At 43.6% G+C, this 72,089-nt stretch overlaps 1 long non-coding RNA gene across 1 annotated transcript; it reads left to right on the forward strand.

Moving 5' to 3' along the window:
- Positions 1-32,468: 32,468 nt before the first annotated feature.
- LOC126249571 (uncharacterized) lies at positions 32,469-56,251 on the forward strand. Its single transcript, XR_007545614.1, has 3 exons — positions 32,469-32,575; positions 47,941-48,112; positions 55,987-56,251. It is a non-coding gene; the product is annotated as an uncharacterized LOC126249571 (long non-coding RNA).
- The last annotated feature ends 15,838 nt before the right edge of the window (positions 56,252-72,089 follow it).

The raw sequence follows: 72,089 nt of genomic DNA on the forward strand, positions 1-72,089 counted from the left end.
AGTGCCATTTTAAGTGTAACAATAATCCTCACTATAAACATAAATCCACAGTGCTGACTGGCTAATATACACTGACAGAAAAAATCGCAACACCAAGTAGGGTTTGTGCGACATAAAGGAAAGTTGGTAGGCGTGTTTCTACATCTGAAAGATATCTATCAAAATATCGTGCCAATAGCATAAGAGTGGCGCTGCTAGCGGCTCTATGAGGATGCAAATTGGGTTTCCTTTATATACACGCAGTAACGGTCATGAGTGTAATTCATCTTAGAGATTGTACACAGTGAGTTGATGTTGGTCAAGAATGCCTTTAAGGCAACAAAGACGCTGATATCAACGCCTTACTGAGTTTGAACGAGGTCGTGTGATAGGGATACGAGACGCTGGATGTTCCGTCTGCGACACTGAGGAAAGACTTGGCCGGAATGTAGCCACTGTACATGTTTGCTGGCAGCGGTTGTCACGATAATGTTCCGTCGTGAGAATACCGGGCTCCAGACGGCCCCATGGCAGTACCGAGAGGCAAGATCATCGCTTTTGGTGTATGACTGGCGCATCGTACTGCACCTGCAGCAGCAGTTGGATCAGTAGCTGGCACCACAGTGACACAACGAACTGTTACAAATCGATTACTTCAAGGACAGCTCCTATACAGATGCCCCGTAGCTTGCATACCACTGAACCCAAACCACCGCCGTTTGCGACTTGCAGTGGTGTCAAGCGAGAGCTCATTGGAGGGCAGAGTGATCGATTGTTGTGTTTTGTGATGAAAGTTAGTTCTGATACTGTGCTATTAATGGCTGTGTGTTAGTTACAAGAAAGCCAGTTGAGGACCTGCAACCGACCTGTCTGCATCATTAACACACTGGATCTACACCTGGAGTTACGGTCTGGGATGCGCTTTCATATAACAGCGGGATCACTCTCGTGGTTACCCCACGCATTTTGACTGAAAATTTGTACTTCACTCTAGTGATCTGTTGTGCTGCCACTCATGAACAGCATTTCAGGGGATGTTTTCCAATAGCAAAACGCTCGCGCACATACCGCTGCTGTAATCAAGATGCTCAACATAGGGTAGGCATGTTGCCTTGGCCTCCATGATCGCCAGATCTGTCACTAATTGAGCACATGTCCGAATCATCGGTCGATAGTACCAGTGTCATCCACAACCAGCTTGCACTCAATATTCGGGCAGTTACACCAGTTTTTAATGAACCAGTATTTCACATTTACAACAGTTTACCTCATACTTCCATTAACTTGTGGTCTTTCAATGTTAATCGCTAACATACGTTGCCTAGATAAATGTATTGCCAACAGTCCAGTACTCTATATTAATTATTTTATTCTGTGTTTATCATTTTTTGCTGTTGCGATTTTTTCCATCAGTATAGCTTTTTTATTACATTTCATCTCGGTTTTACGTGTGTTGGCATGTTTATCCACCGGCGTTGCTTTTTCTGACAATTTAGCGCAAATGCCGCAAAAAAAATTAATACTTATCGACAGGATGTTTAATGTCTTTATCGCCGCGCGGGATTGGTCGAGCGGTCTAGGGCGCTGCTGTCGTGGACTGTGCGGCTGGTCCCGGCGGAGGTTCGAGTCCTCCCTCGGGCATGAATGTGTGTGTGTTTGTCCTTAGGATAATTTAGGTTAAGTAGTGTGTAAGCTTAGGGACTGATGACCTTGGCAGTTAAGTCCCATAAGATTTCACACACATAACATAACATAATGTCTTTATCGTTCAAAATGCATTTTTGTAATACACAAAGTTAACTCCGTAATGCTTCGAAAATTACATTTATACACAGACCACGGTGAAAGGCAACAGTGGAGAAGATTACACTTGGAGAGGGAAGTACCCTATCTAGGAAATACAATCTTTACCCCAAACTAAAGTCATTTATTAAGTACAAAAGTTTCTTAGTACAGAACTCACATGGCGCTATTGCAATAACATATATCATTAAAAAATACACTGAAGTGCCAAAGAAACTGTTGTAGGCATGCATATTCAAATACAGAGATATGTAAACGGAGAGAAAACGAGGCTGCGGCCGGCAACGCCTATATGAGACAACTAGTGTTTGGCACAGTTGTTATATCCGTTACTGCTGCTACAATGGCAGATTACCAAGATTTAAGTGAGTTTGAACGTGGTGTTATAGTCGGCGCAACAGCGATGGAACACAGTATCTCCGAGGTAGCGATGAAGTGGGGTTTATCCCGTACGGCCATTTCACGAGTGTTCGTTGAATTTCGTGAATCCGCTAAAACATCAAATCTGCGACATCGCTGCGGCCGGAAAAAGTTCGTGCAAGAAAGGGACCAACGACGACTGAAGACAAGCTTTCAACGTGACAGAAGTGCAACCATTCCGCAAATTACTGCAGATTTGAATGCTGGGCCGTAAACATGTGTCAGCGGGCAAACCATTCAACGGAAATTCATCGATGTGGGCTTTCGGAGCCAACGGTCCACTCATGTACCGTTGATGACTATACGACACGAAGCTTTACGCCTCGCCTAAGCCCTTCAACACCGACATCGGACTGTTGATGGCTGGAAACATGTTTCCGACGAGTCTCGTTTCCAATTGTATCGAGCGGATGGACGTGTAAGGGTACGGAGACAACCTCATGAATCCATGGACCCTGCATGTCATCAGGAGACTGTTCAAGCTGGTGGAGGCGCTGTAATGGTGTGGAGCATGTGCAGTTGGATTGGTATGGGACCGCTGATACGTCTAGATATGACTCTGACAGGTGATACGTACGTACGAGGGGTTGGAGATTTCTTCTGAAGAGCACGTTCCAAGGCATCCCAGATATGCTCAGAAGTGCCATGTCTGGGGAGTTTGCTGGCCAGCGGAAGTATTTAAACTGAGAAGAGAGATCCTGGAGCCACTCTGTAGCAATTCTGGACGTGAGGGGTGTCGTACTGTACTGCTGGAATTGCCCAAGTCTGTCAGAATGCACAATGGATACGAATGGATGCAGGTGATCAGACAGGATGCTTACGTACGTGGCACCTGTCAGAGTTGTATCTAGACGTATCAGGGGTCCCATACCACACCAACTGCACACGCCCTTCACCATTACATAGCCTCCACCAGCTTGAACAGTCCCTTGCTGACATGCAGGGTCCGTGGATTCATGAGGTTGTCTCTATACCCCTACACGCCCACCCGCTCGATACGTTTTGAAACGAGAGTCGTCCGACCACGCAGCAATTCATCAACAGTCCAATGTCGATGTTGACAGGCCCAGGCGAAGCGTAAAGCTTTGTGTCGTGAAGTCATCAAGGTTACACGAGTTGGCTTTCGGCCCCGAAAGTCTATGATGTTTCGTTGAACGTTTCGCACCTGTTGATGGCCCAGCACTGAAATATGCAGCAGTTTTCTGAAGGATTGCAATTCTGTCATCTTGAACGATTCTCTTCAGTCGTCGCTGGTCCCGTTCTTGCAGGACTTTTTTCCGGCCGTAGCGATGTCGCAGATTTGATTTTTTACCGGATTCCTGATATTCACGGTACACTCATGAAATGTTCACTTCATCGCTGCCTCGGAGATGCTGTGTCCTATCGCTCGAGCACCGACTATAACACCACGTTCAAACTCACTTAGATCTTGATAACTTGCCATTGTAGCAATAATAACCGATCTAACAACTGCGCCAGACACTTGTCTTATAAAGGCGTTGCCAACCGCAGCGCTGTATTCTGCTTGCTTCAGTGTATATCATCTAATATTTTGCTCCAGATACTAGGAGTAACAAAATCTTGTTTCTGAGCGCAGGTTAACATAGATTTTTCGTTTCTAATCTCGGTTACAATATATCTGTCGCCGCATTTGAATAAACTTCTGTTAGAAATAATGATTAACGTAGTCTGCTTACACAGAACACATTGCTTAATATTGAGACATGTAGGTATCTGTAGTGTATGTACGTGTTTATTCATGAAATAACATTCATATGTTGTTATCTTGTCTAGTTTTATCATGTGCGAATCGACTTGTACTAACTATATATTCTTTAAATGAGAGACAGTGGAAGGCGTATTAATATGTATGAAGAATGACATTACTCTGATGTGTTGGTTGTCTTTCTGGCTGTTGTCCAACATCAGATATAAATAAATAAAATAATAAAAACCAAGAGCACTCTTTCTTATGACATTCAAGCGCAAACAAACATATTTTCTGCGTGTTATTGTAGACATTATTATTGACTGAGTTCGTAGATAGGTACGGAAGTGAGTCAGCCGACTCCTGAAACACGAGATGTCGATCATACAAGTGTAATGAAATGAAATTAAAGTCTCGGCCTATGTTGCCGCCTTAGGATCCTTCGTTGTTAATGCTACAGTCGCTTGGAATGCATGAGTGGCTTCTCGTCTGAGAAGAGACGTCTGGCAGATCCATTTATGGTTACGCCCCATTGTGTCTTTGATCTGTGTTTGGCATGCCTCTTGTACAGTTAGTGACGTCATAGTATTTCCTGTTTATTCATCAGTACTAATGCAGATATATTTCAACTTAGGTTAAGGAACTACGTGTGCTTTCGTTCTACCGGTATTGGAATCACGAGTCGGCGTCAGTTGGTTTATTAGTGTAAATGCTGAAATGAAAGTTTCCTTCCAGTCGTAAAGTGATTGTGTCTCTTAAAGCAATAAATTTCGCTAGGTAGTGTAGTGGCTGAGTGGAAGAATACTACGCCTTACTTAGATGGTTTGGATTACGAAACCTGTCCTGCCATAATGCTGCTTCGGCCAGGCGTCTGAGTGCTGGGTTCGCGTTGTGATCCGGAGATGAAGCCTAGAGCTTAGAGTGAGGGTGAGTGGTCCAGTGCACGGTGAGGGGTGTCAGCGAGTCAGTGAAATCTGTAATAAGATTGACTGGTCGAGCAGAGTTTACAAAAGTATAACTGTTTCCGGAGCTGCAGTTGGCGAACGGACGCGAGCGCAAGTGCCGTGAAGGAAAGCTGACGCCTTGTCAGTGAACCGTGACATCTCCACTGTAAGTCAGTGCCATGACCGTATGCTGTGGTGGCGTCGGTGGCTAGACGAGGAAGTTGCTAACACCCCCTCCCATTCCCTCCGCCCCCTTCCCCCCACCCTCCCTCCCAAGACATTTTGCCATAACCTAGTACGGCTACCACCTCAACGCTCTCGAATACATCCCGCCTCGCACTCAAGCGAGACTGCGGACTATGATTCCACGATGGTGGTGATTGTCGTGAAGACTAGGCCCAGATCACCCGCCGTAGGTCGACCAAAACTGTAATAAATATAGCTGCTCACAAGTCGGCCAGGAGGTTGCTTAGCCTGGTCGGTGCGAAGATGGCACCTTGCATATAATCCGCAATGACCCAGGAGGGGAGGAGAGCTGACTTCTCACCAGTCGTCTCATCCGCGATTGCCCCGTAGGTAGCAGTGGCAGACCACGGCTGTGGTGTATACGTCAGGTGGCTGCCTCTCGGTATTGCAGTTAGCAAGCAAGTAGTAACCTGGTCATCAGCAATCAGCGTGCTGTGGTTTTACTAAAAGTCATTAGACTGTCATTCTCCCTGGTTTCTCTCTGGTTCTTGCGACTTGGGAAGAATGACAGCATGACAGAGCTCCGGAATCCTCTCTGTTCAACGGGTTGAGCCCACGCCTGTGACATAGAGGCTCTGGATGCGTGAGGACGTTTGTCCTCATTTATTGGCCCCGTCAACGCTTCTTACAGCGCTGTGGTAATTTCAGTAATTATTTTGGGTCGCTGAGCTCGGTCCTTCCTTCTACGTCTGATTTTGCAGAGGTGTTCCGGTGGTGGAGTTACATGGTGTCACCTCGCAGTGCCTTGTTAAGTAGCACAGCGATGCTTGTGTTTCTGTCTGCCCTGTTCCGCGATCTGTTGCAATGGCGGTATCGTTTGCTGGCGCAAAAATTGGCGTACCAGCCTAGCACTAACCTACTCTTTTCTGAGCTTACCTGGCAGAATTTCAACAAAAATTTAAGCCTGCACAATAAAATTATTTTGCAGCACAACAATGCTATAATTTAAAAAGCTAATGTTAAATATATACTTTAGACCATCAGAGCTCACCATGGTGGGCACTCTTTGTCATACAGCTTAATTTAGACGTTATAGTACTCGGTCCCCAAAAATAATTTGTTCTAGCCGTCACATGTGAATCGCACATACATTTCCATACGGAATATCTGCATGACTAGAACACCCTTTGTAAGCATTTCCTTTTAGCTGGATGAAGTACCACAGTTTTTGCTGTCAGAGAGACGAGCATGTATCATGACTGACAAGAACCAAGCTCTGCGATAACTACAGAGTGTTCACTGTTCCTTAACGTCTTTGCACCTCACCATCTCTCAATGGATAACAGTTAAATAAATTTATTTGAAGTGAGTGACCGGTCTACTTGCTCTATCAGTCACTGCGTTTAAAGCATTAACAGAGTTGACTGTGCATCCTATTTTCTCTTTCTACTTTTCCCTTGGTGATTGTGTCAATATGTATATGGCGGGGTCAGTTATGTTTATTTACTGTCTATATTTTGCTAGGTCTTGTGCCATGTCAAGGTCAAGTTTTATATCCCTTGGGTTTCTATGTACTATGTCTTCCCAGAACAGTCCTTACCGACTCTTGAGCCTCTTTTGGCCAATCTTCATTTTGTATCCTTTCTTTTCCATTGTACCTGGCTCCATACGTGGAACATACCAATAGCATCGTAAATGGCTTCCTTGCACTGTTCTGTTAATCGGCTCGTCTCTAATGATATTGTCGTCGGTGGAAAGTTAAATTCTGATCTTCTTACATTTCCTGGTTCTGCACAATACTAAATAGTTTCCTAATGTCGTGTTTTAAAATACTATTTAGTGTAATGAATCGTGTTGTCTATCTAACCCCCTTTTATTCTTGATATTTACTCACAGACTTCAAAGTACGGCAATCCATGATTTAAAGTGCAATATATGAGTGAAATTCAGGCTATCTGTCGACTTGAGATGATATGTTTTTCGACGGAATAAAACCGATATCGCTTGCAACTTCATCCAAACTGCACCAATCCTTGCATTGATATCATCATTTAGCCTTTGTCATCGTGGATCTAAAACTAAATGTTGAAGAGTAGTTTTGCAACACCATTATGGCTGAGGTAGATTGAGTTACTTTGATCAAAAACCACTTTCTAAGTAATTTTTGGAAAGTTTAAATCGCTAAGTACAGTTGCCAATGTAAGAAAGGTGAAAATAAATCTGCATTCTCAGCACAGTTCAGAAATGCTTGTTGTGCCTTGAATCACGAATGCGTCAATGAGGCTTCTGTATATCGTTCAGTCTGCCAACCGGCCTCGAAGAATCCTTTCAAGTTTACACCTTGATTGCATTGTCTCTTCATAGCAAGAATAGCAGTAAGCTCGAGAATCTGCCCACCACACTGGCGTACAACACAGTGACGTAATTCGAGCATCCAACCGCTGTCATGAGACACAGAGAATTGATTGTATGCCATGGAGTGTTCACTAGCTAATCGTCGCTACGTAAAAATTATGGCTCGTGAGTGCCCCGAGTTATAGGCAGCAGAACTTAGCGCTGCCTTTGACGAGTGCAATTTTTGCCTGACGCCTAACGATCGTCGTCGTAAAAGACTTTGGAGACGGCCAGGCATCAGTGTGCTTGTTAAGCATCCAGTCTCACGGGTTTAGCAGCACGTGAGTCACCATGTATAGGCCCAGTGTCATGTACAGATGCCAAAGGCCTCTTATTGTTCTCGAAGAGAATTTGAGGGCTGTGGAGTATGGAGTATGGTATTGCAAACTATTCTCCGGTCCTACCGTCATAATTTCAAAAGCGATTTCATTTTGTTAATATGATAATTTATGATCAATGTGCACCTATGTTGTAAATATCTTCCTCCAAAACCCAGGAATCAATCGAAGTGAATGGCCTGAGCTATCTACTAACACGAGGCTGACTGAGCATGCTTGCAACCAGTTGAAACTTGCGATGTATGTTTGCGCGAACGCTCCTCACACACTGATTTGACCTCCAAGAGCGATCGTCGACGAGTAGAACAGACTTGAGCAGCAGCTTCATGGCCACTGGCTGAACAGCATTCCAAGCAGGATCCCAGCGTGTTACGATGCACGGGGTGGAGCAACACGGTATTAAATGTAACACAGCTCCAGATTTTTGTTTCACAGGGGTGCAAAGTCGTGTAATTTACAGCAGACTGCTTTAGTTTTGTTATTTTCTTTTTATTTTACAGCGAAGTTCCTTTTTTAGCTTTCATTATCTTTGGTTTCACTACGACTCCATCAGGTGTGATGAACAGCTCTTGCGATGCTCAGCGAAACGACGGCAAAAAGAGGGAAGCGAGCATTATCCTGAGGCTCTGACACCGTTTCGCAAGAATGTTTATTCAGAACTGGAGGGACCAGAACGCCTGGCAGATGTCCCTACTGTTTTAGGATGGTTGTGATAGGTTCATGGACGCGTCAGTAGACGCAGTAACAGAAGATTCAATTGTAGGACATTTTTATTCAGTAATGTTAAAATCCAGACGGGATATTCCGTTCCCTCCTAGATCCTAGGGCAGACCCTCACGTTTTTCTGCTGTTGTGATCCTCTGACTGGACCTCTGAGAGGATTTGGAAGTGGTCAGTCCCTCCTGCAGCTCCTGTCACCTTCCCCCGTCGCGTTGTGAAGTTACCGGATGCCGTGGTGCCCGACGCTACTGCGCTACGAGGCACTGCATATCGCCGTGTTGTCACTGCTCGTGATGACCGATGCTACTGCCCATCAGGTGACTGCGTTGTCGCGGTTTTGCTGTACACTGGTCCTGACCCACCTTTCAGCAAGCCGGTGGTGGATCGGAGGCTACAACGTTAGAGCAGCTCGTGCCGCAGCTCGATGTCGTGGTGGCAGTCACGTAAGATAGCTCCTGGCAGTTCACGGAGATGCAACCATTCTCGCCCAACAGCGTAGCAGAAATATACCGGAGAATAGGAAAAATGTTACACAAAGTGTTACCCAGTAGTAGTAAGATAATCGAGAATAAGGTGAAAACCATCTGTCCTGATCGAATGCCTGTTGGTCTGTCGGCTGGCGTATTTATTATGGTTGGGGAAGGAGTTTTACTATTACGTGTCATTCATAGTGACTGAATCATCCTCCTCAGTTCCTAGTCGTCAGCAGTCTGTGCCACTGCTGCACTTGCTTAACTATTCGTTTTGGCAAACCATTCGTCTTAGCAACCCACAGTGAGTGAAGCTGCAAAGCTAATCATTCTTCTTGTATAACGTTATGGAAGTGCATTGAGGCTCGTGCAGCTCTGTCTCTGTCGCACACTTCCTGCTCAGTCTCTAGCAGTCACACACTGCCTTGCCGAGCTTGCCATTTCTGCCAGCCCGTTCTCCAGGCATACTAGCTCACGACATACACTGTGGCTGTTGACACATTGGCCATGTTGCAATGCGATGCTTGGTCGGTGAACTTAGAAATATTTTTCCTTCCCAAATTGAACTATTCTGCTGTGCAATAGAAAGAAAGAGCGCTTATTCCGCAAGCTGACAAATTGGAGAATATTTGGCAGTGCTTCTGAGGGGTGGCTATTACAACTCTGGCTAGGCTCGTGCACAAGCTCACTAAACAAGAAAAGCAGAACGAATGAAGCCATTCCTACCTAATGGTGACAGCAAGCCGTGTTAGCATTTTGATGCTGTTTGGAAGGGAGTACTCATCAGCAGAGTCTCATAAATACTCCTTCCCCGTAAATCAGACACTGATTCTCAGATGTTATCAGATGCTCACCGAGATTCTCTGTACATTAGCGCATCAAGGTATGTAGGTGATGGCAACCACTGCCGTCTCCATGAACTGCTGACTCTGACGTGGAAGACACTTCCGCGCCAGACGAAGTATCCAGTCAGGTACCAAGGACTTCCTCTCCAGTAGCAGCAGGCACCTGCATGAGCTGGACACCATATGCAGAAGACTTGTTGCTTTTGCACAACTAGGTCTTGTGATGGACGACTACCTCCTGCTGGTAGACACTTCCTTAAATGGTCGCATTTTTGAGCCTGGTCTGGGGGCCCACTGGTCTCTCTCTGTTGCTGTACACCACTTCCTGAGGGCCTCCATCGTCGCTGATCGCTGCCCATTGCAGACACATGTCTTCGACTTCGGCTGAGTTGGATGTTACGCTTTAAACACTGTTTATCCCAGTGTTGTATGCGGTTACCGAGAGTTGGTGTCCAGCTGCCTGAGGGAGCATCAGAGATACTCCGCCGACGCCACTGGCCTTCGCTGCTAACGCGTGCTGTGCTGGCTCCCGTGCTGGCAGTTGTTGGTCGGAGCTCTCGGCGCACCAACAGCCACAGATGTCGTCGAGGGGTAGACGCGTGCTTGATTCCCGTCCTGCACCAAAATAAATAAAGGACTATTGTAAACAGGGATGTTTCGTTAACGGATCGAGGTCCCAGCCACCACCACCTCTACAACCCACATTCAGGCGAGAACGGCACCTTCTCCTTGTTTGCGAACGGCCGATTCCTCCGCCATTTTGGAGTCACGTCCTGACCCCAACAGATTGTTCTTTCATTCCTTGTCCACATTAAATGCAAGCCCATACACGTTCGCAAGTATGCAGATGCCATCAGACTTACCTTGAAAGCCGGCCAGGGTGGCCGAGCGGTTCTAGGCGCTACAGTCTGGAACCGCGTGACCGCTACGGTCGCAGGTTCGAATCCTGCCTCGGGTATGGGTGTGTGTGATGTCCTTAGGTTAGTTAGGTTTAAGTAGTTCTACGTTCTAGGGGAATGATGACCTCAGAAGTTAAGTCCCATAGTGCTCAGAGCCATTTGAATCATTTGAACTTACCTTGAGTAGTCAGCCGAAAGAAATACATTCCATCAATTTGGATGGTCCCAGGTTCTCTTGAGTTAGTTGTTATTCCGTTCTTCTTAAATTTAATTGAAGTTCACTTCGTATTGCATTACCTTTCGTTAAACAATAAAGTGACTAGTTTCTGTGCTTACTGATCAATCATTTGATTTATATTTACTGTCGTTTTCCTAATTTGCGCTAATAATGTAAACGTCTTTAAATGTGTCTCTTATTGTACAGGGCAGCATGTATTTTAGCGCAGTTCTGTTCCTTGTAGGGACGTCTAATCGATTTACGGACAGAAGATCTCTGAAACAATTACGTTTTTTAAGGAAACTCTAGCACGGTCAGTAGCGTACGTCATGTCTTAAATAGCTCCATTCCATTCGTATCATATGAACTGCTAGCCAAACCGCTCTTTATATTGAATCACTGAAGAAGAGGCCCTCTTCATTTCCTGACAATGGTGTGTGAAGTGTAATTGTGTGTAGTGTTAACAACTGTGAAATCTTATAATGCATGTCTGAGTGTGTTATTTGGATGGTTATGAAAACCAATGGAATGGACACGTGAACATCGTGCTGGAAAATAACCTAGCACCAGAGTTGCCGCCGAACTCGAACTTAACTTCCATCTCCGAGATGGGGAACGCTATGGACAGTCTTACAAGCGCTCATTAGCAGAAATAGCGCAGTGAGTATGGACATTTAATCTTGGTTTCTAGTGTACAGTCTGATAATCAAGACTCTTTAGTATCGTTTCCATCCGCGTTAATAGGGCAACTAGCGAGCACTCGTATGAACGATTTCCAGCCACCTGTGGTCAGTTGTAGGAACCAGAACTCAGCCACAGCACCAGCGTCTCACCACGATGAAACAACAGAAGCCGAGATTCAGGATTTCGCTAGTTTAGCTACATCTGTTAAAATAAATGCGTGACTAATTCCTTTGAAAAGGATATGCTGAATTTCTTTCCTTATCGTTGTCGTTGACGGAACTTTAAACCAAATTTTCCTTCTGCTCAGATGTGGCTTAGAGTGGCTTACAGGGTTGACTAAAGGAGGGGAAATTACTTGAGCTCCAACACCACCCTGATTTAGCAGGTGCTGTTCTGATAAATCTCAACACTAGAGGCTCACCGAGCGAGGTGGGGCAGTGGTTAGCACACTGGACTCGCATTCGGGAGGACAACGATTCAATCCCGCGTCCGGCAATCCTAATTTAGATTTTCCGTGATTTCCCTAAATCTTTTCAGACAAATGCCAGGATGGTTACTTTGAGAGGGCACGGCCGACTTCCTTACCCATCCTTTCCTAATCCAATGAGACCGATGACGTCGCAGTTTGGTCTCCTCCCCCGAAACAACCCAGCCCCACGAGAAGCTCGAGATGATATGTTGTGCCCTCAGCCGTTCCACACTGCCACACTTGCCTTCGATGGATTCGTATGCGGACTGCTTTAAATGATCCACATATGTTGGAGAACCGCCGGCCGCTGTGGCCCAGCGCTTCTAGGAACTTCAGTCCGGAACCGCACGACTGCTACGGTCGCAGGTTCGAATCCTGCCTCGGGCATGGATGTGTGTGAAGTCCTTAGGTTAGTTAGGTTTAAGTAGTTCTTAGTCTAGGGAACTGATGACCTCAGATGTTAAGTCCCGTAGTGCTTAGAGTCATTTTTTGTTGGAGAACCCTAGCGACGAGCCAATTCTGTGGACACAGGTGGACGAGTCGTTCAGGTATAGTGACCACGATGGTGGTCAACCTGTGCTGTGGTCACACAGCGCATTTAATACTATCTCGTCGTTACGTAACATTATGCTCTATCCAGTGGTCCCACTCGTCGCTGTCATAGCAGCATCCCATAAACTAGCGAAAATGTCACAATTTAATAAATCCATTTCCTGGTTATCAGTCATTCTGTCTCAGTCGGCTACACCCTCACGCTAATATTCCACTCTTTGATGTTGGTAAATCTTAGTGGCTCTAGACATCACGTTTCCTATGGCCCTTAGGTGAAATCATTGCGTAACACTGGCCTTCTGGGTCACACAGAGTGAGTCAGCACGCCCTTCGTTAACGCAATGTCTCACATGCGTTAAACATTAATTTATGTTCCATATATCTTCCGATTCTTTATTCATTCGGGCAGTTCTTTCTGCGTGCTGCAACTTCCACAAACGTTAACGCTTATATATCCGCAATATCCAATCATCCGTGGACAGCTTCTGAATGTTCATCAATAGAGCTCAAATTCCCCGTGCTTATTCTTCTCGATACTTCATCGTGGATGTTCCAGTACTTATGTAACAGGTGTTTGTCAGGAAGAACGTAGGCATTACGAAAATTTTCCTTCATTATGAAAGTAGTGCCAAATTCAATTGCCGTCACAATTTTGGTTTTGTTGTGGTGTAAAGGCTTCTAGTTGCACTTTGTATATTGACTTCTGCGTTGAGCACAGACTGCTAGTAGATAATAATGAGCACCGAAGAGCACAATCCGTACAATTTCACGTCGCCTGGGATGTATTATATAGGGAATACATCTTACCGTACCATCTCCTGCTACTGGGGGAACTGGGGGTAGAGCTTACCTCAGCTACGCGCTTAAATCTTTCTCTTCACCTAATACAACTTCCCTTTGCTATAAAAAACTTTCCTTACATTGCAGTAAATATAGAACATATGGAATCATAACTCATCTTTCTACTAACTTACGAGTACCGCAGGAAATAACTAATTGTTTGTTAATGTTCAGTACGATTTTTAAAACGAAATACAGAGAAGAAAAACTCATTAAGAAACAAATATTCCATAACCAATCTCTTTATTCAATACAGTTTATGACGACACGTTCGGAAGTTTGTCTACATAAATCAGTCACAGCTTTCGTTCGTAATGGAGCAGTATTGTTTTTATGAAAACAACGGTGTGAGAAGCTCTAAAAATAGTTGAAATAACTGTTATGGAAACAGCATATGATCGGCGAATAAAAAACATACTTTTCCTAATTGATGTGGCATACCAACAGTTTCATTCCAGTTATATACCTGGAGAGCTCAGCATTTAGACTTTACAGTCCACGTGGAACATCTTACCCCACCTAGCCGGCAGAATACTGGCGGCGAAAATTTCTTCCACCGTAAGGTTTCGAACCACTTTGCTCTGAATCGAGACATTAACGATTTCGGCTACGGAGGCTACTAGGCCTTACAACCTGCAGAAAAAGCAAGCAACGGAAGGGAAATTCAGTACAAGTATAATGCACCACTAAGTGATCTCTTTCTTGCATATAAGTAAATACACATTTTTACCTGACGAAGCTTAAATAAGAATGTTGTTGTTCGCACAGAATATCATGAAACAGAAAAGATCACTTTGTTCGCTAGAATATCACCAAAGCAGTTGCCACCAAGTAGTTCAGTTCATACACATGCATGTGTATAATGAACGATAATGATAGAACAAGATTTAAGTGACAAAGTTTCACTTGTAACTTAAGTCCTGCCGGCTGGATGTTGGCAGAGCGCTGCGTACCAGGAGGCGCTACTAAAAATAAGGGTGTCTATACGTATGATCCGAAGGCCACGCCCCCATAAGCGATGCCAGCCGGCGCACGAGCTGTTACTCAGCTTTCTCGCTGATCGCTCGATCCACGCCCAAAGGAATTAGGTTTATATTTTGCTTCCCACTTTCCTGGTTGCCACTTCGTTCTGCTCCGACCAACAAGCATATACATAATCTCAACAAGTCGACTCTAGGCTGTAATCGCTGATTCGATTGGTTTGCGACGCCCACCCCCTTTTTTGTTTTCTCTTTTTAATGCGGGAACAGTCTAAGCGTATTTTGATCAATGAAGGTATTATCAGAATGTAGAGAGCGATATACTTAAACCGTACATTATTTCACTACTTACGCTGTTACCACTCGGATTAACGTTGCGAATCAAATAATCGACAAGCAGCAAACACAGACAGACCGGTCATTAGATTCTGACTTTATTGGCTCAAATGGCTTTGAGCACTATGGGACTTAACATCTGAGGTCATCAGTCCCTTAGAACTTACAACTACTTAAACCTAACTAACCTAAAGGACATCATACACATCCATGCCCGAGGCAGGATTCGGACCTGCGACCGTAGCAGTCGCGCGATTCCGGACTGAAGCGCCTAGAGCTGCGTGGCCACCGCGGCCGGCTTTAGTTATTATTATTATTACTATCGTTAATTCCCCATTTAGGAAAGCGTTAAAACACAATCAATTTTCATGGCACTTTTTTTGCCTCTTTCCTTTCTCTTCACAAATCCTCTCATATATTCACTGCGTTTCTTCATCCTCTCTTCAGTCCACTTCTTTCCTGGTTTATTCTCTTTCGGTGTTTCCTGTTTTTTTTTTTCTCTGTATTTTTCTCTGTTCGTTATTTCTTCTGTGGAGATATTTAGTTTCTTGAGGTCTTCTATAGTTTCCTTTGCCCAGTTAGTTTTCATCGTATTATTCATCACTATGTGTAAAATCTTCTTGATCAGCCTATTTTCGTTCATCCTATAAATGTGCCCATAGAATTTAGCCCTTCTTTTTCTGATGTTGTTTGTAATTGTCTCTCTCTGTTTGTGCAGTTGCTTTATCGGTCTTTTCTATCGGTCTTTTTATCCAGTTCCCCTGTCTCTGAACTGGCCCATAGATCTTTCTCCGAATTTTCCTCTCTTGCTTTTCCATTTCCTTGATTTTCTGTCTTCCCCTGATTACTGTCGTTTCTGAGGCATACAAGACTTCGATTAAGAGTACTGTTTTGTAATGTCTTAATTTGGCATTAACGGAAATACTTCTTTCGTTGTAATGATTCCATGTAAGTCTGTAAGCTTTTTTATAGCTTCGCAACTCTTTCTTCATTGGCTATCGAATTTAGTCCTGTTTTCTGTATAATCTCTCCAAGGTATCTGAGACTTTCTGCTTGTGGTATCTTTCCATACTTTGTTACCAACGGGTTTCTGTTTGTGGATTTTGTGTCCTTGTACTAGGTTTTTTCTTACGAAATTTGTGGTCCTGTTTTGGCTGCGATTTCATGTAGTCTCTAGGGCTTCTTTTCTGTTATTTGTTATGATGGCTATATAATCGTCAATTAGCAGACATTTTATGTTGATGGTTCTATTTTTGTGTCTACCCATCTTTACCCCATTGACTCCTTTGTCCCATTTCCAGATTATTTTCTCTAAAACTGCGTTAAATAAAACGGGTGACAGGCCATCTCCCTGTCTCACTCCTGTCTTGATTTCGAACGGATCCGAGATCTCTCCCATGAACTTCACTTTGGATTTTGTATTTGTTAATGTTTTCTGGTCTTTTGTCTACCTTCATTTCTTCCAGTGTACAGAAAAGTGTTCCTCTGTCTATGAAATCGTAGGCCTTCTTGAAATCAAGAAATGTTATTGTGGTGTTTCTGGGCTTTCTCGTTGCTAATATTGTTCTCAGGCACCAGATCTGTTCACTGCACGATCTCCCCTTCCTGAATCCTGCTTGTTACTCCCGATATGTAGATCTATCTGAGGTTCTAGGCGATTTAACAGAGCTTTAGATAGAATTTTGTATGTCACAGGCAGTAACGAAATTCCTCTATAGTTACTAGGGTCTATTTCGTCTCCTATCTTGTGGAGGCAGTGTATGAGGGCTGACGTCCATTCTTTTGACACCTTTTCTGTTTCCCAGATGTTTTTGATTATTGCTTGTGCTTTGGGTGTAATGGTTTAATTTCCATATTTCTGCAATCAGTTCATCTTCTCCTGGTGCTGTCATTTTTCAATGATTTTATTATTTTCACTATTTCTTCGTGTGTTGGGGGTTCCGAGTCCTGGTTAGGTTCTGGGTTTTTAAGCTGTAATCTCTGTTTAAGTTCATCGCAGTTGAGTAATGTGTCAAGGTCTCGAATTAATATTTCATAGTTTTTCTTCTGGTATGTCTCCAGTGTTCCATCTTGTGTTTCGAAGCATAAGCTTGGAGTTTGATATCCTGTCATTTTCTCGAAATATTCTGTAAAAATTCCATGTGTTGTTTCTGATGAAGCCTTCTTCTATCTCCTTCAGTCTGCTGTTTTCGTAACCTCTTTTTTTCTCTGCAGATTATTTTTGAAGTTTTTATCTGTATCCTGTTGAATTCATCCCATTTTTCTTGTGTTCTGTGGCTGTTAAATTTTTTCCAGGCTTGTATTCTCTCTTCTACGGCTTTGTCGCATGTCGTGTTCCACCATCGATGTTTCCTTTTTCTCTGTGGTTGCCTAGTTTTATCAGTTCTCTCATATTTTCCGACACTTCTGTCCAGTTGTTGCTGTTGATTTTCGTAATTTCTTCTATTATTTCTTTCTTGTTTAGTTTAAGGTACTCTGGATTTGTATTCAAAGGTCTGTTGATTCTGTTGATTTGACTGTTGGGTATAAATTTTGCTTCGATTTGGAGAAGATGATGATCAGACTCAAAAGCTCCTTTCCCAGTTCTTACGTTCATTATTTCTCTAGCGTTTTTCATGGATATTGCTACGTGGTCTATCTAAAATTCTCCTAGTTACTAGTTTTCTGTGTAGTTTCTGGAATTGCATTGACATGATTTTCAGCTCAAAATTCCTGCAGGAATTTATCAAGTTCTCTCCATTTTTATTTGTCCTCTTGTGGGCCGCGTGTTTCCGTGTCGTGTCTCGGAATTTTCTTTCCTTGCCTGACAAGGCATTGAAATCCCCTAATAACACTTTTACGTGATTCTTGGGGATTTTGCTGGTACTTTCTTCCAGATCTTCCCAGAATTCCACTATCATCTCTGGGTTCTTCTTGTTATAGTTATTTGTGGGGACATGAGCACTAATTAGTGTATAGGCTTCGTTTCCAGATCGTATCCTTGAGTGTTGAAATTTTTTCTGATTTCGAGGTGAAATCTATTACAGAGTTCAGTATCGATTTATGTACTACAAATCCTTTTCCGAAGAGTTTGAGATTACTTCCTGGAATTGTTTTGGCTGGTTTCCCCTTATATATTCTGTAATATTCCGAATCAAAGTGGTTCCCATCTGCGAATCGCGTTTCCTGTATTGCCATAATTTTGATGTTGAATTTATCCATGGTGTTTGTTAGTTGTTTCAATTTACCTGGCATCAGTAGTGTGTTTGTGTTGAGTGTTCCCATGTGAAACATTCTCTTTGTCTTGAGGGTTTTTGAGAAGCTCCGATTCTTCTCTTCATGACATGCCTGAGTCCCTGGAATCCGATGATCAGGTGTATTACGCAGTCTTACTGACTCTTGTAGTAGATTCTTTCCCATTGTTATGTCATGATTATTGGTTTGTGTTGAGGGTTTGGTGGTGAAATCGCGAAGGATCTCGAATAATTTCTACTGGAGTTTTGAGTTCCAGAATGTTCAAACACAGCCGAACTCACATAGCCAAAGGACGCTGACCAGAGTACCGGTGGCTACCACACAGACGTGTCTGGATTTTGAAGCTTCACCTGCAACCCTAGGCAGCGGCACTCACAGGGTGCTACCATCCGGAGCCATATGGATCCAGTTGCCTTTTTTTTTTTTACGAGGTCTTACTCCTCCCCGTCTTCCTTCATCACTTGCAAGATGAGGCCCCGGGCTTGGGACCGGTAGTGGCGGAGTTAGATTCTGTTTTTATTATCTTGTTTCTTTTCTTGGTCCCTTATATTTTACTCTAGACTTCCTCGAGGGCCGGCCGGTGTGGCCAAGCGGTTCTAGGCGCTACAGTCTGGAACCGCCCGACCGCTAAGGTCGCAGGTTCGAATCCTGCTTCGGGCATGGATGTGTGTGATGTTCTTAGGTTAGTTATGGTTAAGTAGTTCTAAGTTCTAGGGGACTGATGACCTCAGCCGTTAAGTCCCATACTACTCAGAGCCATTTGAACTTCCTCGAGGTTCTTCCGCTGCATTGCTGTGTTGTATTTTAGACAATTTAACATAAATGTTTGTCTTTGCAAGATTTCCTTTAAGAGTTCTTTCGTCCCTACCATGGTTCAGATGGTGCATATAGTTCACTGCACCGGGCTTCCAGTGGCTCATAGTTGTAATTAATTGAGGGATGCCATAATCTGAAGGATGATATCACAAAGGGTTGCTCTTGTCGCATTAACAGTAGTACTTTGCTTATGAAAACTTACACGAAACTCTTCATGCTGTCCCTGTTCTGTGAAACTGTTTTTGCATAAATATTAGACATTTTAGCACTTTCCGTGCCGAGCGAGGTAACAGAATGGTTAGCACACTGGACTCGCATTCGGGACGACGACGACGACGGTTCAAACCCGTCTCCAGCCATCCTGATTTAGGTTTTCCGTGATTTCCCTAAATCTTTTCAGACAAATGCTGGGATCCTTCCTATGAAAGGGCACGGCCGATTTCCTTTCCAATCCTTCCCTAATTCGAGCTTGTGCTCCGTGGCTAATGACCTCGTTGTCGACGGTACGCTAAACATTAATCTCCTCCTCTTCCTCCACTTTTTTAAAAAAGAAACGTAAAACACTTTGCATATCAGATAGCAGCTTGTAAGTAATGTGAGTTGGCACACCTCAGTTTCTTGAGGTTTGTACTTCAAGAGTTTCTTCTTCTGAAACAAATTATAAAAGCTAAAAATCACATCAGTATACAAGTATCTGTGTATCCTAGACTAAAGAGCCCTACTTGTGTTCTACTTATTGTTTATTGTAAACTAGCCGACTCCACGGCATTACCTGAGTACTGTTTATTCCAATCTTATATTATACCATCTCCTCCTTCCCCCTCTCCCTGTCTCTCTCTTCCTCCCCCTCACCCCCTTTTCATTGGCCACCTATCACAAACTCCTCTCTGTCCATCTCCTCCTCCCGAATCTCGCTGTCCATCTCCACCTCTTTCCTTTCCCTGTCCATCTGCTCTTCCCCCTCTCTTTGTCCATATCCCCCTCTTCCCCTCCTCTGTTCATTTCGTCCTGCCCCCCTCTCTGTTCATCTCTTTCACGCGTCCCTCTGTTCACCACCACCTCTTTTCTTCTGTCCAACTCCCCCTCTTCCCCCCCCCCCCTCTCCATATCCTCCTCTTCCCTTTCTCTGTCCATTTCTCCTACCATTCTCTCTCTCTCTCTCCCTCTCCCTCCTCCCTCCTTCTCCCTATCTACCTCTAACTCCCACGTATCTGTATCCGTCTCCTCTTTCCCCCCACGCTGTCGGTCCATCTCGAGCCGGCCGGGGTGGCCGAGCGGTTCTTGCCGCTACAGTCTAGAACCGCGCGACCGCTACGGTCGCAGGTTCGAATCCTGCCTCGGGCATGGATGTGTGTGATGTCCTTAGGTTAGTTAGGTTTAATTAGTTCTAAGTTCTAGGCGATTGATGACCTCAGAAGTTAAGTCGCATAGTGCTCAGAGCCATTTGAACCATTTTTTCGCAGGTATATTCAGTAATATATGTGAATACTGTCTCTAAAATGTGTTGCGAACAGAGAAAATAGTGAAGAAGTAATAAATTAAACGTCATGCTCGATGCAGCATTTTTACTGCATGAGGAGCGAAAATGTAGTAAGAGAGAAACTTATTTCCTTTCATCATTTTTTGGGGGGTGTCAACGAGGAAACGTCTTGTTAGAGTTTGAAATTATGTGTAAAGTGTGTTTCAAGTCACTAATAGCTGTCATTCTGCCGGCCGCGGTGGTCTAGCGGTTCTGGCGCTGCAGTCCGGAACCGCGGGACTGCTACGGTCGCAGGTTCGAATCCTGCCTCGGGCATGGGTGTGTGTGATGTCCTTAGGTTAGTTAGGTTTAAGTAGTTCTAAGTTCTAGGGGACTTATGACCTAAAATGTTGAGTCCCATAGTGCTCAGAGCCATTAGCTGTCATTCTCAAATACTGGATGAATATAGTGTGGTTATTCGCGTTGTGAGCAACGACACTTTTCCACCCGCACCCCAACGTGTAAGAGAGGCAGATGGTTCGTACCTCCCACAGTGGTTCTTTGCAGACAGTAAGTAATGTGTGAATCAAGCTTGGTTGAATTCGACCCAGTTGTTTAGGGAGAGATGTGAGACATACATACAAACAGGGATGTTATAATTAAACTTCCTCTACCTGAGCCAGTACAGACGGAAAACTATCTACCGTGTGGGTACACAACTTTATAAGAATGATGGTCAGATTGTGCGCTACATTATTTGTGTTGTTAGTCGTGCTAGTATCATGACTTGCCGTTAGGCGCGGCCACTGGGACAGCGACGTAGGGTTGAAGCATCAATGTGCATTTCAGTTGCGACAGTTAGCATCGGTCTGGACAAGGTGAGCTTGGCTTTATCCATAAACCTGATTTATCAAAACTACGTCAATAGTGCTGCTGCCCTTCGCGAGTAAAGACGCATTAAAGGAATGTAGAGATGTTCTGTTTCCGCACTGGGGCTGTGGAACATGATTGGGAAGTTCTAACTACTGATACTGTGTGCGCTCAGCCTCGTGATGCCAATTTAGGAGCTACTTCACCGAGTAGTGGCGACTCCATGATCTGGAAAGTCTGCGAAATAGCCGGTAGAGCGGTATGCTGACCAGATTCCCGTCCATATCGCACTCGTATGACGCCGCAAGGCGGAGGATGACGCGGTGGCCGGTAGACACCGTTTAGACCCTTACGGCCTGGCGAGGAGGTGGTTTTTGATGTAACTTTTAATCTCTGAATTTTTCTGAAGTTTTCATATGTGGTTTCACTTTTGGCACTTACATTACGTGTATCATGTTCGAAGAAATATCGCTGCGTTTCAGTTCAGCTGTAAGTTTCTTACTGTTGAAAACGTAGGAAGACATTTCTTATCAATCTGAACCAGTTAAGAATGGCTTTCTCTTCGGGATAAACTGACTGAAAGAAGAGCTTTGACGGTATGATACATTTGTTCACCCAGATGAACGAAACACACAGAACACGGGTTTAAAAAGAATGTTACAGAAAAAACTATTCCATAGTTCAACTTGACACATAATTTAGGTAATTCCGCAGACTATACCACAACGAAAACCATATTTCAGCGATATTAAGACTATATCTGTGGAAAGCCGAGAACGTTTCATCTTCTCCTCGTATTATTTTATGCGAACGTTCAATACAGCCACCATACCTTTCAAACAAACAACTGACTACACCATCTGTGTTCAGAATTAAAATAAATTCTGGTTTAGTTTAATATTGTGCTAACACTTGGTGCCGAACGTAATAACCTGCATTTGGCCTAATTTTTATGACATGACAAATAAATATATAGATTATAGACTCAACACGTTTGCAGCATGACCAGTGAGATGCCGTCAAATTTCGTGTTCCTTTTTGACCTATAAAGTTGCCTGAAAATTTTAGAAGAATAAAGACCGCTGATGTATTTTGCATTGAAAGAAGCTGCGTCGAATGGCCACAGTTTTACGGCTGTATGGTTTTTTTATTGTCGTATTAAAATTTTTTAATGACCACAGACGATTCTGTGGCTATGAGCTTAATGGCTCCGTGATAATAAGATTTCGTTCGATACGATAGTTACGTGCTGCCATCTGAAGGCGGAAGCCTGAAATCCGCTTTCGGTTTCCGACTCGCTTAAACAGTAATCCGGCACTAGAAGCGTAACTACTCGTAAAACGACCACAAAGTGCCTTCACAGACGGAGAGCACGCCGCTTGCGGGCGCCGTTAAACAAACGGAAATAGCTAAAGCTCACTTCCATGTGACATTGTATTCGGTTATCGGCGAAGGCGATCACGGCTCTTCGCACACGTCGATAAAAATACGTGCAGCTGTGACTTCAAAAGAGCCTCACAAATCCAGTGTAACTATTACATTAAGAACATAATAAGCATAGTCTTACACGTAACGAAACGAAGTACTATGCATAGACGGTTATCCTCTGACCGCTATGTAAGTTGTTTAGCAGTTCAGTACAACGCTGTACTCAATGTGTGGATCGATATTTTAGGTAAACGTTATTATTGTCATCATAATAGTAATAATACTTATTACTATCTTCATTGTAATTATTATTTGTAAAGTATAATTTTATTATTTTATGCTTCACTGTTGTCAACCTCAGGTTCATAAAATTAAGATTCAATAAACGTTTTCAACGTTACAAAGCCATAGCACAAAATTCAAATTTTTGCGAATTGCTTCTCAGATATTTATAGAATATTTTCATGTATGAAAATATTGCAACTTTCTGCTGTAATGCTTCCTTATCTATTTCCTTAAGACTGTTTAGCATACGGTTCAAATGGCTCTGAGCACTATGCGACTTAACTTCTGAGGTCATCAGTCGCCTAGAACTTAGAACTAATTAAACCTAACTAACCTAAGGACATCACACACATCCATGCCCGAGGCAGGATTCGAACCTGCGACCGCAGCGGTCGCTCTGCTCCAGACTGTAGCGCCGAGAACCGCTCGGCCACTTCGGCCGGCTTTAGCATACGGGATACGATAATAATAGCCGCGCGGGATTAGCGGTGCGGTCTAAGGCGCTGCAGTCATGGACTGTGCGCCTGGTCCCGGCGGAGGTTCGCGTCCTCCCTCGGGCATGGGCATGGGTGTGTGTGTGTTTGTCCTTAGGATAATTTAGGTTAAGTTGCGTGTAAGCTTAGGGACTGATGACCTTAGCAGTTACGTCCCATAAGATTTCACACTCGTTTTTCGATACGATAATTATAAACATTATTATAAGCATAAGGCATAACATACAGCTCGTTCAGCGCTTTGTTGTCTCGAATTATTCAATCAGCTTACTGTATTCACTGTTCAATTAATGTAGTGAGCTGATGCCTGTTAAAACAGTGTGCCAACCTTAGTTAGAACGTACATGCTCTCGTTAGCAGCAGCAATACTAGTTTAGATCTGTTGCCTGAACACAGACTGTGGCGTGTACCAAAGGCCTGGTCTACTAGTAACTATCCCATGGTTTTCTAAGCTTTATAGTGCCTTCTCCGCGAACGTCAGATCGGAGTTTAAGAACCGGTCTGCTACACAGTTCTAACACCCAGGCAACTTAATTTCTGCGTACTCGGCTGCAGAAGGAAGGTAAATCTGGAACATTAGGTGTGTTTCCGAAGTATAGATAAATATATAAATTTCAAGAGAACAAGGTGATCATGCATAGTTCACACTTTCTAACAAAACGTTTGTTCAAATTATTTAGCTGTCGATAAATGAATCACTGAACACAAATGGTTCAAATGGCTCTGAGCACTATGGGACTTGACATCTGAGGTCATCAGTCCCCTAGAACTTAGAACTACTTAAACCTAACTAACCTAAGGACATCACACACAGCCATGCCCGAGGCAGGATTCGTACCTGCGCCCGTAGCGGTCGCGCGGTTCCAGACTGAAGCGCCTAGAACCGCTCGGCCACACTGGCCGGCCACTGAAAACAGTTCCAACGATTGATATGAATTCATTAAACCACTATAACGAATTTCGTATCAACCCCTGTCAGCTTGGTAAAATTTCTTACATTACTAAATGAATTTAATACCTTGAAGTGAACGGAATGGGTCGATGAGGATAATAAACTCTGAAGATACAGTGACACGAACTGATATCAGTGCAAATCGTTAAGACATACTGAATATGTTACGTAATGTCACGACAGTCGAAATTTTATGCCACGTCGGGACTCGAACGCGTATTTCCTGCTTTTGGCGAATGGTCACCTTTACCATTGTTTTAGTTATTTTGCTTTCAGTACAAGGTAACGTCTTTTTTGCAAGGGCATTCTGGTAACTAATTAAATAATGCTAGAATATGATATTTCAATGACGCTGTTACAGTGAGTAGGCATATTTACCTTTGGCTACCTGATCACACCTCCAGGCCTGATTCAAATTTTCTCTGCCACCGTCATTTGCACGTACGATACGTGGACACTACAACGAGATATTTTCTCACGGGGTCAGCGCAGGGCCGTGACTTATCCTGTGGGCAACGCAGAATGCTGGACCTCGTCATAACAAACTTCACGTGAGGTTGAGGTCATCAAGCTGCCTTAATATTGTCAATTTAGCTGCGAAGGTCAGTCAATGAAATGTTCCATAGAATCGCACGGCACGCTATCCAAACGCGGGGTAAGGTAAAGGCAGGACAGACGCTGCACATTTTATCAAATAAATTTTTCTCATTATATTAACACGTAAATCGTAGTAAATTAAGGCAGGATTTCTCATTTGAACAATGTGTATTGTTACAGAAATTATCACATTACAAAAAACTTTATAACAAAGGAACATTCTTATGATATACAATGTCATGTGAAGTTCAAGAAAATTACAAATGGCGGCCAAGGTGCAGCAGAAGGGAGGGGCATATGGCCAATTGCAACAGACACTGAAAATTACATTGACTTTGATTTTTTTTCAGGTTTATTTGTAAATCGTCCACACAAACAACACATGTTTTCATAGAGCGTGCATGATTAACAAAGACATCTAGAAAATCCTACACATTGAATCGAATCGGAGGTAGACGACGTTCCTTGATAAAGATCAAGGCACTCTACACATTCGTTTTCTTCAAAATTTAATTCATCGTAGAAACAGTTATGTGGGAAAATATCATCTTTATCTTCTTCTTCTGAAATTGTGTCTTCAAACGGACGAGTCTTTGACGGTTCTTTTCCTCTGGTTTTGAGACTTAATTTCTTCTAGCTGCTACATTTTTTTGCACAGGCTTTTCCTTTCTTCTTTCCTTCAGTGATTTTCTTTTCATTGCTGTAACCTCGGCGCATGTTAGATTCATTGCTGACTGTTTTTTTTTCTTTTTTTTTAAGATTTACTTCTCTGAGGTAGTGCAGGAACAGGTGAAACCTGTTCCACCAAATTTGATGAAGTTTCTCCATGAAGAGTCACTGAGTTGTCATGTACACTGCAATTGCCGTGTGCAGTTGGTCGAGCAGTAGCAACATTTGTACAATCTTTGTTGGTAGAAGGGTGTCCTGTTAATAAATTTGTTTCAGACGTTAATGTTGATACCTGATCTAGAGTCAAATTGTTAGACACATTTTCAATAGTTGGGAGTTCAGTCTCAGTATTATTAATGCCTGATACAAAGCTATGTTTAGGACATACTGCTCTATCAAGCGGGATAATTCTAGTAACCTTAAATCCGGATACTCAAATCTGGACAGTTGCAACACAAGTCCATACTTCGAAGCGCAGCTCTGCAACCTGCAGCCTCTGAGAGCAACTCTCCAGACTGCTGCCTTATGACTCTTCTGTCTTTGCTTGCGTTAGCTACAATCCTTGGATTACAAGTTTCTTTAAAGCAAGAATTTAGCGGCTTCAAAAATAATAGGTCTGGTGACTGCAAATTAGAATCGTGTGACTATGCAAGCAAACTATCGACACTTCGTTTGCAACAGCTAGATCCAAAAGGGTGACGGAATTCATACGAGAGGTATGAGAATCCAGCAGAAGCAGAGCAAGGCCAGGTGCTTTTCTAGGAAGGAAATGGTTTCTGAACCAATCCGTGAAAGTGCACTATTTGATCAAAAGTATCCGGACACCCCCAAAAACATACGTTTTTCATATTAGGTGCATTGTGCTGCCACCTACTGCCACGTACTCTATATCAGCGATCTCAGTAGTCATTAGATATCGTAAGACAGCCGAATGGGGCGCTCCACAGAACACAAGGACTTCGACAGTGGTCAGGTGATTCGGTGTCACTTGTGTCGTATGTCTGTACGCGAGATTTACACACTCCTAAACATCCCTAGGTCCACTGTTTCCGATGTGATAGTGAAGTGGAAACGTGAAGGAACACGTACAGCACAAAAGTGTACAGGCCGACCTCATCTGTTGACTGACAGAGACCGCCGACAGTTGAAAAGGGTAGTAACGTGTATTAGGCAGACATCTATCCAGACCATCACACAAGAATTCCAAACTGCATCAGGATCCACTGCAAGTGCTATGACAGTTAGGCGGGAAGTTAGAAAACTCTGGTTTCATGGCTGCTCATAAGCCCCACATCACGCCGTTAAGTGCCAAACGACGCCTCGCTTGATGTATAGAGGGTAAGCACTGGACGATTGAATTGTGGAAAAATGTTGTGTGGAGTGACGAATCACGTTACACAATGTGGCGATCCGATGGTGTGCGTATGGCGAATGCTCGGCGAACGTCGCCTGCTACTGTGTGTAGTGCCAAGAGTAAAATTCGGAGGCGGTGGTGTTATGGTGTGGTCGTGCTTTTCATGGAGGGTGCTTGCACCCTTTGTTGTTTTGCGTGGTACTGTCACAGCACAGGCCTACACTGATGTTTTAAGCATGTTCTTGCTTCCCACTGTTGAACATCAGTTCGGGGATGGCGATTGCATCTTTCAACGCGATCGAGCAGCTGTTAATAATGCACGGCCTGTGGATTGGTTACACGGCAATGGACTGGCCTGCACAGAGTCCTGACCAGAATCCTATAGAACTCCTTTGGGATGTTTTGAAAGGCCGACTTCGTGCCAGGCCTCACCGACCGACATCGATACCTCCCCTCAGTGCAGCACTCCGTGAAGAATGGGCTGCCATCCCCCAAGAAAGCTTGCAGCACCACGTTGAACGTATGCCTGCGAGAGTGGAAGCTGTCATCAAGGCTAAGGGTGGGCTGCTCCATATTGAATTCCAGCATCACCTATGGAGGGCGCCACGAACTTGTCAGTAATTTTCATCCAGGTTTCCGGATGCTCTGATCACGTGTTGTATCAGTGTTGACATAAGCGGATTCTCTTCTCCTAACAGCTGATACTGGAGGCATGCTGTCTTCAGCGTCTTGTTTTTCATTTGCCACTTTGTAAATGCAGTAAGGTGGTGAGAAATTTTCCTCGCCATTACACAGGCAATAACTGTTCTTGTTTCTCGTTTCCCCGCGGAAGTAATAACATGGATATCTCTGCTTCCTTTTGCCACCACAACCTTCCCATGCTCATTGTTGAACTGTGGACCAGTCTCGTCTACGTTGTAGATACTATCTGTTTTATCCAAAAGCCCGTTTTATATCAACGTTTTTTTTTCAATAGTTCAAAGTAAGAAATGACTTCCTCCGTTCATTCCAATGGCTCTGGCAATAGAAATCCTTTGCTCTTTGCTGATGCTTAAGTCTGCATTGGGCTCTAAAAATGAGATAATCCAATCTTCCCCTGCACGTTTCTTTCCTTGATTAAATTTATTTTTCAATCCCACCTGATCAGCCACGTTGAAAGCTATTTGACTGAGGTCTGACGGTTTGGGAGCAAAACCAAATGTTTGGAGTTTCTTTACGTTTCTGCATCTTCACCCAAGTATGATGATGGCCCACACCCTGTTTTCTTGAAATTGGGCGTAGCGCCGGCCGGTGTGGCCGTACGGTTCTAGGCGCTTCAGTCTGGAACCGCGTGACCGATACGGTCGCAGGTTCGAATCCTGCCTCGGGCATGGATGTGTGTGATGTCCTTAGGTTAGTTAGGTTTAAGTAGTTCTAAGTTCTAGGGGACTGATGACCACAGATGTTAAGTCCCATAGTGCTCAGAGCCATTGGGCGTAGCAAGTTTTCTCCTTGATGTTCGTTCTGGTATATTTTTCATTCGAGCTGCTTTCCGTTTAACATTATCTTCCTGTTCGAATAGTCTCACGGCCTCTATTAGGTCTTCTGAAGTCCATTTTTTCCTGTCTTGTCCTAATGCGTTTTCTCAGCATTTTTCTTTAGAACAAAATCGCAAGAACTCCTATTAGCTTTGCAAGCATCGCGGCATCTGGTCCACAGTATGGGTGCATCATTATCCGTTTTCAGAGGGACAGCAGATGCCGCTTCCCCATTTTAACCAAAGATGTTAGTGAAAGAAACCATTAACCATTACTCGAACCAAATAATGTACAAAGTCTCTACTGAACAATCTAAATGCGAGTTATAAGCTACCAGGCCCATATGGACCAGTACCTGCAATTAAAAAGGAATCGCGAAAAACTTTTTATACTTACCTTAGTCTCAAAATTGCAATTTCTTAAATTTCTCTTCTATTTTACACTCCTGAACCACAAAAACTTGCGAGTAAACTGCTCTCACCTGTGGTTACAACAACAATTAGAGTCGCGCGCAAAACAACGTCTGCTAAGGAATTTCTTGAAAGTGAGACGTCAGTCCCCCTGCGTCAGATGTCCCGCTTTTACCTTAAATCTTTGTAGAAACAGGAGTCTCGTTTGCGAGAGGAATGCCAACGATGAATTGTCACTGGAAAGAAATACAGATACCATCGGCGTCAAACGGAGTTGCTCGATCTATCCAATGACAACAATCGAAAAAATTACAAATTATTTTTACGTTTAACAAGGAATTAAGGAAAAAAGGTTAACTTTCTGTTATCTGTGGAATGTATTGTTGAGTTATGTGCTGTACAGTGAATTAACGAAGAAAAATATGCAGCTCAGGAATAGTATGAATTTGAAAATGAGAAAGAAAAATTCAACAGTCAGAAGCAGCTAATAAATACTACACATACAGCAAACGCATCGGATCTTGGCGATGCCATTGCTGCTCATCCCGAACCTCTGGAGCATAGCAAATAACGATATGTGACGAATTCGCTCTGCAGAATCGCCCCGTGATTAAAACCATATGAAAACTGCGTAATACAAGTAAACAAAACGACTCAGTCGCGTGACCAGATTGCATGATCGCATCTGTAAAACTAGTCTTACGCATTGCGAGGCCGAATCTCTACGATAATTTGCGTTATTTAACATCACTTTAAATGACTTTCACCATGGGAATCATTCGGGCTGTGTTGGACTCACACTTGTTAGTAAAATCTGAAGAATGGAAAAACGGGCAGACGTTACACACTAGGTGGTTTTCAATCGACAGTCAACCGGAGGATATCATTTACTGTTCAGGATCATTGAAAGTAGAAAGAAAACTTTTTTTTATCTTTCGAATGCAATGCCTGTATTCTCTTTTTACGGACTGATTGTTGTCGGGTATCTCTTAAGAAGGTAGGTAGATGTGATAAATAGAAGAGTGTAACGAACTCAGAAGCCTGCTCTTAACAATTACGTTACGTAAAGCTTGTTTCATTTCGTTTGTTGCTCCTCGGCATTAGAATCTCATAACAGTTCTCTTGTGTTTTTCAACCGTCTTCGTTTCAGTATTTGGCCTTCAGCTGCCTATTGATATACTCACTGCCGGCCGCGGTGGTCTCGCGTTTCTAGGCGCTCAGTCCGGAACCGCGTGACTGCTACGGTCGCAGGTTCGAATCCTGCCTCGGGCATGGATGTGTGTGATGTCCTTAGGTTAGTTAGGTTTAAGTAGTTCTAAGTTCTAGGGGACTGATGACCTGAGATGTTAAGTCCCATAGTGCTCAGAGCCATTTGAACCATTTGATATATTCACTCAAACCGATGTTGGAACAGTGGTCGTTTGTCTGGAACATGTACGAGAAACAAGCAAAGAACAGGGAAAAGAAGAGACCCCAAGAAGAGCAGGTTCGTGTAGTCAGCGCGGAGGCTCAGCCAACTCCAGTAGCAGACATTAGAAAAGAGACGTTGTACAACACTGTGTGGTTTATTTTGGAAATTTCGTGAGCGTACTTGAAGAATCAGCCAATATATTGCTTATTCATACTTGTCTCTCATGAAAAGGTCCAGAGGGTAAAATCGGAGAGATTCGAACCCACACACAGGCTTACCAACAATCGTTCTTCACACTAACCATTCGGGACTGGAGCAGAAAAGAGGTGAAGTAGCATTGGTAAATACTGGAAATTACTCTCCACCACACAACAGTGCGTGGGTAGTGGGGAATAGATGTAGAGGTAGGTGTGATAAATGCCAAATTACATAAATCATGTTCTCCGTGTCAAACATATTAATGAAACCTTGAAGAGAAATACCGCAGTGCGCAAGGCACCGTTTGATTTGTTTTCTTTCTTTTTTTATCTAAATATGGTTCGGCACTTTCTGTGCTACCTTCAGTGCTTATTTTTTTCTTTCTTCCTCACATACGACGGTATCAGTTATGTACAGTGCGCCCCTGGTAGCTGAGTGGTGCCGGCACGGTAGCTCAGCGTGTTCGGTCAGAGGGCTGCGTACTCTCTGTAATAAAAAAAAAAAACTGAGTCAAGGAATCAACGATCAACTTGAACGGATGTCTCGTGACGTCCGCCTAGACCAAACACAACAAACTATATCGAACAAAAAAAAAAAGTGGTCAGCTCGACGGAGTGTCATACGTAACGGCCCGGGTTCGATTCCCGGCTGGGTCGGATATTTTCTCCACTCAGGAACTGGGTGTTGTGTTGTCCTTATCATTTCATCCCCATCGACACGCAAGTAGCCGAAGTGGCGTCAACTTGAAAGACTTGCACCAGGCGAACGGTCTACCCGACGGGAGGCCCTAGCCACTCGGCATCACATCATATAATCAGTTATGTACAGTATATCTATAGTTCTTAAGTCCACCATAACTACTACAGCTTCTCCTTTCCTTTTTTACTGTGGTCGTGATTCCCTTGTTTATGACATGCTAGCTCTTGTATATTTTATCTTTGTCATTTTCAGTTAGCAATACGCGTTTCATGTGTTTTATAAGCATAACGCGCGGTTTCTAACGCTATTTTCTGATGGATACGAAACTCCCAGTATACATAACTGATAGCTTCATGTGAGAACGATAACAAAGAAGAATTGACTGGAATAATTATATCAACAAAAATTGTAATTAATTGGTACTGGGATGTGGAACATAAAATAGTTCAAATGGTTCCAATGGCTCTGAGCTCTGTGGGACTTAACTTCTGAGGTCATCAGCCCCCTAGAACTTAGAACTACTTAAACCTAATTAACCTAAGGACATTACACACACCCATGCCCGAGGCAGGATTCGAGCCTGCGACCGTAGCGGTCGCGCGGTTCCAGACTGTAGCGCCTAGAACCGCTCGGCCACTCCGGCCGGCTATGAAATACATCAAAACATAGAAAAATAACAGAAACAGTACGGGAAAGAAGATATATTTACTGGGCATGTATAAGGGACGAATGATAACAGGCTGATGAAAAATAGTGGGTAATATAATAACTAGTGGAAAAATTACACATTGTCGAGGCTCGTGACACGAAAGATCGTCGCGCAACTTGGACTAACGAAATTAACTCTTCCAGCAAATCGACACGTCCGAAACGTGGGGTATTACAGCTCGTGGAACATGGGCTTAAACTGATATCTTAAACAAATGTATCGGGAGTCACAGCGCTGAGAGGAGAGCGACAGGTCGACAGGAGTGACGCCCGGCAGATGTACACAAGAGTGTGTAGGAGGAGGGGGAGGGGGCGGGACAGGTGCGCGCGTGTGTGCACAATGGCAACAGCTCGCGCTGCGACGGTAAACAAGGCGGCGAGCCGGTGCTCGCGACATGCGTCGCGCGCTGTCCTTTTATTTGCAGACTGCGTGCCACACGGGACAGTATTTTTAGTTGTGGACGGGAGTGTTTTGGGTGGCGGCTGGACATTATTTGCCTCTCCTCCCGCCTCCCACTAGCGGCTGCCAGCTGCAGCGGCCCGACGGCTCCCGCCTAGCGCCTAGCCCAGTGCACGGCGCCGCGCCGCATCCGACGCACAGCGCGACCGCACCCGGAATGCCCTGGTTCTCTCGGCCGCGTGCTTGTGCTCGCCGCTCCTGAAAGCCGTCGAGCGCGCCACAGCAGTCACGTAATTTCCGTGTGCTTACAGATATCTTTGTTTTCCAGTGTTCTTTAGACCGCATTCTGAATCGTGTCGGCGTCACGAAACCTCTTTGCGTTTGTTCCAGTAACAGTGACAAATTCCTCAAAATGGCTTTCCACCCTGTTCGCGAATTTAGTTGTATGTGTTGTAAAACCAGTTCCGATATTCGCGAGCCCTTCGTAAATTATATAAATGCCGTTGTGCGACATTCGTGATTTGATTTTGGCCTCTTAAAATTTTTTGCCAGTCGGTGTTTAAAGGTCATTAACAGTGATTAAATATCTTACATTCGTTTCGATCGAACTATATACAAACCGTTTCACTGGTTCGTTGTTGGTTGAAGATTCTACCAATGCGAGTAGCAGATTTTATCGTGTAATTTGCATGTACTGCAACTGTAGCTGCCTTATGAATGTTACATGTATAAGTAAGCTGGGAAAATGTTTCTCTGGACCCAGAGTACTTGATAGAGAGGGAGAACGAGTCGAGACTAACCAAGATCTATTTAAATACGACTGCAGCTTGCCGGCGCGCAATGAGGAAACTGTGCTTCACAACAGGCAACTGTTAACTTACTGTACACTGCATTCCCTTTATTTACAAGACTGTAATTGCGCTCGATATTTTTAATGGTAATTAAGGACTTATTCGTTGCTGTAAACAGAACACGATATTGTCACTGCCATATTAAAATACTGAAGATAGTGCAAATAACGAACGTTATATAGTTTTTGGAGCGTTAAGGCCCTTCATGTAATTCCGTTTGACGAAAGTCTTACATTTTCTCTACGGAAAAATTCAAGGAAATAAGTAATATAACCCAGGTTCCTTTAACAAAATAATTTCTCAATTTGTGGGATGTTAACGTAAATGTAAACGGCATTACATATGTATACACGATGGTTTCATCTCGGAGCGAAAATATTCAGGTACCTGAAAGTAGAAGAAATTCGTTATAGCACACCTAATATTTTCATTCGGTATGGAATTACAGCTGTTTGAAGCTTTCACGACAGTTTACAAGTCGAATATCGCCTTGAAATTGAACTGAGAAAGCCTTTAGCGTCGTTCCTCGTAAATTCTCTGTGGTGTGGGGATCAGCCTGTTGTTTTAAGGATAATAGATTTACTAGACTTACTCCAAAATGAGCTTCGTGTTAGTGAACTACTTTCCTCATTCACGTGACGTCTCGCTCAGCTGTGATTGTTTCGATCATGACCACTCAGGTTCTCGGAATTTTACAAACTTTTGTGTGTCGTGCCACATGAAAATGTTTGCTTGGCTCATAAATATTGCTATTTCAGTCAGAAAAAATCTGTCTCTCGAAGATACACGCATTGTTGCCATGAACAACTAAAAGAGCACCGAAATCCGTAGTTATTTTTTGAAAGTTTCATTTACACTCCAGAAAATGTTTTAATTCTGATCACTAATTTAATTCTGTGCTTACGACTATTTCATTGTGTTTCATTTATATATGACATTCACATAGCTATAATTTTGTTACTTCTGAAAAATAGACACATTTTTATAAACAGAAGTAATTTCGTGTCCGAAAAGAATGCAACTCCCAACCAAAAGTTCTTTATTACATCGTTTTAAGTACAGAGGTGAAATAATAAAAACATGTTTTCAACCTGCAGAATTACAACGTAAAAGTTTACTGATTTTTCCAGTTGTATAATCAATTTTATATTAAAAAATATAGAACGTATTCCATCGTGGTCAGTAAAAGCCGTTCTTTACGAAAATGAATAATGATTGGTAGCTTCATTTTTCTTTTTACAGTGTTTGCGCCACTACCACTACCCCACCACGTCATTATTTAATGCCCTGTGCGTATACGTGCTTATACACTGTAAACAGTTGGTACTAACATTTCGTTAGTTATTTGCTATTCTGAAACGCAGGATATCTCAGGAGTAGAAAACAAATGACAGTATGACTCATTGTAAAGGTAAACTGGGACAAGATGTAGATGCAGAGGGCCATAGCACCAGAAACCTCAGACGATATGTCATAAAAACAGTTTACCTATTTTCTCTCTGTATTCTGATATACAACTATTTGGAAGAGTCAAAAACGGAATTAGTGCTACGGACAGTAATTTAGTAGATCGTCACTGGTGTACTATTGTCAGTTTCCTTTCCCAGCTGTGCTACAAAACATCACCGTCGGCTTCGGTGCATTTTACAACTCTCCTAAAGAGTTGCTGTATTGTTAATCATGCGACAGTAGTTTAAAATACGAGCAAATGATTAAGCGCAGTAGAAACGTCGAGTGAAGACGGTGCTCATGCAGGACCAGACCCGCCGCATGTGTACCGCCCACGACAGGTTTTGTTGCACGACTGGTCGTAAGGATGAAGTGGAGAACTCATCCCGGTACTTATTGTCAAAAGAACTTTTAACTGGTACTCTGACAATAAAACGCCAGATAGGGTGCTTTGTTATGACCGTTGTCAACAATAACAGGAACGACGCTGAAAATGCCCAGAGTAATGTTAGGATTTTCATCTGCCCCTGTGTGATTCCTCAATATGAAAAACATGCGGGCTTTACTTTTCATTAATAATGATCTATTCTTAGAATCCCTACCGTCTAGCATTATCTACTGCCTCAAGGTGCTGCACACTCGTATTCTTTTCGCAGATACCGTTGTATGGAGTATATTTTGGTCCAGAATTAATCGAAGCACTTGCATCCCCCTCGGAATATCTTGCGTTTACTCCATGTCACCATTTCCCGCATGTGTAGATGCTAGTGCCACTGAATAGCTGCTGCAGTGGTAAACTGAGCAAAACGTGTGAAGTGACAGAAACCAGTGCACCAACAACAGTTCACCCTTTTGCATAAAGTGTGTATGTGTTCGTGCGTCCGTGCATTTCACTGCAAGCGATGGTACGCGCAGTTCAGAGTCGAACGTGGCAAAGGCAGTTAGTTACAACGGTTGTAGCTGGAAGGCAATTGAGAAAGAGAGAAGAAGATTTAGCTTTAGCATAGCCCGTGTTTTCCATGTCGAAACACATGATCATTTCCTTCTGTTATACCTTCTGTGGTGGAAACTCTGCAGGGGAGAGTGCGCTGATATGAAACTTCCTGGGGGATTAAAACTGTGTGCCGGTCCGAGACTCTAACTCGGGACTTTTGCCTTTCGCGGGCAAGTGCTCTACCATCTGAGTTACCCAAGCATGACTCACGACCCGTTCTCACAGCATTACTTCCGCCAGTACCTCGTCTCCTACCTTCCGAATTTCACAGAAGCTCTCCTGCGAACCTTGCAGAACTAGCACTCCTGGAAGAAGGAGAGGGTCTGACATGTGGGTCATTGATTTTGATCATGTTTTGCAAGGTTGTATTATACTGAAAATAAAGAGAAAGGTTTTTCTGCCTTTTGCTGGACACTCCATACTTTTTGAAAAAACTAACGCCGAAGTTGATGACGGAAAATCGTATTTTCAATGCGATATGTCGAAATATCGTCTAAAAAGAAACATTTTATTTTAATGTGATATAGGATCTAACGCTAGTAATATTAGGGTTATTAACTTTTTTGATTCATGCTGTAGGGTGCGTACCTGGCATCAAGGTGTCTATTGAGGTCGGCTGGCGAGCGGTCCCCCATTAGACTGCCGAACGATTCCGTCTTAAACTCTTGGTGGTGGCTTTATTTTTTTATTCGATACTTTTTTCGGTGTATCAGATAACATTCTGATAATGGGAACAATTTCTTTCCCTTTTCCTTTCTTTGAAGTGAAACATCTGGAGGTGTGATTAAAAATCAAATAAGTACATATAATGTATTGAACATACAAGTACATACAAGTACGTACAAGTACATACATATAAGTACATATAATGTATTGATACCGGACGCGCTACGTTAGACATTCGTAGATGATGATGGTCAATCGACTTGCACCGTGAAAGTGATAATACCGAAATTTACCTCTCTCTGTCAACCGTCTGACGTTTACTTCTCGCGACAGGTACGGAATTTCATTGCACCGCTTCAAAATCATGCAGCATCACAGCAGAGCAGAGAATAACAAGATAGGGGCGATGCTGTCAAAATTTACGCGTTGGTCCATAAAAAATTGCCCACACCTATCTTTCAACATACGCTTCTATCTGATAAATCTGTTTTTTGCAACGTGAATATGTTTTCCACGAACAGTGTACCGGGAAACATGTCGATGAGTTGAGATTTCATTCGTGTGTTGTGCATGGTGCAAGAAATATTTATGTTCTGCCGGCTTCTATGATAGGTATCATGCCACTGATTGCGAGGACGCTCACGAATAGATGATCATTTAGGATTAAGCCATGATACACTTCAGGTGTATTTTTGTACTGTGTACCACGATGAAAATAACTGTCAGTAAAGGAAAGAAAGTTATTCACGTTATCAGGATATTATCGGGTGTGCCGAATAAGCGACAATCAAGAATTGGACAAGGATCGGCAGTCCAGTAGTCAAATGCCATGACTGCCGCCGCCGCCGCCCTCGCTCTGCTGGATTTACTGAATAACGGATACCCACGCTACAGCATGAAGACAAAAACACGTTAATAACTCCAACATTATTTATGTTTGGCCCCAGATTATATTAACAAAAAAGTTGGTTTTTAGACGAGTTTTCGACATAGTGCATTGAAAATGCAAATTTTCCGTCATTAACTTAGGTCTCGATTTCTTCAGAAACCAGGCAGTGTCTAGCAAAAAGCAGAAATACGTGTTTCTTTATTTTCAATGTAGAACATTTTTGCGAAACGTGATCAAAATCGGTGATTCATATGTCAGAACAGAACCTCTCCTTGTGAGTTCATATATTCATTTATCCTTTTAGCTGTGAAGAAGTCCCTAACAGAAAGTCAAAACTTAACCAGTTAGAAAGTCACTACACGGTAAAAAGTCTCGGTGCGCATCCCTATCCTACAAAAATCGCTTAACAGCTTGAGGAACAAAATTTGGCGTCCAACAAAAGCAGTAAAGATTAAATGGAAGAAATGACATTTCGTGTAAAGAGATAGGTGGTTGACTCTTCATCACGTTCTTTTTGTTTTGGATGCACCCACATCTTATGACAATCATAACGGGTTCCGGCCCACAGTGGCCCTCTTCGGACACTACAACCAAAATAATTAAGCTAATATTAAGCCCTTAAAACAAGTAATAATAGTTATATTAGGTTTTCTTGTGAGTTAAACAATTTGCAATTAAAATACATGTGGATTATATTTACAGGCTTCATTTGTTGAACAGACTGTCATGTGCTGTGAAACAGAACGTAATAGCAAAAATCAGGAAATTATGTAGATACAACTTACTGCACTTTTCTTTCCATACTCTTTGAGCTACATGTGCTCCTTCTCTAAGTAAGGACTTTTTTAAGCGTTATATATTTCCAATGGCTTATGGCGCTGCACTTCGCACTACTAGATGTTTACACCGCTGTCGTCGGTATCTCGTCTTCACTTCCAAACCACTGCTTGGAAGAGACGAGACGGATCGGATGACAAAGGCGGCATTCTGCTGTAAGACTGCTGTCTCTCCTCCCTGGATGCGAGGTGTTTACATTAACACTGGAGTTACTCGGAAATGAAGATGAGGTCCCAACGGCACAGTGTAGCACTCGGTAGCAGGGAGGCTCCAGATTATGATGGAGCATACGTGCTGGACGGAACGACTACCTCAGCTGAATACATCGTCATAAGTATTATCGTATGCATCTCGTGCTGACTCATTCTGCTCATTGAGGGGTTTGTTTAGTTACTTCCGTTTTGTAATATAAATATCTGTTTCTTCTGAAATATCGAAACGTTTACTTTTTTTTACTTCACGTAAAATGTGTTTTATTCTCAGAGTTACCATCATTATATCTGTGCGTTAGGATATGTAAGGCTACGAATAACTGATTGAACTTCAACGGTTTCCACGATTGCAGATATTCTTTGCAGAGGACACACATATCTAGTGTAGAGATGGAAGGAAAAGTATACTTAGTTATGTGTATTCAGTTATCTGATTGTCCGCATTATGTTCTGATTGACAAAGCATGAACGCTTGTTTATCAAATGCTGTTCCTAGATACGATCTACATGTACTTCAACTGTATATTGCTAAAGTCACACGTAGACGTAGACTTCTTTCAAGGTCTTAATAGAAACTTAATTTTTTCTGATTGTAACACCTGAAGATGGTCACTATTGGCCAAATTCGTTGTGTTTGAGTCATAAAAAGTGACTGTGACAAAAATAAACAGAGCTTTATAGTTGATGAAATGAAATTTACAACACTGATTTCTGCCTTCCTAAATCGCATCACCGAATAAGATCACAACACAGTGCCTAGTTACTATCATCACACGGATGCGAACCATCAGATGTAGAAATAATTGAGCACAAAACTAAAAATATGAAAGAGTTTTATAATGAAGACGCCTCTAGACTTAGAGTACCGATTAGGCTCTACATCGAATATGCAAAATAATTCTTCCGCTATTGTGGCAGCAAACTGTCGTAGGTGTAAAACAAAGCTTAGAACTATAGATCGAGACGCTGAATGAAACACGTTTGGCTGTCAAGAGAGCAATCCGTGATGCCTTCAGTGACTACCGTAGCAGAATTTTGTCTAATGATTTTTCAGATGGTTCAAATGGCTCTGAGCACTATGGGACTTAACATATGAGGTCATCAGTCCCCTAGAACTTAGAACTACTTAAACCTAACTAACCTAAGGACGTCACACACATCCATGTCCGAGGCAGGATTCGAACCAGCGACCGTGACAGTCGCGCGGTTCCGGACTGAAGCGCCTAGGACCGCTCGGCCGCCACGGCCGGCAACGATTTTTCACTAAACCCAAAAAAGTTCTGGTCATGTGTAAAGGTAGTGTCGAAACACTCACGGATGAGGATCTGAAATTGTGAGTAGGAAAGCAGAAACAGAAATAATTAACTCAGTTTTCAAATGTTCCTTTACAAAGGGAAACCCAGGAGAAGTGCCACAATTTAATTCTCGTACCGTTATTCTACATTGACAGAAGAAAAAACATTGTACGATGTGGAGATCTTTACTCAAAAAGTTCTGTGATCTACACTTTTGTGCAAAACTTAAGGACGAAAGTAATTTCCACATGATGTGTCACTATCATGTACCATTTCTCGATGAAACTTTTACCATACATACAAAGAACTGCTACAGTATAGTACGCACGGTAATTGAAAGAGTGGAACAGATGTGATCCTTTTATTCAGATAGAGTAATTACACTGATGGTCTCCTGGACGTTATAAACGGCAGGACATGGTTTCTAGCAGGGTAAGTGATCGACAAGGGCGGCACTGCATGCTCTGTAAGGTGCTGCTATACTGGTCACAAGGTTGGTAAAGAATTCTTGTGGTAGGGCGTTCCCATCTTCCACCAGCGAGGTTAACAACTGGTGGATCGTAGTAGTTGTATGCAGACATGGTGCAATGCGTATTCTCAACGCATTCCACATGTGCTCGATGGCATTTAGGTCGGTTGAACGGGCACGCTAGTCCATTCGCCGAACATCCTCTCGTTTACAGAGCCGCTCCGTCTGCACTGTTCGATACAGTTGCCACAGACATCCGTAAAAATTAAGTCAGGACTGAACGCACCGATGGGAAGACGCATGTGGGGAGGAGGTACAATCTCACAATATGGTTGACCGGTGAGTGTACCATGGTCAAAGATTTGGATGTCAGTGCGTCTATACAACTTCATGTGTCTCCTCACACCGTAACATCTGCCACCAAAACGATCATGTTCGACGATGTTCCTGAGTGCATACGTGGCAAGAGGAGGGAACACGTATTGCACACTTCGCACATCTGAAAACCATGTCCCGCCTTTTTTAATGTCCAGGGGATCATCATAAATGGCGATGGCTTCAACGTAATTATTGTCTTTGAACAAAAGTGTCATATCTCCTCTCATCGCGTATTTCTTTCAGTTACCTTCTGCACCATACTGTAGCAATTATTTTTATGTATGGTGCAAGTGTCTTCGAGTTGTGTTAGATATACGAATGTTACGTCCATCCTTACCAGTGTATATTCTAATACGACTACCTATATCTCGCGTGAAGGCTAAACTGAGGAAAGTTAAGAAATAAATTCGTTCTAATGCAGAGGGTAACAACAGTCATTCTTCCCGCATACCATCTGAGAAGGGAAAGAGGATTTTTGGGAACAGAGCAAATATGCTAGTACGCTGCATACTATACAGTAGTGTGCTTAGGGATATGAATATTTACTTATAAATTCCTAAATGCGTGTACGTACGTTCTCATAGATGAACTTTCAAAATGACGGACTGTAATTGTTAAGAACCATGGAAGAGTTTTTATGCAGGTCCTGTGGAATTTCTTCTCTACTACATATGAACAGAAAACGCGGTCTGTTGGCGGTGCTTTGTACTCTGGCCAATAAAAACGCACAAAGGGGTGCGGCAACGCATCTACGGAACTGTAATCAGCTGTACGAGGAAGCTATGAATTCATAATGCAGCCCCGCATAACGTCCAATAATGGAACGTCACTTCTTTCTCCTTCGACTGTACGAGTTGTTGTTGCAGTGGCAGCGCAAACAGCTGCTTTTGCTTTTCAGAGCATGCAAAAGACGCTGCAAAATTAGGACGTGCCAAGGATTATTTTGTTTCTTTAATGGTCCTTTCGTTAAAATTCAACATTTTGCAAGTTTTCTACTCAGCCAACAACCACTCAAAAAAGCGAGTCGACCACAAGAAATTAATTCGTTTCGTCCAAATATCTGACGGAAGAGCTAGTAACACAACATTCCATCCCTTTGGATTGCAGTGACTGCCTCGTAGTCGAGAAGAAAATTACGCAAGATCACACAAGACGTACAACTATATGCTGAAAAGAAGTTAATGGTCTTATATTCACGTTTATACTTCGTGTACAGCCGTACGTTGAGTGGCAGACAGCGTGTAGCATACCAGATGTTCCCCAACCTCGTTCTGTTTGGGCATGGCACCCCGGAAAAAGTCCTATCGATTTCCCTCTACATGAAATAGAATTTGACTAATTTTAGACTTGCGGTCATTACGCAATATATATATTTGAGAGGCTAAGAAGTTTCTTGATGTGTACTGGAATGTGTTTAAAGCTCAGAATAGGGGTTCCCGCAAAGCGAACGTCGTTCCTTAAGTTTCTCTCACTCGCTTCTGTTAAGCATTTCTTTGACGGTGGGCTTACAGATTTGTGACTAATTATGTTCTTCACTGAATATACCGGGTGGTTAAAAAGTCAGTATGAATTTGAAAACTTAATAAACCACGGAATAATGTAGATAGAGAGGTAAAAATTGACACACATGCTTGGAATGACATGGGGTTTTATTAGAACAAAAGAAACACCCCATATTGCTAGACGTGTGAAAGATCTCTTGAGCACGTCGTTTGGTGGTGATCGTGTGCTCAGCCACCACTTTCTTCATGCTTGGCCTCCCATGTCCCCAGACCTCTGTCTGTGCGATTATTGGCTTTGGCGTTATCTGAAGTCGCAAGGGTATCGTGATCGACCGACATCTCTAGGGATGCTGAAAGACAACATCCGACGCCAATGCCTCTCCATAACTCCGGACATGCTTTACAGTGCTGTTCACAACATTATTCCTCGACTACAGCTATTGTTGAGGAATGATGGTGGACATATTGAGCATTTCCTGTAAAGAGCATCATCTTTGCTTTGTCTTACTTTGTTATGCTAATTATTGCTATTCTAATCAGATGAAGCGCCTCTGTCGGACATTTTTTGAACTTTTGTATTTTTTTGGTTCTAATAAAACCCCATGTCATTCCAAGCATGTGTGTCAGTTTGTACCTCTCTATCTACATTATTCCGTGATTTATTCAGTTTTCAAATTTATACTGACTTTTTGATCACCCGTCTCCCTCCCTCTCCATCTTCTGTGAATCTAACTCGGTGACGGTCATAGAGAAACGAATATTATTTATGAAGTGATCGATCAAGAGTCTGTAAGCAACTTCCTTCATGTGTGAATCCAACTCATTGGGATGTTTGAGGTGTATCACTGTCTAGTATTTTCTTCCTTCACGACCAAATTTATGTTGTTGCTGTGCCTTAAACCTCTTTGGCTAAGTGTTCCTATACCTATGACGGTGGTCGCAAATTGCAGCGACTGATCGACTGTCATTTAGTCTAATTCATAGAGTATTTTCCTTTATTTACACATACTAAAAGTGTTTTCTGAATGATCACGTACCTCTACCTAGATATGCCTTTCGACATTGTGCTCGTAGCATTAAATCGTTGGACCAAATATTGACTATCCGGAACTCTTTCAGCATTTCGTAACTATCGCCTAACATTGTAGTGTTCCTGTACACGCTCAGCAGCGAAAGACTTGAAATGAGGAGAAATAGAGTGTTATTGACAGACAAGACCAAGCCTCACATATCTTCATCAAAGAGAAGGCATACATTTGTTTGAAAACCATATTTTTGAAAACTTGCGGATATGCCCAATCTGCTATTCGTTGCATTCATTATCGTCATTGCACTTACAGCAGTTCTGCATCATACGAGTATATGCATATTATTTTCTGTTCTTTGTTTTTCCCAAATTATAGTTAACTAGCGTTGGAAAGGATACATTGACCAATTAACTTTCATAAAAGATGTATCACATGCCACTGATTCTTAATGATAAAGCAGAAGATTTAATATTGCATTAGTGTGTATTGAGTGCAAGAATGCATGGAAGAAATTTCAAATGTTTATCTCCTTTGTGCACGATGTTCAACCCCACTCACGAACTGTCTTCCGAACTCAGGACAGTAGAACTGAGTTGTTGGCAAACGTACGATCGCTGTGTAGTCCCATTCACAAAAAAATTCCAGTCGGTGAGGGCGGGATCAGCTGGCACTGAGTCGGCGCTCCGAGTTTAGACCGGAATCCAGAAAGCTGGCAGCCACACGGAACGGCGCGACCGGCTACAACCGCACATCTTCCTACCATCACCCCTCCCAAAGGCGACAAATTCCTTTCAATTATGTTTATCTTCGGCATGTTTGCACTGTGACATGAGTCTGCTTTCATGTTATCTAATATAATCATTAACGGAAGAACTGTGTGAGTTATAATTTTTTTTTTTTTTTTTTTTTTAAAAAGCCTAGTACATATCACACCTTACTACTTACGTGCATTGTTGCTCTTTGATATCCGTCGTCCATTTCCCGATTTCAAACGGTGCTGCTCAAGTAAGCACGTACGCCCTCATATCTGACATCTCACAGTACCATAGTCAATTACTTTAAAACCAACTTCCTTGTATTTTGCATCATTCTGCTGCTATGGTGTGCGCCGATCCATAGCTGGTATCCACATTCTTCCCTAAAGTGTCTCAGACTATTAAAAGCAAGAGTAAACATTTCTTGGTCGTTTGCACTTTTCCTCGTAAATATCAGATTCCATTATGCTTGTAGGCATCAGTCTCCAGTAAAACCAAAAAATAATATAGTTCTCAATAAAGTTTGGATGACGTTGGTATCTATGAGCCGATATTTCTACAACTGATCTAGTGCCTGTAGAGATTTAACTGAAGTTCTGTACCAGTTATTGTGGGTAAAATGTCAGTTTTCAGCTGTGTAAAAATGTCTGCCAAGTATCCCAGCAACAGTTTCTACGCCGGCCGCGGTGGTCTAGCGGTTCTAGGCGCGCAGTCCGGAACCGCGCGACTGCTACGGTCGCAGGTTCGAATCCTGCCTCGGGCATGGATGTGTGTGATGTCCTTAGGTTAGTTAGGTTTAAGTAGTTCTAAGTTCTAGGGGACTGATGACCACAGATGTTAAGTCCCATAGTGCTCAGAACCATTTTAACCATTTTTTGAACAGTTTCTACACGAAATGCAGATACTGTGGTTTGTTACGATGGTAATTCCCAGTAATGGAACCACTGGGTTGGTATCAGCAGACTGTAACACGTTGTCTGACAAAACTCGCTGGTAACTACTTTCCACAGCGGTGTTCGGACTTCCACGCGCTTCTGTGTGACTTTTCAGGTGTTGTTTGTTGCAATTTGACGGTGCCTTATAGGTAATCGGCATATATGCATCAGTTCCACTTACCGATTACCCAGATGGCTGTCACCTGGCCTTCTTCAAGATTCTGCATGTTGGTATAGAGAACATCCGAACTGCACGCTCACAAGTGACCGCAACAGTAAGACCTCTCATTCTACATGGTGGCCACTGACAATTTAACTGTGAAGCAGATAACTGTCATGGTGTACAGTCGGCAAAGAGTGGCATTATGCACCCGTCACAGAGCTCGGTGACGGGTGCAGAATGCCACGCTTTGCTGACCGTAATGTATGACAATCATCTGCTTATGGCGCAATTGGATGTTACTTCCGAATAACATATGATGAGTACGCTGTTCTGGCAACTGATAATGTCGGCTTTTCCAAACCTGAACTGATGCTTTAAATAAAAGCAGCTTCTCAACCATCATCATGCGGTTAAGTGGCCGGTTTCCAGTCCTCCCACTAAGGAAAAAAATCCCTGGTAGTAGTAGCAATCGAAAGCAGGTCCTCCACGTGGCACTCAAATACGCTGAGTGATTATCCATTGAGGCGGAAAGCTAATTATCAAATGCTTAGATATATTCGTAGTGCGAGTTACATTCGGAAAGATTCCGCAAAGTAAGTTCAGTGCCAGAATTCAGTTTTATAGCACCTCGCACATTCTACATCGATGTCACTACTTTTATGCCATCATACCGGTATGGTGATTATATAATGAACTAGCGTATGTATGTATGTATGTATGTATGCATACCAGCAGCGACTTGTGCATGAGAACAACAGCTGTCGCAACATCGAAGTTCGAATTTCTGTATGTCCTCGTCATAACTCACGCTCTCCTTAACGTAAGATTGGTTTGTACACCGTATTGGCTTACTAGCCAAGTCCTCTTGGAGTCCTTGTCTTCTCCCGACTATAGAGCTGGCTGACACAGCCAGTTACAGCGAGAACTACGGATTTGCGTCGATTCCGAACTCTGGTGCACCTATACGTTTTTCACATTAACAAGTCACTGCCAAAGATGAAGGAAGCCATAATTGGAGAAAAAAGTTCTTGGAAAGACTGGGTATCGAACCTTGGACATTTCAATTGATAGTTCCGCAGAAATCCATTAACCATTCAATAAACGCAATCGGCATCCAATATTGGGCGTTTCTCTTTCGTGTAAGAATGCGCACTCGGACAGGGTTTCTGCAAGGGATGAGTCTGACTGTTTATAATAATATAAAAGTTTAGAGGACAACCAAGTTGATCTACCGTAATTCTTGTGCACGTCGAATCTTCACCCCTCTGAAGGGAAAGATAACAATCTCACGTTCGGACATCTCTCATCATTTATCTTACGTTCTCCCCACACTGAACGTGTTTGGAAAGACCTATCATACACATACATTTCAAGGAAGTTTGCTGTTAAAAATGGAAGAAATGCGCTATGCCCCTTTCCAAAGGAAAAAAGAAAGGGATTTTACGTTTTAAAGAGTGGTCTACGACGTGGTGTTAGAAACGGAGCACATGCTCGGGTTTGGGAGGGTCGGGGATGAAAATGGGCCGCATCGTCTTCAAAGGAACCATGCCACAATTCGCCTTAAGCAATTTTGGAAAATCACAAAGAACCTAAATCTATAAGAACAAATGACGATTCGATCGCAACTGTTGCCGTAAACCAGCAGTAATTTAATCACTTTGCCACCTCTTTCGTTGTTTACTCTTCTGACGTAACAACGGTAGACAAGCTATATTTCTGTATCAGAGGTTTGCGTGCCTGTAGTGCGGATGGTTTTCTGTGACTCCACTCTTGACGGGATGGGACATGAATTAAAGAAAAGAAGCATAAACTTGTGCAGATTGAAAGGTAACATTGTTGCGACACTGAAACTTCTAGTACTGCATGGAAAAGCAGTGAGTTACCACGAATGCGGGAGTCATATTAATCTGTAAGCTACAAGTCGTGTCCTTATTGTAGAGAACGTGAGCTATTACCCTTCAAAACGAATTGGAGTTCCTACCAGAGTGGCTGCCAGGTTCTTATGCTCGAGAAGTCGGATCACAGAGGCTGTTGTGTTCTTACAAGACTTGAACCAACGCACTTAACGTCCATCTTAAAATTTTCATCCTAAAATTTGTTCGATAATCCTTTTAGCTCACCATCACTTTACCTTAACCTAACAGCTGTGTAATGTGTGTGAAATTGCGTCTATATTTAAAATTTTTCATAAACATTTGAACACGTATCTCACCTGTATCTCTAGCGAATTTTGTCCTATAGTTTCGCTTCCACGCAGCTCGATGCTTATTACGTCATATCTCATGAACTATTGTGTAGAATGATATAATTTTGTACGTACATTCAGGGGTATATGTGGATACTGTCCGTGAAATGTATTGCGAATAGAGTTAGTTCAAACAAGCAATATATTGAAGCGTTATGCATGCCGCAGTTTTACTGCATGAACGGCAGACATGTAATAATCGATAAACGTGTTTACTTTCATCACTTTCTGGGGAATTTGAGAAACAAAAATCCGCGTAAAGATTTGAACTACGTGTAATTTCGGTTGCAAGTCGCTAAGTGCCCTCATTCTCAAATACTGGATGAATAAAGTCTGGGTATTTGCGGCTACGTCTTATTTTTATTTATTTATTTTTCATCTGCACCTATTTGATACGTAAGTGGTATTGCCCTCACAGCGATTCTTTGCATTTAGTGACATGTGTACCAAGTTCGACTGAAATCAGCACACTTGTTTAGGAGAAGACGTGCAGCATACATACATACGTACCAGTGCATACATACATTCTTATAATTCGTGTGGATGTCGAAGCAATTGCAGGCTAATAACACATATGTACATAGTGTTAACACGAGACTTATTGTGACGGAATTGTTTCTTATTTTTTGGGGTGCATCCTCAAGTTTCGCAGCCTATGGTACGTTTTGCACAACGAAGACATATTCAACTTTAACTTTTTGCGAGCGCGTTTCGTTGGCCTGTCACGCTTTTTCTTCGGCAACAAGTTTCAAAGGATTATGTAAAGCCGTTATACATCTTTCCGAAGATATTTTCTATGGTCATTTTCGAATTTTGCGTTGTGAGGAACAGAGGGCACATCTGACTACGGAAACGTGGATTTACGTCTTCACGCAGCCATAGTGTTACTAGTTGGCTTTGTCGAGTAATAACTGATAACTTGCTATCAATTGTCGCCGAGATGCTCGATGGATATCGAGAAATAGGAGCGGGCTGTATTGACTGCAGGCGAGGCGTTCCGCGGATTAGTGACGAGAACCAGGAGCGCGATGGAAGAACGCCGCGTGGACCTGCTGGCTGTACACGAGGAACTAATCGAGGCGTCGAGCAGCCGGCGGCGAACCACCCGCAAGCCGCGACCCAGGGACCGCTGGACTGTCGTCGTTGGACCCGAGATACGGTAAGCACTCGCGTCCTCGGCCCGCTGCACCAGGCTGCGGAAAATCGCAACCATTACTGAGCGTAACCACTCGACATAGTTGCAGTTGACACTCAGCAGGTGAACTATATTCCCTGCAGCAGTGTAGAAAAGATACATTACCTGATGCGGCCATCGGTGTTGTATAAATTTTCAAATGCTCGGAAAAAATTTCATATGGGGTTTTTATTATTTATTTATTTATTTATCTACATATTTACTTTGTATATCGCTGTGAGTCTAAATGAGCTAAAGACATTTTCTCGTGGAACGAATTACTACATACAGAGTACAGGAAAATTTCTTGATAAGGTTAGAACGTGGCAGGAGTTGTCATATCGAGTAAAGTTTGACAATTGATCAGAGATAGGGCCACAAAACGACAGTAACTTACTAACATTAACACAATCACTGTACCTAACTGCCCTTCTATTGATACGTGCATCCAAGGTATGTGTGGTGAAAATTTTATCTGTTCGGAGCATAACTTTTCCTCTAACTCTTTTACTTTATCTCCCACTATATTTAGATCGTCCAGTTGCCTAATCGCATGAACTAGAGCCATATGTAACTTTAATTCTGTTCAAATCACATGTTATACTGTTAATCATAAAACAATCTGCTTCCATTTGGAGTGCAGGCATTATATCATCACTTGTGATGTTGTCCTTATAACATATGGTAAAATAAAATCAATAATTTGGCACCATAACCAAGACACTTCCAATAAAATTTTCATTTACTCGTTCCATTTAGCAGAGCATCTGAAGGTAGCACATAGTATTATTAGACAATATACTCAACCCTTCTTGCGGAGTAGCGATTAACAACCATTAATTACTCCTAAGAACCGGTCGTACGCTATCATTAAGCTAAACCACCTTCTTGTTACAATCTTTAGATTTCTCGCAAACACTCTGTAACATCGTAGCCTCGCAAGCTTCGTGACTTTGGGCAAGACATAAATACAGAAGTTTGTTTACAGATCCTGCGATATCCTTCTGCCGTAACCCCCAGAGTCACAGTCTGGCATGCACTGTGTAGCACGACACTTCAGTGCAGTACAGACGCTTTTGTCGGCATAGCCCGACTGCAAACTTAAAACACATAGCGGAGGGTATCAGCGTGATGCGGCAAAAATCAAAAATATCTCGCCTTTCCCAGCTGCCAGAAGCCCTCGTTCACCTGAATCTGAAACGGTCGTGCGCTTCATTGAGCAAATTATAGTATCTATACAGTTCATCGCAATTCGACGTGTAGATACTAAAATTTATTTTCTTGAGTTTATACTGCGTTCTAAGTGAATACGAAACCGTGGCTTCATTCTTTTTTTTTTTTTTTGTAACATTACTTTTAAATCAATTCTCTGCAAAACAAACACTTTCAGCTTTTGTAATCCTGTCGTCCTCACTTGCGTAACATACAGTAATGAAAGCAAACACTGTTTCCACAGTATGAATGTAGCGCAAAGATTGCTCCAAAAAATAATAAATTCTCGTTCCACCAAAATCCTTACGTTTAAAATACATCTGGTACACTCAATCGTATATCAGTCCATGTGATCAGTACTAGTGAGATGGATTCTCTTTGCAGTTGGTTTACCGCGGGTGGCGAAATTACAGATATGCAGCATTCGCGAATAGAATTACGTGTGTAACACAGAGAGGTGATGTACACAAAATCAAACTCCAAAACATGCATCGTCAGGCACACTCATCCCGCAAACAGCGGGAACTGGTAACTGACAAACTCGTAAAATCATATCAGCAAGTTCCCCGGGGCGCAGTTCGGACCAGCTGGAAGTGAAGTCTCTGCCACAGTGTCTGTTGTGCATGTCACAATCATGCAGAACACAAAACACGCATCACATCATTAACATAAATCAATTCTAACGTCATAAATGCGTAAAGCCGCAGCCTTCCTATCAAAAAGTGGCATAGACAACAGATTTCCCACTTACAACATAAATCCGACATTAGAATTATATTAATACATTCAGCTGCCGACGAGCGTTGATATATATCTACGGGGACAGGTGAAAATGTGTGCCCCGATCGGGACTCGAACCCTGGACCTCCTGCTTACATGACAGACGCTTTATCCATCTGAGCCATCGCGGGCACGGAGAATAGTGCGACTGCAGAGACTATCTCGCCTACGCCTCCCGCGAGACCCACATTCTCACATTCTCACCTTGTATGTCCACACACTTCATTCGTAGTGTCCCACCCCAACACACTCGTTACTCGTGGAAGACATTCTTACCAAGTCTCGCAAGAGTTCGGGGAATATGTGTGCATCCGCACAGAATAAGAAGAGGGTCATGGCCGGTATTGCCAGAACTATATACTTATATGGATATGGTGTCTGTTTTTTCGGACATGTCCGAAGAATTAAGGAAGGTAAATTTGGAGAAATGACACATGCCATTTTGGTTACCTAACGTAGTATACTCGATGCTGGTGAAAAATATCAAAAGCTCACCTCTCGGCAGGCTTCGCTGCACATAACTTCACCTAACACAAGCACTACCTAGAGGAATTACATAAAAACCACTCAAAAAAACCCTTATAGCTAAACACAACCAGTGACATATGGGTAAGGACCACGTAGATTCAAATTAACATCTACATACATACATCGCAAGCCACTGTACGGTGCGTAGCGGTGGGTACCATGCACCACTACCAGTCATTTCCTTTCCTGTTCCATTCTCAAATAGCGCAAGGGAGAAAAGGCTGTCTATATGTCACCATATTAGCCCTAATTTCTTATGTGTTATCTTCGTGCTCCTTACACGAAATGTGTGTTCACGGCTGTATAATCGTTTTGCAGACAGCTTCAAATGCTGGTTTTTTAAAGTTTCTAAATAGTGTTCCTGCAAAAGAACGTCACTTTTTCTCCAGGGATTCCGAAGCATTTCTGTAACATTTGTATGTTTTTCGAACCTACCGGTAACAAATCTAGCATCTCACCTCTGAATTGCTTCGATTTCTTCCTTTAATGCCATCTGGTGCACATTCCAAACATACGAGCAGTACTCAAGAATAAGTTGCAGTCTCCTTCACCGATGAACCACACTTTCCCAAAATTCTCCAAATAAACCGAAGTCGACCATTCGCCTTCCCTATCACAATTTTCACGTATTCGTTCCATTTCATATAACTCCGCAGTGTTACGTCCAGATATTTAAACGACGTAACTGCGTTAAAATGGTTCAAATGGCTCTGAGCACTATGGGACTTAACATCTGTGGTCATCAGTCCCCAGAACTTAGAACTACTTAAACCTAACTAACCTAAGGACATCACACACATCCATGCCCGAGGCAGGATTCGAACCTGCGGCCATAGCAGTCGCGCGTTTCCGGACTGAGCGCCTAGAACCACTAGACCAGCGCGGCCGGCGTAACTGCGTCAGGCAGGACACTACTAATGCTGTATCTGAATATTACGGGTTTGTTTTTCCTACATATTCGTAAAAACTTAAATTTTTCTGCATTTAGAGCCAGCTGCCATTCATTGCAGCAACTGTAAATTTTCTCACCTTTTACCATTCTACAGTGACCAAAGTCGACACTCTCCTGTAAACCACAGTGACATCAGCAAACAACTACAGATTGCTCCCCACCCTGTCCGCCAGATCATTCTTGCATACAGAAAATAATAGCGGTCCCATCACACTCTATTTGGGTACTCCTGACGGTACCCTGGTCTCTGATCAACATTCGCCATCGAGGATGACATACTGGGTGCTATTTCTTAAGAAGTCTTTGAGCCACTCACATACCTGAGAACCTGTTCAACATGCTTGTACCTTCGTTAACGGCCTGCAACGGGGCACCGTGTGAAATGTTTTATAGAAATCTACTCGGTATGGATTACAGAACATACACAGAGTAAATCTGCTGTTCAGCGGTGTTTAGATTTTGTAAGCTGTGGGTTCCTATTATCATTTGGCCCGCAATGTCTCAAGCATGGATGCATCGCCAAAAGCAAAGCGTTGTATATGTAAGGGACCAAAGTACAAGAACAAGAACTTGTCCATCTTACTCTTGTCTTTACAAGAAGAGGCTGTGGTTTCTTAACATCACCTTCTGCCCTGTGCAAGAAAAACGCTGCTTAACATTCTGTTTGTTCCTGCCCTGCAACTGCAGTGCCTTTTTCTTTATATTGGCAATGGCTTTCTCAGTTCCTTCCCAGCTTTTGCAGTGGACATGAAACCACTTCTCTTCCTCCGTCCTCTGGATCCTCATGCAATAAGACTTTGGTGTCGGCTACCTTTTGGTTGATGTGTGAGGAAGCTGATTCATTATAAGCTCAAAGTTCTTGACATCACCATCCCACATATCATGCTTCTTGTTGCAATAGGTTTGGGATAGTGTGGTGTGCGTACTGTAAGACCTTCGGTACACACACCATCAGATTATTTGACTTGTCGCTCTAACGAAGTAGGCGAGTGTCAGCAGTATGTCTCGTGGTCTTATCGTGGCGTGTTTATCTTCTGCCGTTAGATCAGACGATAGAAATGCCACTTGCACGCTTACAGTAGCAGATTGACGGTGACCAACTTTAAACAGAACTTGATTAATTTTCACACACATTTATTAAAATAATAACAAATATAGACATTACGTAACTTGATTCTGGATGCTGATAACAACTGACAATCTGAAGTTCCTTTGGTCTTGGTACGTTAATCTTATTCTCCCATATCTCTGATACTTGACAAAGTGTCTATACATTTCTCTTCATGGCTATGTACAGGAATACGATAATCTTATTACGCACAGACTGAAACTTGACTGCAGAGTAATGCAGACTGATGCAGACTGCCTAATCGGAGGTCTGTACACTCGTTATAATACCACGCGCGTTCAGGTATCACTGCGCGAGTGTGATCCGCGAGGAGAAAAGGTTCTGCGTTAGCAGCAATCTCATTAGCTGCGTTACATATTAATACGCGGATCGGCGGAAGCAGAATTTGGTCCGTCTCTAAGACAGCGCCATCTCGTAGTGCGGAGACGGACGAGCGCTGCGCCTGCGCTGTTGTGCTTAGCGGGGCGCCCTCTAGTGGGAAAGTTGTGTACGCGCTGACTACGCGGAACTATGTACACAACAGACAGCTTTCTCAATTCTCTCAGAATTCTTTCAGTGGCGTTCCGACTGTACCAGCCTGGCTACCTTACTTTTCACAGTTTTAGAGACTGTCTCTGCCTTCCCGTCAGTTGATTTGAAATTCGAATAAACTTCGCATTCTAACTCTGACAATTTTCCCCAATATTTGTTTATTTCCTCCCAAGATGATTTCTTTTCTTCTTCAGCTTTTTGTCTCTTTCCCACTTCCAATAACGTTTGTTTAAGCCAGAGTGGAAGGTCCTGCATAATTTCTAGACGGAAGGAGATTGGTTTTAAGGTCCTGTCGACATCGAGATCATTAGAGACGGAGCCCAAGCTTGGATTGTGTCAAGGATGGGGAACGAAATCAGCCTTTCCCTTTCAAAGGAACCATCCTGGCATTTACCTGGAGTGATTTAGGGATGGTTCAAAAATGGTTCAAATGGCTCTGAGAACTATGTGACTTAACTTCTGAGGTCATCGGTCCCCTAGAACTTAGAACCACTTAAATCTAACTAACCTAAGGACATCACACACATCCATGCCCGAGGCAGGATTCTAACCTGCGATCGTAGCGGTCGCGCGGTTCCAGACTGTGGCGCCTAGAACCGCTCGGCCACTCCGGTCGGCATTTAGGGATGGCTGGACACAGATTTGAAAGGTCGTCCTCCTGAATGTGAGTCCAATGCGCTAGACACTGCGGCACCTGGCTCGTTCCGTAATTCCTGGAATCTAGCTGCTCTGCATTTGTCTGCTTCAGTTTCACAAGCTGTTCTTACTCCACTCTACTCAGTTATTAGTGTCTTTTCCTGGGTCTCAGTCAAAGTAACTGCTGCTACTGCCTCTCACTCGGGAAATTTTACAACAAACTCCTCTACAACTACTGAAGTATTTTCTCTAGTGATCTATTTAGCTTCTCCAGAATGCACTCAGTTAGCCCTCTCCATTTTAATTATTGCAAACTTAGAACAGTTTAAAAAAAATGTTCAAAAGTGTGTGAAATCTTATGGGACTTAACTGCTAAAGTCATCAGTCCCTGAGCTTACACACTACTTAACCTAAATTATCCTAAGGACAAACACACCCATGCCCGAGGGAGGACTCGACCCTCCGCCGGGACCAGCTGTACAGCCAATGACTGCAGCGCCTTACACCGCTCGGCTAATCCCGCGCGGCTCAGAGAACAGTCGCAAATACAAATTAAATGCATAAAAGTGGATACCCAAAGCTCGCAGAAATCTTGATACGCTAAAGAAATAAATTTTCGCACCCAACTAATTACAAGTAACCCTCCCCCCCCCCCACCCAAAAAAAAACAGGGAGATAAAATACACGTCGCACTAGCAAGGCTGCAGCTCTTGAACAATGTACAAGCGAGATTAAGACTGCAGATTGTCGCTACAACAGATGTTGCAATCTGTGGTGTGTCTCAACGTTTTGTTCTTACTGCAGACACGCGGTTTAAGGCGCCTTGCCAAGGTTCGCGCGGTTCCCCCAGTCGGAGGTTCGAGTCGTGCCTCGGACATGGGTGTGTGTGTTGTCCTTAGCCTAAGTTAATTTAAGTTAGATTAAGTAACGTGTAAGCCTAGGGACCGATGACCCCAGAAGTTCGGTCCCATAGGAACTTACCACAAATATCCAATTTCCCTACTGCAGAATGTCAGACAGTTCCAGTAGTAGGATCCTAGCAGGATCGCCATGAAATTTCTGTGCTTTGTGTCGTGCTGGTCCTGGGTGGAGGTGTGTGCTGTCTGCCTACCACTCTCACTGGCTGTACCTTTCGTACTACAGTGCAGAGCCGAAGTGACTAATTTGACTGGATGACAATACCTGAAATGAGGCACCTAATTTTCTCAAGGCGCACGCCATAGCTAGGGAAGCTCATTCTCTGAAGGTATGCTGGAAAATAGTGCCTCCGAATTTTTATGTGAAAAGCTTTTTAAATAAAACACGTTATTCTACATGTTCGCACATTTGCAGCCATTTGCCACTGGAGGACTCCGAATTGTAGTGTGTATCATGGCGCTCTATAATGTAACGATGCGTGTAAATGAGAAATAGAATGCGGTAATCTAATTTTGAATTCGAAGATTTCGTCCATCCATGGAGCATCCTCTCCTTCAGTATGACAATGGCACGTGACATGTGGGTGCTCTGACGTCACCAACAGTCAGGCACCTTGGGTTCATTATCATCGATCATACTCCACACAGGCCCAATTTGGCCCCATACGATTTTCATCTTTTCCCAAAACTTAAAGAACATCTTTGAGGACCTCACTTTGATAGTGATGAAGCAGCACAAGCAGAGGTGAGGTTTTGGCTCCATCAACAGTCACACATTCTTCAGTGACAGTATCAACAAACTTTTATGTTGTTGGGAGAAATGTGTTCATCGCCTGGGTAACTAAGCTGCGAAATAAATATGAAGACAGTCCGCAGCTCGTGGTCGTGCGGTAGCGTTCTCGCTTCCCACGCCCGGGTTCCCGGGTTCGATTCCCGGCGGGGTCAGGGATTTTCTCTGCCTCGTGATGACTGGGTGTTCTGTGATGTCCTTAGGTTAGTTAGGTTTAAGTAGTTCTAAGTTCTAGGGGACTGATGACCATAGATGTTAAGTCCCATATTGCTCAGAGCCAAATATGTAGACATGAAGAATAAAGTTGTAGAATGTTAATAATGTTCGTTTTATGTAAAAAGTTTTGAGTTTTCGCATTAACAGTTCGGTGGCATTACTTTTCAGCACGTGCTCATAACATCTGCCTGCACGAAGGTGCCTTTAGTGGCACTCGGTGATCCTCTATGGACCTGCAGCGGCTTAGCACAGGCTGTAAAGGCGAACATCGCTCTTGCTGAGAAAAGCACATGGCTGGCGTGGTCTGGTCTTTCTGACTTCCACAAACGCAGTCCATTGGGAAGCTATTCTCCATATACAGAGATCCATTCAACCAGCCACCAAGAGCAGAAATGGACATCTGGATTAGCTCGTCCCCGTCACAGCAATTTGAAACTTTGTTCCTGTACTAAGAAGCTGTATACTCTCTTACAGCATAGTCAAGAAAAATACATAAATCGCAAGTAATCAAACATCGCATAGCAAAATGTCACAATTCTTTTATTTCTTTTCTCATTCCATCCCAGGTGAGTACTTTCTAACCCATTCAGTGGTTCTCCAATCTCTTGATGACTTCTGTTGTGTCGACAAGAGGTGCCGACACAGTGTTTTTGAGGGGGCCGAAATGCACGCTATAAGCGCACGAAGGATGGCGTGAAGTCTGAAACAGGATACGTAATGAATGCTATAAAGAAAAGTACGTAGCTGCGGAAATACTTAACTTTATTCCATCATAGTTGTGGTACATCGCTCTTGACGAATCAAGTGAGACTCTTAAGATACATGCAATGTTACAAATGGCGCCTTGCTAGGTCGTAGCCATGGACTTAGCTGAAGGCTATTCTAACGGTCTCTCGGCAAATGAGAGAAAGGCTTCGTCAGTGTAGTCGCTAGCAAAGTCGTCGTACAACTGGGGCGAGTGCTAGTACGTCTCTCGAGACCTGCCGTGTGGTGCCGCTCGGTCTGCGATCCTGACAGTGGCGACACGCGGGTCCGACATGTACTAATGGACCGCGGCCGATTTAAGCTACCACCTAGCAAGTCTTTCTTTGAGTCGAGATGCTGTATTTGTCTTGTCTCTATGAGTAGAAGCTTTCTTCTTTTTTGCCTCTGATTGTCTCAGTAAATGATCCAGCTGTCTTCAGTGCTGTAGTTACCCCTCTGGCTGCACGAATCCTTGGTAGTCCATCGGCAACCTGGTTACATTCCCCACTTTTATATAAAAATTTTATTTGCGCACTTCTAGCTTCAGTCAGTCTTGAGGTAGGATCTGAAATATTTCTGATCCCATCTAGTGGCTATTATCGACACATACCACTAATTTGTGACCAAACACATATGGTCATTACTGCTTTGCTGTAGAAACGGTGGAAAGTAGTTTTCCTTGAGTGGCAATATAATTTCTCTCTGCTGTGTTAAGCATCCTACATGAATATTGTATAATAAGGTAATTATGCAGCTCTCCCTGGCTTAGCACTGCACCAACGATGTCCTGCTTGCAACAATTGTGATATGAATGATTTTAGAAATCCAGATACAGTAAGACTGACAGACACAACAGCTTTTCCTATAGCTCCTGAAAAATGTTTTAAGATTTTTCTGCAATATAATATGTAACAACTTTCTTTGATAACTCATGTAATGAATCCATTGATAAATCTTCTGTAGTATCCTACCATGTCACACTATGCTTTAACCTGCTCCTTCGATTCTGTTGCCAGATATTATTTGATTGCTGTTACCTTATTCCGATCTGTTTACATTCCTTCCACTTATAATGTCCTAGGTAAGTGATTTCTTTTCAGGGGAATTCACATTTATCCATCTGTAATTTGAGACTGGTGTTACCTTAATCTTTCAAAAACTTCCATGTGTTAGATACCATGTCCCTCTAACGATGATGCAAAAAAATATTTTATCTTTCAGATATATAAATAGTTCCTCTCTCCATAAATACAGAATTCATCAATTAGCAGGAAGATGAAGATGTGGACCTCAACTCCATTGCCATTCTTCAGTATTCATAGGGATCATACAATGTAATCAGCGTAGTTTTCGCCCTGTCTTTCTCATCAATCTGCACCAGGCAATACCCTTGGCTACATGTAATGTCAAAAAGTACTTTGCTTTTCCAGCCCATAGCGAACCTTTTCTACAATCAGTAAAGGAAACCTGAACTGTATGACATGTCGTTGAGTTTGCTATATTCTCTAACACGTTCAATTTCTTCTTTCCACTAGCGTCCATCTTCTTTGATATCATGATGAGTGGCAACAGGAACATGTCGTTGTAACCTCCAGACAGCTCCACAATTGCATTTCTCAGTTCAGATGTGTAGTTCGCATGTTATCTTTAAGAACACTGATTCTAGTTTACCATCCTTTATTTGCAGCATCTGTCTGCCGGATTTTTCTTGTGGCCAGTACTCCACTCGGAACACTCTTGGTTTCTAACTAAGGGCATAAAAATTTTACATGTGTCTTGGCCATGTTTAATACACTAGTAAGAAACGTAACATTTTATAAATCTACTAGTTCTCTTGATACATACATTGCTTCCTTACCTTCTTAATTTTGGCACGACTGCTTCCTTGTATCCTTCCACATCAATTTTTAATCCAAAAATCCTTTCTTTTTGGGACCCATTATTATTTTTAATTTCACATCCTTTCCCCGTTACTTCGCTTACTGTGACTAGTGTTATTTCTTGAACATTCTTCACTTCTTCACCTGCTCCGAAAGATTCATAATTTTCCTCATTTCCTCATTATTTATGGCATATGTTATTTCTTGCATATTCTTTGCCCGCTCCAACTGATTCGTAATTTTTATCAAGATCCGTGGTAGACCTGCTGTTACCTTTGCTGTTCTCTTGAATACACTTCGTACTGGGATTCCTTTTGTGCACTTTGCATTCCTGAATTCTACAGTATTCGTTTTTCAGTTAATTCCGTTGGCCTTTGGTTTTCTGTTTCGCTTTGAATTCCTCGATCGTCTTTCAAAAAAATGGTTCAAATGGCTCTGAGCACTATGGGACTCAACATCTTAGGTCATAAGTCCCCTAGAACTGAGAACTACTTAAACCTAACTAACCTAAGGACATCACACACACCCATGCCCGAGGCAGGATTCGAACCTGCGACCGTAGCAGTCCCGCGGTTCCGGACTGCAGCGCCAGAAGATCGTCTTTCGTGATTACTACATTTCGGCTAGCTTCCTGCTGTTCCGTTTTCATTTTAATTTTTCTTGTTCGAATTTCAGTTGTCTTGGTGGAGTAGTCTATTACTGCTCCGTGCCTGGTGAAAAAATCTCTACCCACTTACCCATAAATGGAAGATAGATACAACTCTTCCTGTATAAGCCGGCCGGTGTGGCCGAGTGGTTCTAGGCGCGTCAGTATGGAACCGCGCGGCTGCTACGGTCGCAGGTTCGAATCCTGCCTCGAGCATGGATGTGTGTGATGTCCTTAAGTTAGTTAGGTTTAAGTAGTTCTAAGTTCTAGGGGACTGATGACCTCAGATGTTAAGTTCCATAGTGCTCAGAGCCATTTGAACCATTTCTTCCTCTATAATGTGAAGTTCATGTTTGACCTGTATGTTATCACCTAGTGACAACTGACAACTCGAGAGTTACTGCACCTTTTGTATTTATTATCTCAGTCGACATGCCTTTTATCTGAATGCACTTTGCAGGATTATATGGCATCTTCTTTGTTTCTAATTTCTCTATCGATCGAACAACTTAACCGCGCTCCGCTGTCAACTGGGACAATCAGCAGCTGTGTTACTTTCCTAGTATAAGTATTGTAAACACGCATTTGAATTCTCACAGTGTATTTTAAATATACGATCTGGTAATGAATAGTACGACGTCTCTAGTAAGCCCTCTTACCGCTTTTCCTAACTTTTGTGCCTCAGTTTTCGTCATGCTAACCATAAGTTTTCCGAACACTGCTGGTTGTTGCATTCCAGTTGCTTGCAAGTACAGCAAGTTGCCTTTTTCCGTTGTTATAAGGCCCTTTATGCCATCGTAAGGTTGATCATGCACGTCTCGTTGGAAGTAGTGCTTCGTCCTTTTTATCATAACCTCGTAATTATCTCGTGACTAGTATGTGCACTGATATTTGTCACGAATTTTTATCATATGAATCTCTTGCTACTGACACAGGAGTTAATATCCTTTTAGCATGTATGAAGTATCGCGTCGGATGGCCTCGTTTGCCGCATACCGTATAGTATGGAGGCATGTGGCAATCTCTCGACGTGTGTCCCGTTCTATCATACGGCCTTATTTTCGTCCTACCATGAGCTACTTGTCTCCCGAAATTTTTATTCTTTTCTTATTACACCGCTCTCCCTTCCATGAGAGCCATTCCAATAGCCGCAGCCAAACTCAAATTCTTTCCCCGTATCTTATTGTCTAGACTCGCTCTTCATATCTTATACACACTGATGCCACAAAAGTCTTGGGATAACGATATGCACATATACAATTGGCGATTATATCGGGTACACAACGTATAAAAGGGCAGTGCATTGGCGTAACTGTCATTTGTACTCGAGTGGCTCATGTGAAAAGGTTTCGGACGTGGTTATGCCGTGCGACGGAAATTAATAGAATTTGAACGCGGAATGGTAGTCGGAGCTAGACGCAGAAGACATTACACATCGGAAATCGTTAGGGAATTCAGTATTCCTAGATCCACAGTGCCAAGAGCGTGTCGAGAATACCACATTTCAGCCATTACCTCTTACCAAAAACAGCGCAGTGGCCGTCGGTCTTCCTTAACGATCCAGAGCAGCGGCGTTTGCGTAGAGTTGTCAGTGCTAACAGACAAGAAACACTGAGTGAAATAACCTTAGAAATGAACGTGTTATGTACGGCGAACGTATCCATTAGGACAGTGCGGGGAAATTTGGCTTAATGGGCTACAGCAGCAGACGACTGCGCGAGTGCCTATGCTGACAACACGACATAGCCTGCAGCACCTCTCCTGAACTCTGACCATATTGGTCGGACCTTAGATGACTGGAAAACCGTGACCTGGTGAGGTGAGTCCCGATATCCGTTGGTAAGAACTCTCGATACGGTTCGAATGTGGCGCAGACCCCACGAAATCAGGGACCAAATTGTCAACAAGGCAGTGTGGAAGCTGGTGCTGGCTCCATAATGGTTTGGGCTGTGTTTGCGTGGAATGGACAGAGTCGTCTGGTCCAACTGAATCGATCATTGAATATGTAGTGTTGGCAGAAGAGCCAACACCGTGTTGCTAGAGGAGGCCGAAATGCACGCGTTTAATTACACGCAGACTGGCGTGAGGTCTGGAACAGGACAATGTCTTGAGAATTGCAAATAAAGTACGTAGATGATGTAATACTTAACTTTAATCCATAATTGGTGTACATCGCTCTTGACGGTACAGGTTTTATAATAATCTCAATATAACTGGTAACGGCGCCTTGCTAGGTCGTAGCAAATGACGTAGCTGAAGGCTATGCTAACTATCGTCTCGGCAAATGAGAGCGTATTTGTCAGTGAACCCTTGCTATGAACGTCGGCTGTACAACTGGGGCGAGTGCAAGGACGTCTCTCTAGACCTGCCGTGTGGCGGCGCTCGGTCTGCGATCACTGACAGTGGCGACACGCGGGTCCGACGTATACCACCGGACCGCGGCCGATTTAAAGGCTACCACCTAGCAAGTATGGTGTCTGGCGGTGACACCACATTCCTCCCCCGCAAATCGGCGTAAGGTTGTGTTATAAGGCTTCCGCCCGCCGTGGGGAGGACCCCATGTTGACGTATGCGACGAGGTGGGGAGCCTAACAACAGGCGAGGCTGTGCCACCCGCACCCGGCCATTCGGTCCGAGGGGAGCTAGGAAACGACTGAAAACCTAGTCCAGGGTGCACGCCAACATGCGGTGTATGCGCCCGTAGAGAGACAGGCGACGGGCGAAGACGACTCTGGTCCGGAGCTGGCAAGAGTTCCATGTCGGATGACAGCTGGTCACGGGAAGCGATCGGCGGCGCGTGACCCAGGGAGGCACCCGGCGGTTGCAGCGAAGCGTCCACCGCGGGCGTCGCCGGCGGGAGAACAGGCGGCGGCGGCGGCGCCATGGGGCAAAATGGAAGGCAGCGTCGGTAACACCCGGGGATGAGGCGAGCCAGTAGATGGGTCCCCAGGGCGCTGACCGGACGGCACCCTCGCTGAAAGCAGACGGGGAGCGGCAGAACCCATGCGACGACAGTGGCGCTGCTGATTGAGATGCCGACGCACCTCACCAGAGGCCCCCAAAACCAGATACATAGCGCGGCCGAGGCAGCGAAGAATGCGCCCTGCGAGCCAATGCCGTGAACCGGGATAGTTGCGATAGTATACAACGTCGCCTGGAGCAAAAGCAGGTGGCTGCCGCTGCACAGGAACCTGATGCGGCGGATGTAACAAAGACATCAAGGTTCGATGAGGACGACCGTGGAGCAACTCAGCCGGCGAGCGACCATCTCAGGGCTGAGAGCGATATGAAGACAAGAAGAGCAATAACGCGTCCTCCTGAGAATGAGACTCTTTCAACTTACACATCTGTGACTTGAAAGTCCGGACCAATCGTTCAGCGGCACCGTTTGAGTGAGGCGAAAACGGCGCGGATGTCAGATGTTGAATACCATTGGCCTTGCAGAATGACTGAAATTCTGCGGACATGAATTGTGGGCCATTGTCGGAAACAATAGTCTGTGGAAGACCTTCAATACAAAAGATAGCGGATAACGCTTGGATGGTGGCAGAAGACGTCGTGGAAGACATCCGGACAACAAAAGGAAAATTACTGAATGAATCGACCAGAACCAACCATCTAGCATTCCAGAATGGACCAGCAAAATCAATGTGCAAGCGTTTCCAAGGGGAAGTGGCTTTAGGCCATGCAAAGAATTTCCGCGGTGGTGCGGATTGTTGTTCGGCACACGCTATGCAAGAAGAGTACATATTCGTAATCGCAGCATCGATTCCGAACCAAGTACAGTGCTGACGAGCAAGTTGTTTCGTTCGCACTAGACCCCAATGTCCTTGGTGGAGAAGCCGTAAGACAGAGGACTGTAACGAACGTGGGACCACGACCCTGGACTGATCATTATCAGAACGCAACAGCAAAACACCACGTCGTACAAAAAGTCTCCTCTTGTGAGCAAAAAATCGGCGAACCAACGGATCCTCGATCCGTGACTTTGACAAGGGCCATTGCGTAGCAACAAAACGCAAAACGGTAGCTAGGACAGGGTCTGCAGCTGTGGCTGTAGCTACACGACGAAAATCAATCGGAAACGATTCGACCACGTCATCGGTTTCCGAATCAATGAACATGCAAACAAGTTCGGAGGAATCGAACGCTCTATCCTCAGCAACAGGCAAACGGGACAACGCATCGGCGTTTCCGTGCTTAGCAGTGGACCGATACAAGCTATCGTAGCGGTACTGCAAGAGGAAAATAGACCAGCGAACGAATTTCTGCGCTGTACAGGGAGGTACAGGCTTGTTCGGATGAAAAAGCGACGTCAAAGGTTTGTGGTCTGTGATGATGGTAAAGTGACGACCATACAAGAAATCATGAAACTTAGTAACACCAAATACGAGAGCCAAAGCTTCTTTCTCAATCTGTGAATAATTTCTTTGCGCAGACGAGAGCAATTTGGACGCAAAGGCAATAGGACGATCATGCGATCCATCGTTGTGCGCAAGCACAGCACCGATCCCGAAATCCGATGCATCGACCATCAACAAAAGGGATTTCTGGGGAGCGAATGGCGTAAGGCAAGTATTTGAAAGTAACGCCGATTTCAACTGGCGAAAGGCGCGTTCCCATTCCGTCGTCCAGACAAACGGAACACCTTTACGGCGTAAGCGATGAAGCGGAGCTGAAATGGAAGAGGCGTTGCGCACATATTTCTTATAGTAATTCATTTTTCCCAGCACACCCTGTAGCTGCTTCAAATTCTGCGGCGAAGGCGAGTCTTGTATGGCACGGAGGTGTTCTGGACTGGGATGAATGCCTTGGGCATTGATTACATGTCCCAGATAGGGTAAGTCACGAGCAAAAAACACACATTTGTCCTTCCGCAAGCGAAGACCATTTTGTCGCAAGACCTGAAATAATGTTCTGAGATTGGCTAAATGTTCTTCTTCCGTCTTTCCGGAGATCACAATATCGTCCAGATAGTTTGCTGCAGTAGGGACCGACGCACAAACAGTTTGTAGATATTGCTGAAACAATGCAGGGGCGGATGCACACCCGAATCGCAGTCGTTTGAATCGATACAAACCAAGATGCGTGTTAACCACCAAGACGAGCTGGGATTCGTCGTCCACTGGTATTTGCAAGTACGCATCTGCGAGGTCCAACTTCGAAAAATATTTACCCGGGCACAGTTTGTCAAAAAGATCTTCCAGGTGGGGTAAAGGAAAAGTTGCAATCACTAGTTGTGGATTCACCGTTTCCTTGAAGTCCACACAAAGTCTCAATTTTCCGGAAGGTTTTGGCAAAATTACTAAGGGTGATGCCCAGAGAGAAGCCTGCACACGTTCAATCACACCTTGTGATTCCAAATCGTGTAAGGTTCTTGCGACCTCATCACGCAATGCGTGGGGAACATTGCGTGCTCTGAAAAATTTCGGTTACGCGTTTACTTGCAGTTCCAAATGTGCTTCATAGTTCTTAGCGCAACCAAGGCCCAGTGCAAAAATGTCTGCAAATTCTTCACATAGACGAGAAACACTGGCTGAAGGCACAGTCTGGTTCACTGATAGGAACTGCTTTACTATAGACAAGTTAAACAACTGAAATAAATCTAAACCAAACAAGTTCACTGCAGAAGAAGAACGAAGTACGTAAAATGACACAAGTATTGTTTGTCCCTTGTATGTTGCAAGAAGGCTGCACTGTCCTAACACAGGGATAGCTTGTCCTGAATAACTAGTTAACTTAACATTTGCGGCACGCAACGGAGGTGTGCCCAGTTGTTTGTACGTGTCTTTATTGATCAATGACACTGCAGCTCCGGTATCGAGCTGGAATGGGATCACGTTGCCATTAATGACCAATTCTACAAAAAGTTTATTGTCCTGCTGACGACAAGAGCGACTGTCTCGTGAAACGTTAACTGACACTGGCACTTGCGACTTGACGCGAATTCCGGCGATGTCGACGCACACTATTTGAGGGACGAACACAGTCACTGTTAGAAAGAGCGGCACTGGGCGGAGTGGAATGAACTACATGAATGTCCATGGGCGAAGGTTCACGAGCCTGAGTATTCTTGGTTCGATTCCGGCGCGAAGCAAAGGGCCTGGAATGGTTGGTAGCGTCCGATCTAAGCTTTTTCTGGCAAACACTTTGAACATGTCCTTCTTTATTACAGAAAAAGCAAATAGCTTTGCGCGACGGGCAATTCGCATGCGAATGTCTAGTAGCACACTGCGGGCGTGACTTCACTGCATTTGCTTGCTGCAGCGGCAAACGTAGCGGAGAGCTTGGCGGCAGCTGCGCGGTCGGGTGCGAGGGCTGTTGACTGTTCCGTGCAGCTCGCCCGGTGGGCCGGTTAATGTGACACACAGCTGGTGAAGTTGCAAATGATTCCTGAGCAAAGTCAAGTGTGTCTTGCCTATCCAATATGTCTATCACTTGTTGAAGGGAGGGATTGACTAGTTTCAAAATCTGTTCCCTGATACGAACATCAGAAACGTTCTGTGCAATTGCATCAAGCACCATAGTATCTGAATAAGGGAGTCCACATTCACACTCAAAAGCACAATTCCTAGTAAGGCCTTGCAAAGTTGCAACCCACTCCCTATTAGTTTGACCGGCCGTACATTTGGTACGAAAGAACGTATACCATTTGGCAACTACATTGACTGATTCTTTGAAATATGCATCTAATGCAGACAAAATTTCGTCGTAGGACAGAGTTGCTGCGTCGCGTCGGGGAAATAATTTCACTATCACTCGGTACGTGCGCACCCCGACGGATGCTAACAAAAAAGGCTGCTGCTCGTTACCTTGAATTCTGTAGGCGGCGAGATGGAATCCAAATTGGCGTGACCACTCCGTCCAGCTTTCCAGTGCCGCATCAAAAGGGCGAAAAGGTGGTGCAACTCCATGTTGTGGCTGCGGTAGCGGTGGAGCGGCGGCGGCCGCATCGTTTTCCAGTGCACGTTGACCCTGGACGAACTGTCCAAGGGCATCCAATAACGCCTGCGTCTGCTGATTCTGCAAGCGATAAAATTCGGACAGTACATCTGGAGATTGTGGCGAAGCCATGACAAGTAAATTAGGGCAATACGAATGCTAAATCTTCGTCGCCAATGTAGTGTTGGCAGAAGAGCCAACACCGTGTTGCTAGAGGAGGCCGAAATGCACGCGTTTAATTACACGCAGACTGGCGTGAGGTCTGGAACAGGACACTGTCTTGAGAATTGTAAATAAAGTACGTAGATGATGTAATACTTAACTTTAATCCGTAATTGGTGTACATCGCTCTTGACGGTACAGGTTTTATAATAAGCTCAATATAACTGGTAATGGCGCCTTGCTAGGTCGTAGCAAATGACGTAGCTGAAGGCTATGCTAACTATCGTCTCGGCAGATGAGAGCGTATTTGTCAGTGAACCCTTGCTATGAACGTCGGCTGTACAACTGGGGCGAGTGCAAGGACGTCTCTCTAGACCTGCCGTGTGGCGGCGCTCGGTCTGCGATCACTGACAGTGGCGACACGCGGGTCCGACGTATACTACCGGACCGCGGCCGATTTAAAGGCTACCACCTAGCAAGTGTGGTGTCTTGCGGTGACACCACAGAATAGAAATGGTTATTTTCGGATACTTGGAGACCATTTGCAACCATTCGTGTATGGATGACAAAGCGCCATGTAACCGGGCCACAACTGCTCGCGATTTGATTTTTTGAATATTCTGGACAATTCGAGTGAATGATTTGGCCCCCCAGATCAACCGACATCAGTCCCATCGAACATTTATGGGACTTAATCGAGATGTCAGTTGAGTCCATGCCACGTCGAGTTGATGCGCTACGTCGGGAAAAAGGAGGTCCGACACTATATTAGAAGGAATCCCATGACTTTTGTCACTTCATTGTATACCTGGTAGAGAACGGCTATACTCAGCTTCCAAATTTGAGCTAAACTATTTTCCAGTTTTGTACATTACACTTCGCCTCGGACTGTTTCCTAGAATTGATGCCGCAGAGAATGTATACATGAACCCCACTGTGCTAATTCCTGTGACCGTGTGGCCGTGCGGTTCTAGGCGCTTCAGTCTGGAACCGCGTGACCGCTACGGTCGCAGGTTCGAATCCTGCCTTGGGCATGGATGTGTGTGATGTCCTTAGGTTAGTTAGGTTTAAGTAGTTCTAAGTTCTAGGGGACTGATGACATCAGATGTTGAGTCCCATAGTGCTCAGAGCCATTTGAACCATTTTTTTCTGTCTTTCCGCGAATACTGCATATGCATAAAACTCGAATGTACGTTTATATCCATAATTTTCCATCTACAGTTCGCTAACGCCAGGCCATGTGGACGTCAGGTCACGAATTAGTAGTTTATTTCGAATTGAGACTATGATCCTCTTTTTAACGAGTTTAAGCAATAAGTCATGTTTCTATTTATTGACGAGTTCAAAGGCGGTATCACAGTTATGTAGAAATTCATTTAACTGGGTTTTATTCCCATCAAAGGACGTCGAAATGAGCTGACAAATACCCAAGAAATGGAACTGGAGCAATCCGCTGACTTACAGATCTATATCACTATCGTAGATTTGCAGTTGGATTTTGGAACATAATACTGTGCTCGAAGATTATGAATCGCCTCGGAGAAAACGATTTATTGTCAAGCAGCCAACACGGATTCAGAAAATATCCCCGTGAAACACAAGTAGGTCTTTACTCCCACGAAGTAATGAGTGTTGTCGACGGTGGACATCAAGTTGATACCATGTTTTTAGATTTCCAGAAGGCTTTTGACAACGTTCCTCACGTGCGAGTACCTATGCAATATCTTCTCAGTTGTGTGACTGGATTCGTGATTTCTTGTCAGAAAAGTCACAGATCATTATAATTGACTGAATGTAATCCAGTGAAACAAAAGTAGCATCTGGTGTTCTACATGGAAGTGCTACGGGACCTATACTCTTTCTGATCTACATAAACGATTTAGGAGACAATCTGGCCAAACCTCTTAGATTGTTTGCAGATGACGCTGTCATTTACCGTAATGTAAAGTCATCATATGATCAAAACTGCAAAATGGTTTAGACAAGAGATGTGTGTGGTGCAAAACACGGTAATCGACTCTTAATCATGAAATAGGTAAAGTCATCCACTAGGGCACTAAAAATAATCCGTTACATTTCAGTTACACGATAAATCACACAAATCTAATGGTTGTTGTTATGTACATAGTTCCGCGTAGTCAGCGCGTACACAACTTTCCCACTAGAGCGCGCCCCGCTAAGCACAACAGCGCAGGCGCAGCGCTCGTCCGTCTCCGCTCTACGAGATGGCGCTGCCATAAAGACGGACCAAATTCTACTTCCGCCGATCCGCGTATTAATATGTAACGCAGCCAATGAGAACGCTGCTAACGTAGAACCTTTTCTCCTCGCGGATCACACTCGCGCAGTGATACCCGAACGCGCGAGGTATTATAACGAGTGTACAGACCTCCGATTAGGCAGTCTGCATCAGTCTGCATTACTCTGCAGTCAAGTTTCAGTCTGTGCGTAATAAGATTATCGTATTCCTGTACATAGCCATGAAGAGAAATGTATAGACACTTTGTCAAGTATCAGAGATATGGGAGAATAAAATTATCGTACCAAGACCAAAGGAACTTCAGATTGTCAGTTGTTATCAGCATCCAGAATCAAGTTACGTAATGTCTATATTTGTTATTAGTTTAATAAATGTGTGTGAAAATAAATCAAGTTCTGTTTAAAGTTTGTCACCGTCAATCTGCTACTGTAAGCGTGCAAGTGGCATTTCTATCGTCTGACCTAACGGCAGAAGATAAACACGCCACCATAAGACCACGAGACATATTGCTGACACTCGCCTACTTCGTTAGAGCGACAAGTCAAATAATCTGATGGTGTGTGTACCGAAGGTCTTACAGTACGCACACCACAGCTGTGAACTCAACTAAATACCTAGGGATTACAATTACACATTACTTGAACTGGAACGGTCACATACTTGATGTCGTGAAGAAAACAAGCCAAAGACTGAGATTTATTGACAGAACACTTAGAAAATGTAGCAGGTTTACTAAAGAGACTGCTTACACTACTCTTGTCCTCCATCTTCTGGAGTAGTACTGCACAGTGTGGGCCCGCATCAGATGGGGTTGACGGAGGACATCGAAAAAGTTCAAAGAAGGGCAGCTCGTTTTGCATTATCGCGAAATAAGGGAGAGAGGGCCACGGAGATGATACACGAATTCGGATGGTAAATATTTTGTTGGCGTCCACCTACGTAGAGAGGAATGATCCTAATAATAAAATAAGAGAAATCAAACCTCGCACAGAAAGATTCCCGAGTTCGTTTTTCCCGCGTGGAACGGTAGAGAGGTAGCTTAAAGGTGGTTCGATGAACACACTGTCAGGCACTTAATTGTGAATTTCAGAGTAATCATGTAGAAGTAGATGTAGTTGTGCCTCCGTTAAGCTGACATGCTGCCTAGGCTGTTGTACTAGCAAGGGATGCCACGTTACTGTGGGACTTGCGTGGATGCAGATGCGATGTCTGGGATGTCGGTTGCAGCGTCGCTGCGTGCGGACTACGGCGCGGCTCGGCGTGCCGGCGGTTTCCCTGGATCTCCGGTGATTATCGGCCTGGCGTGCCGATGTCTCTTTCACGCTGCTTCGACCCTCGGTGGTACCCTCTTTGTTACCGTCCAGGACCTCTCGGTGCTGCTCTTCTCACAATTTACTGCCTTAACGTTTCTGGCTCTATGCCTTGCGCATGCCTTACTGCTTTTGTGTTAGGTTATTCAAATGAAGTGGAAACCGGAACGTCTCAGAGCGTGATGCTGGGCTGAAGTTTCTTACGAACAGGGCTTATTGCTATCAAAGTGCAGAGTGCAATAATGCAATTGGCACGCCCCGCGAATGGCACTATAATTTTTATGTTGTGTCGTTGAGCTGCTCTTAGCCAAATAACATGACACCTCTACAATTCTGAAATGATGAAGACTCAGCTGGAAACAAGTTTTAATATATCAAATAAAGGTTATACTTGGTTTCATTTAGTCAGCGCACGATTACGTGAAGAGCTAAAACGAACAGTGGATAAGGTAACCTAACTGATACTTTGAGTCGACTCACGATTGGAGCTAAGCTACGCTTCGAACTAACTGCTACCTACATTCAGTAAGTTCTGACACACAAAGGCGTGATTTAGACGGGAAGAACGGCTTTGGGCTCACCTAGGCAGTTCCACAGCATGTCGCATGATAAGTCCCTACATCAAGACTCCATACTAAACTAACGTTCGGACCATCCGTCTGGGGTTATAAACCACACTTCCTGACGCCAGACCTGTACATTGCCAGATCACGTGATGTTCTGAGTTCATCTTCCAACATCACCTCGTCGCCTGTAGAAACTTCTGTGGGAAGTTCCCGGCTAATCTTATTTATGCCTCTGTGGCTACGGTTTTTGGGAATATTCAAAGTGTGAGAGAAAAGTAATGAGACTGACAACACTGCGAGTGATTTGGCAACGCTCTGTTATTCTGGTTGTGTAGACCGGTGTGTTCACGCCTTCCAGAGGCTCAGTTCGAGTTTCATCTCCGTACAACCATCACGCGATTTTTGAGAGCTTCGTCAATGGAGTTGTGTTTTTGTTGTGTGTTACCACAGTGGAACAGCGGAATTTAGAACAACGTTCTGTCATTAAGGTTTTTCTTAAACTTTGTGAATCTACGAGTGTGACCTTTCAAAATTTCAAGCAGGCCTATGGGGAGAATTTGTTATCAGAAGCACAAGTTTTACGCTGCCACATTTCGTTTTTGGAAGGCTGGGAATACGTTGGAAAGATGAACCTCGCTCAAAGAGAACTTCAACTTCAAAAATCGGCGAAAACGCCGAATGTGTACGTGCTCTTATGAGAGCAGACAGACGCTTAACAGAAAGGATGATGAGTGACATGTTAAACTTATACTTTCACCCAACATCAAATTATGACTGAAATTTTGCACATTGCAGACCAGTGGATGCTGTATCATGACAGCGCTCCATGTTACATGGTCTCTTCCATCGTGGAATTTTTGACCTCACAAAGCATTTCTGTTGTTCCACAGTCCAACTATTCACCAGATATAATTCCTTGTGACTTTTTCTTTTCCCGAAACTGAAAAATGTCTTAAAAGGACGTAATTTTGGGAGTCTGGAGAACATTCAAAAGAATATGACCGACATATTATAGGCCCTACCAACCGAAGCCTTCCAAAGCTGCTACCAAGACTGTTAAGGACGGCTCCGTGGGTGTATAGTTGCCGAATGGAACTACTTTGAAACGGACGATATTGTTGTTTGAAAAAAAATAAATAAATAAAAAGTTTGGTAGATACAGAATCAGTCTCATTACTTTTCTCACACACCTTGTAGTCTTATTTCCAGATTCGGCTAACTTGAGGTGGTGCTCATATTCATATTAATATTCGAAATACAGCTCACGCATGAGTTTATCCGGGACGCTCAGTGTATACCCACAGCCTTTGACGCCGGAAGGTGAGTCTTATTTCCACGTAAACAGAAACCGCTCATGACCCTCGCCGTAGCTGCCTGCGCTTTTCTGGTTTCTAACTAATGCTTGGCATAATAAACTTTAAGGGTGTAAGTACTTCACTTTGCCTTTTCACATATGCATGTTTGAGGTAGTTACATGATATATTAAGCTCTCTGTGTCTATGTAACACATTTTAAATTTTTTTACGGCAGATTTCCTTAACATATCTGCAGAATAGCCCTGTCTTCTCAAAAATGGCCCTATGCTACAATGCTCACTTTATCAACGAGTGTGAAGCGTTTATCGTCTTTTGTAGACAATACCAATTTACGATACTGCATAGTGGAAAGTGTACGTACCTTTGATCGAATTACATACTGAACAGTCAATCTGTCAACATTATTTAATACGTATTCTCACTAATCACCAGTGCCTTATTCCTT

This window comes from Schistocerca nitens, chromosome 3 (assembly GCF_023898315.1).
Source record: "Schistocerca nitens isolate TAMUIC-IGC-003100 chromosome 3, iqSchNite1.1, whole genome shotgun sequence".
Taxonomy (NCBI): Eukaryota; Metazoa; Arthropoda; class Insecta; order Orthoptera; family Acrididae; genus Schistocerca; species Schistocerca nitens.